The sequence below is a fragment of the Eublepharis macularius genome, chromosome 5 (genome assembly GCF_028583425.1).
Source record: "Eublepharis macularius isolate TG4126 chromosome 5, MPM_Emac_v1.0, whole genome shotgun sequence".
Classification (NCBI taxonomy): domain Eukaryota; kingdom Metazoa; phylum Chordata; class Lepidosauria; order Squamata; family Eublepharidae; genus Eublepharis; species Eublepharis macularius.
Genome location: NC_072794.1, coordinates 95,701,299 through 95,773,387, shown reverse-complemented (window position 1 = coordinate 95,773,387; position 72,089 = coordinate 95,701,299). Strand labels below are relative to the sequence as shown.

At 42.9% G+C, this 72,089-nt stretch overlaps 1 protein-coding gene across 1 annotated transcript; it reads left to right on the top strand.

Moving 5' to 3' along the window:
• Positions 1-14,642: 14,642 nt before the first annotated feature.
• LURAP1 (leucine rich adaptor protein 1) lies at positions 14,643-32,310 on the top strand. The gene is made up of 2 exons (XM_054979385.1): positions 14,643-14,834; positions 31,612-32,310. The coding sequence occupies exons 1-2, from the start codon at positions 14,643-14,645 to the stop codon at positions 32,308-32,310; spliced, it is 891 nt and encodes a 296-aa protein (XP_054835360.1).
• Positions 32,311-72,089: the final 39,779 nt, after the last annotated feature.

The window sequence follows — 72,089 nt, the reverse complement described above, 5'->3', positions numbered from 1 at the left end:
TAGTGCCTCACCCAGAGCAGTGAACAAGTTAGTGTTATTCTTATCCCCACAATGGAGTTGGGGCTGAGAGGAGTGGCTGACCCAAGGCCACCTACTGAGCTCATGTCAGTAGTGGGATTCAAACCAGTAGACTGCTGATTATGGTTTAGAACACATACTTTGTGAAACATATGCATTCTAAATAACGCTGTATGAACATCACTGTAGTTCTTTTTCTAGTATGGTGTATAACTGGTGCTTTATCTTTGACAGCCAATTAAAAATAGTGAACAGTATCAGATACATGTTCTGTAATTGTTAGCAGAGACCAAGGATGATCTGGTCATGTAACTTTTCTTGTCATTTTTACTATCCATATCTCTTATCTTGCAGCTGGGCATAGTGGTACTTTTGGCTAGGTAGAATGTCACATGATTGGAAATAGTAAAAAAGAATTAAATTATGATTGGTTTGATATTTATCTTTGTTATCATATGAAAGGATCTTAGATCTCTGCATAAGATAATATATAAAAATGGTAATCCAAATAGCAGATCAGGGTTTTGGCCAAGAGAAATCTCATGAAGATCTAGGCAGGAAACTTACCCTTGTAATATGTGCTACGGTAAGTTGAATGCATTTCATCGTTAATCTGACTGAGTTAGATTTCATTAAGAAATGTTAGGAAACTTAATTCTTGTTGTGTTCATCTGTTCTATTTTTCTGTTTTATTTAAATAAACATTTATATTTTGATACCTCACGTAATGAAAATGACTAGCATTTGTTAATGAAAGAAGCCATTAAACTCTTAGGAGGAGTCTGTCTCCTGGTTGGGAGAGTGCAACAAAAACATACATCCTGTTTATTTTGTACTGAAAAGCAGTTTCTGTAAACCAGAGAAACGTGTTTTCAGTTCTCACTTAAAGTTTTCAAGCTGCTCAGGATTTAAGATAAAACCTTCAACCCATCTCTACCGAGTATTTAATACTTTTTACTTAATGTTTAAAAGTTATGTCTAATATTTATGACTAATATGATTATAGAAGCAATACTGTTTGAATTATTGATAAACTTATTTGAGTTGGATTGTTAGAAAAATTACAATTTTATGAAATGTTTACCATGTTATAACATTACAACTTTGTACCAAAAACGTTTTGCATGTAGAAGAGGTTGCCAAAAATAAAATCCCCCCACCCCCACCCCCACCCCCACCCCCCCGACGAAGACGAAGACGAAGACGAAGACGAAGACGAGTTGGATTGTTAGAAAAATTACAATTTTATGAAATGTTTACCATGTTATAACATTACAACTTTGTACCAAAAACGTTTTGCATGTAGAAGAGGTTGCCAAAAATAAAATCCCCCCACCCCCACCCCCACCCCCCCGACGAAGACGAAGATGAAGACGAAGACGAAGACGAAGACGAAGACGAAGACGAAGACAGCTGGGCCCCCGGGGGTCGCGGCTGCGCCGCTCCCCCCGACGCCCCCCGCCCCGCCTCCGGCGGGCCGGGGGCCCCCGGGGGTCGCAGCTAGCTTTATGCAAAAACAGCTTGGAACAGATATTTCTTGGTCTACACTGACCAAATTCATAGGAGCCACAGAACTAACAGTGCAACCAGCCACAAAAGTCCCAAAGAATACCTTTTCCACTACCCTTTTCAGGCAATATACTAACTGAAAAGGACTCTTCCCCTTAGTCCACACCTGCCACAAGGACACGTGCCACAGGACTCTTCATATACTCTTAAATTTCATCCACAGCTTCTCTGGATCTTGATGGAAAGGAGAGAAAGTTGAGTGTCATCCACATATTGGTGACCCTCATCCAAAATCCCAAGACGATCTCTTCCAGTGGTTTTGTGTAGATCTTAAAAAGCATTAGAGACAATAGACAAATGTCGAGAGAGACAATGTTAGTCAGGAAGTGTAGTTTAAAAAGAGAGCTCATAGAGATTGCTCTTCAGAGGGTTTGTTAATTTCATCTTGACTCCTGGAAGGACTCCTCTAAGGTTCTGTCAATTTCACCTCTCTGTTTCCGTCTTTTAAAACCATCCTTCCTGGCTAACATTGCATCTCCTAACATGTTTTCTTCATGTGTCAGATGTCTCGTGTAGTGAGACTCTCAGTTAAGAGACAAGGGGATATACTCAATGCAGCACTGTAGCTAGAAAAGCAAGTTAATGCTGCTGCTAAAAAGGCCTTCTTTCAAATCAGGCTCTTCTGGACACAGACTAGCCTACCTTGACACAGCAAATCTGGCCACCTGGATTCATGCCATGGTAACATCAAGACTAAACTACTGTAATGCACTCTATATAGGAGACTGCAGCTGCCGCAGAACACTGCAGCTCATTTACTAGTAGGAGCTAGACAGAGCATGCATATTACTCCCATTCTGCAATCACTCCACTAGCTACCTGTCAGTTACCAGGCTCAGTTCAAGGTTTTGACTATCACATGGCCTTGGCCCCTCATATTGACAGGACCACCTCTTCCCCTTATGTTCCACCATGGCAGCTTTGCTCATCCAAACAGGCCCTTCTTCTGATACCATGGGGAAGGGAGGGTGAAAGCAGTCATGTCTCTATGACTGTAAAGCCTGAATGCCTTTGTCCTTCACATATGTATTATTTTTTTAATTTATTTATTTTATTTTATTTATACCCCACCCTCCCCACAAATGGGCTCAGGGCGGCTAACTACATTCATAAAATACAGTGAATTAACCATAAAACTATAAAATTAATAATAATCTTAAGACAACCAATTAAAATAGTCCAGGCACAGGCTATTTAAAGAAATAGTTGGGAGTCCGTATATGGGCATATATATGGGCATAGCACATGGCCAAGGGCAGTCCCAGAAAAAATGATGGTCTTAGGTGGAAGAAGGGGGACACCTGCTGGCACTCAGCCAAAGGCCCAGCGGAACATCTCCGTTTTACAGGCCCTGCGGAACTGTAACAGGTCTCACAGGGCCCGGATCTCCAGTGGGAGGGTGTTCCACCAGGCTGGTGCCAGGGCAGAAAAAGGCTGAGGCCAGAGATGTCCTTCAGGCTGGGGACCACCAGGAGTTGCTTGTCTGCAGAGCGCAATGCCCTGCAGGGGACGCAATGGAAGAGGCAGTCCCGCAGCTATGGAGGTCCCAGTCCGTGAAGGGCTTTAAACACCAAGGTTAGCACCATGAACCAGATCCAGAACTCCACTGGGAGCCAGTGCAGCTGGCACAACACAGGATGAATGTGCACTCGTTTTGGCATTCCAATAAAGACATGTGCCACTGCCTTCTGGACCAGCTGTAACTTCAGAGTCAGGCCCAAGGGCAGCCCAGCGTAGTCTAGCCTGGTGGTGACCGTTGCATGGATTACTGTAGCCAGGTCCTGGAATGAAAGATAAGGTGCCAGTTGCCTGGCCTATTGAAGATGAAAAAAAGGCAGACCTGGCAAAAGTGTGGCATTCAAGGTCGCACCCAGGCTCCTCACCGTCGACAATGGTTTCAGTTGTACCCCATCGAGGGTTAGGAGCGGGGTCCCCAGCTCGATCACCCCATGACCCAGACGCAGAACCTCCGTCTTCAGGGGATTCAGTTTCAGGTGACTCTGGTGTAACCATGCCATCACATTGTCTATTGATCATCCATTGGCTCACCACTAGGTGGCAGCATAATAGCATGGAGAGATACAGAACCAAAAAGAGTCCAGTAGCACCTTTAAGACTAACCAATTTTATTGTAGCATAAGCTTTCGAGAATCAAGTTCTCTTCTTCAGATGCATGATACAGAGACTGGTCAAATATAGAAGAGGAGGGAGAGAAGGGGAGGAGAGAGAAGAGGCAATTAGGGGGGGAAAGGGGAGGGTGCAACCAAAACATTCCTTTGCTAGTATATGTAAACATCTCCTTTTGGTGTGTGGATCAGTTGGCTTCAAAGGAGTTTGCCCTGTTAGTTTGTAGCAGCCAAACAGCTAGACCATCCAATTCCAATGCAGTATGAGCCTTCGATAACCACAGCTCTCCCTGCCAGATGCATCTGACAAAGAGATCTGTGGTCCCCGAAAGCCCACGCCAGGTGCCACTGAGCTCCCCCAGACCCCGCCTCTGTAAAGGAAATCTGTTACCTGTGATAATGTGATAACCATTCATAGTCATTTTTACATTCATTTCCCTTTAAAACATCACAAAAACTCACAATTTAAACTGTAAAAGGGATATATAAATGGATGGTTATATACCCACCACTACCAGGGGGTGGTGCTGTTGCACATCTGAGTGTGTTTGTTCTATTTTGGTTTCTAGTTGTTCTGTGTTCTGGGATGAGCTGACTGTTGGATGGAAACCAAACAAGTATGTGACAACCCTTGCCAAACAATAGAGGCCATCAGCAATCCGCATGTCCTCCTCACATTCTGAAGCTAGATGAGTGTGCACCCTACAGAAGGCAGCCTTCTAGAAGGCTTGCCAGTGCTTTGGAACTCTCTCCCACAGAGGTTCATCTGCTACCAAGTCTGTGTTTTGTAGGCACAAAGAAAGACATTTTTATTTGTTCTGCATTTCCAGCATGATGCAGAAGCTGTACAGCCCTCTTATCTGAGTAAAAACACCTTCTTGAATGATTCAGTTCTGTGTAGTTTGCAGAAAGCTAGGAGAGGAGGAGCTTTCCTGACATCTCCAGGCGGGACATTTCATAAGGTGGAGACAACCAAAGAGAATCCATGTGTACAGGCTGCTGCTGCTGCTGCTGCTGATTTTGCCTGTGTGCAAGGCAGCACCTGCAGAAGGCCCTGTTCAGATGAGAGAAGTTGCTGTGGTGGAGCATAGGAAGAGAGGCAGTCCTGAAGGTATCAGGGACCAAGGCCATGAAGGGCTTTGTATGTGATAGCCAGTCCCTTGAACTGAGCCTGGTAACTGATGGTTAGCAATTGGAGTGTCCTGGAGAATGGGACTGGTATGCATGCTCCTCTTAGCTCCTGGTAGAATTGACTCTGAGAGGAGACCTATGCAGAGTCTGTTATATACATTATTTATTTATTTAATGGTCTGCTTTTCTCTTTGAGACTCAAGGCAGATAACAGCATAAGTCCATTATAGTAGTTCAGTCTTGCTCTTTTGTGGCATGGATCCAGGTGGCCACATTGGCCACTGAACTGAACAGGAAGCCTGCAGCCCAATAGCTGTCTGGTGACTTTAAATCAGTATGAGAAACTTAGGCCTGATTCACACATGTAGGGGAATGTGGTGGCAACCAGGCGACAAAGTTCTGAGGCAGGAGAATGGACTGCACCACTTCAGACTGCTAACAGGCTAATTTTTAAAAAATACTTCCTTATGCTCAACTCTCCTTGAAAATAGAAAGCCAACTGAGCAAACCAAGAGAGGAGTCAGACCCATTCTCCCTGAAGTGCCATTTTTCTGCATGGGAATGTTTTAAATGAGTGAACATCTGGAAACGGAGTCCAGCACCATTCTGGCCCAGAGCTTTGCCACCTCACTGCTGCCTCATCCTTCAAGCGTCAAGGGTTAGTTGATCTGCACTGACTCTCACATGCCTTAAGGGCCACATTCAAACTGCTTCTTCTCACATTTAAGGCCTTTAATGGCTGAGTCCTTCATTTTTATCGGAGAGCCTTGTCCCATATGGCTCTCCCAAAATAAGATTAACAAATAAAGTTATGCTGCATGTTTCAGCTTTTAGTAAAGTGAGCAAAGCTTTCTTGGTGGTAACACCATCCTTTTGGAACTCTTTTGCTATGAGATACAGTTAACTTCCACCTCGAAAGTACCTTTTGCTGGCAAATGACTTTTTCTTTGTTTTCTGAAGGCTTTACTATCTAGGCTGAGTGATGTTTTGTGAACTAGCTACTGGGTTTTATACTTTTGCAGCTCCTTAGTTTTTAATGTCATTCTATTATTTTAGTATGTTTGTACCTGTAACCATGGATTACATTTTATGTTTTTTGAGCATCTGTTTTTGGGCTGGATAAAAGTAACTCAGAAATGTTGTAAGTAAACAAAAATCAAGGCCTGTGTGAGATTTAATCCCAGCCAAATGGACAATTTCTCTTTCCTCTGGACATTCTGAAAATGAAGTGGATATATTTGTTCTCTGAGCAGTGGCATAACCCCAAGAAAAAATGCAGTCTCTCAGACTGTAAAAGATAGGGTTGCCAACTTTGAGTTGGGAAATTCCTGGAGCTTTAGGGGTAGAGTTTGTGGAGGGTGAACTTTGGGGAGTGGAAGAAACTTTAGTGGGGATGTGATGCTATAGAGTCTACTGGCTTTCCCTCCGGTTGAAATTATCTTTGCAGTCTGTGGATCAATTATAATTTTCGGTGAACTCCAGGCCCCAAGTGAAGGTTGGCAACCCTAATGAAGGGCCCTTTCTGGGTTAGCAGGTAATAAGATGAATGTGCCTGATCAACTTTGGTGTGCCAGAGAATTGCAATATGATGTACATCTTCTAGGCTGCAGGTATTTGTTTGACCATTCCCCCCCTCACCCCCCCTCCTTCTAGTGTTCCCTCAGCAATAATCACTGGGAACAGTAAAATTATCTAAATTGGCTTTTCCCCCAAGAGCAAGGCAAATACCCAAAAGCTTTAGGAAGGGGGATATATATCTGTTGAACAAGAACATGAGAAGAAGGGGGCCCACAGCACTCTGAGGGGCTCCTCTGGAACGATCAGCTTGGAAATGTTCCAACAGAATACAGAACTTCTGTCAAGGGGACATTTGCAACCATATGATAGGACTGCAGTGCCTAATGTGCACCAGCTTGTTGCTCAGAGCATTAGCACACAGTGTGCAACACATGGAAACTGATCCAGTATGGGAAAGCTGACACCTTTATGCATTATATAGTTGTTCTATATCAAGGATGAGAAAGAATGCCTCTTTCCCCTCTCCCTACCTGAGGGGGTCAATTTTATTATTTATCCTGCTAGAGAAGTCTTGTTTGGAGGCATGGCTCCTCAATGTATGTCTCATTCAGAGGTGGTATCATGTGTGCTTAGCTAATGGCTGAATATCCCCCATCCCATGAAGACAAATGCAACACCCCAGTAATTACATATTAAATAGCGACATTTTATTGGCTTTGCTTTCTTTGCCTCTTTCTGTTATTGGTCACCCCCTTTAATTAACATTTTGCTTTGTAAAGCAAGACCACCACCTGATCCAGAAAGGCAACATTGTTGATGTCCCCAAAGGTGACACCAGTGCCAGAGGGTAGCCCGTGCCAGAGGATAGAACAGCCGTGGGCTGAATCAGGACTGGGAGTGGTTAGCTCACTGCAACAAGAAATAATTTCTCCATAGAGGCATGTGTACTCTACTAAGATTCATCATGCTTTGCCAATTCATCAACAGTTGGCAGTGGTCCCTACTCACTATGAATAGATCATTTAATCTTTTGACTGGGTCTTGTTTGCATGTGTGCTGTGCAGTGTAAGGGAATGCACATCTTTGTCCTGGTAACGCTGAGTTTTCTGTTCCCTTACTTCGGCACACAGAGGTGATTCCACATGTCCTCTCATTATTGCTGCAAATGCTTATGATCCACTGTGGTAATATAGTTTGGGTGTGTGTGGGGGGGGGGGAAGGGTTCCCTATGCTTTCCTTCCTCCCCACTGCCTCTCCCTGCCCCCCTCACTTACTGTCTTAAAAAATTGGTAGTTTGTATCTACTGCATGGCTGCTGGAATTTATCCTACAGAATAATTACACAAGAGAAGAGACCCCCCCTCCCCCACAAGAGTATAAGCTAATGTTTAAAGGGGGAAAAAATTCCACCATGTTTCCAGCAAGCAGTCTTCCTCAGCAGAAGAACTATTCATAGCCAATCATATGTAAAGTGCTGCGTGGGGCTGCACTTTAAAGCACAAAAAGAGTGTTTTGGGTCAGGGGTGCTGCTGAGTCCTCCTCCCTATCCCACTTTCCTCTCTGCTGGACTCACTTCCAGTTTTAGGGCCTGGTTAGGGATGGGCATGATTCCTATGTATATGGGAGAGGGAGGCAGGAAACCGTGGCAAGCTTGGCACTCCCTGCCCATGCAAACCTTTTGTCATTTAAATGTGTTTGAGGCATTCCCATGTTCAAAGATACAGGTCTGTTGCCATCTCATGGGCTGCCCAGAGGCTACCCATGGATTTTCACAGATTCAGTGGCAGGAACTTATTAGACTCCACATATACAGAGAAGAAAACTGGTTCTTTGCAGAGTTGTGATGTGCACCTAGACAATCACCAAAGGTGTCAGAGCAGGGGCTTTGACACCTGATGGACAGCTGAATGGCTTTGACGCCTGATGGACAGAGTGGTCACTCTGTGTAGGGTGAGGCCAGCCCTCCTATGGTATCAGATGCTGCCTTCCCTGGGTTGGGTGTGACTCACCTAAGTAGCATGTTGCCTTTTCCAGGCTGTTTGCACATGGCCAGTGCAACACAGGCAGGTAGCATGACACCTTTCCCTGGCTTGGTATGACTCACCCAGGACAGGAGGGACCACAATTCTTATGAGGGGTGAGAGAGAGATATGCAGGGTTTTTTTTCTGGGAAAAGAGGTAGTAGAACTCAGTGGGTTGCCCTCGGCAAAAATGGTCACATGGATGGTGGCCCTGCCCCCTGATCTCCAGACAGAGGGGAGTTTAGATTGCCCCCATGTGACCATTTTCAAGAGGTTCCGGAACTCCGTTCCACCGCGTTCCTGCTGAAAAAAGCCCTGTATATATGTGAATATCTCTGTGAGTCCTCAATATGGGGCATATCTAGGGTTGCCAGCCTCCAGATGGTAGCAAAACAGGCCCGATATCCAGTGTACCTAGTAAATCAACAGTGGAAGAACCACCCGGATATCATATAACAATTAATTACCAATTGTTTCAACGTTTTTGAACATACATGAAAACAAACAAATTTATGAATTTTATAAATCTAATATGCAAACCACAAATTCAATAAATACAATAATCCTTTCGTTCATAGCAAATTCAATAAATACAATAATCATTTCATCCATGATAGTTCCAATGTATAGTACAGGCAAAAGACACTCATATCCCATATACAGTCTACCAGAGAATCCCCTTTGCCAGTTTCTTCTATGGCGAAATAGCAGTCTACCAGAGAATCCCCTTTGCCGGTTTCCTCTATGGCAAATTAGAGTACTGTGGGGTGCCTCGTTATATCCTATGGCCAAAAATAATTATAAAGAACGTTTCTGCTCATTATTCCAAGACACAATGGTTTTCTTTGTCTCCATGGGCATAGGCAACGAACGCCCCCGACAAGGTGTCTTCTACAAAAACTATTTTCCATGCCGCTCCTGGGTTCACCTGAAAGAATCAACCACAGGCGAGCCACCGGTCCCTGAGGAAGTGGTCCTGATGAAAGCTGCTGCTTAGCCAGCTGCAGTTTGGACCATCAGTGGCATGTCTCCTCGGAGGAAGGGTCTCCCTATAGACCACTCAAGGCACCTGTATTAAAAGAAAAGAGATAAAATGAATGTAATGCTAGGTGGTATACCATAACCATCTTCTCAGCCCAGGAAGTACATACCTTGTCTGGAAAATAGTTTTTGTAGAAGACACCTTGTCGTGGGTGTTCGTTTCCTATGCCCATGGAGACAAAGAAAACCATTGTGTCTTGGAATAATGAGCAGAAATGTTCTTTATAATTATTTTCGGCCATAGGATATAACAAGGCACCCCGCAGTACTCTAATTTGCCATAGAGGAAACCGGCAAAGGGGATTCTCTGGTAGACTGCTATTTCGTCATAGAAGAAACTGGCAAAGGGGATTCTCTGGTAGACTGTATATGGGATATGAGTGTCTTTTGCCTGTACTATACATTGGAACTATCATGGATGAAATGATTATTGTATTTATTGAATTTGCTATGAACGAAAGGATTATTGTATTTATTGAATTTGTGGTTTGCATATTAGATTTATAAAATTCATAAATTTGTTTGTTTCCATGTATATTCAAAAACTTTGAAACAATTGGTAATTAATTGTTATATGATATCCAGGTGGTTCTTCCACTGTTGATTTACTAGCCTCCAGATGGTAGCTGGAGATCTCCCAGAATTACAACTGATCTTCAGGCAACAGAGACCAGTTCCCCTGGAGAAAATGGCTGCTCTGAAAGGTGAACTCTATGGCTTCATACCCCACTGAGGCCCCTCCCATCCCCAAACTCCACCCTCTCCAGACTCCGCCCTCCAAATCTCCAGGAATTTCCGAACCTGGACCTGGCAACCCTAGGCATATCCCATCACTCACCTGGTGCAGGATAGACCACCTTTCCACACATATAGATGTGTGTAGCAGAATACAGAGTGAAATCCAGTGAGAAGAAATATAATTTAAGTTTGTTTAGTTAAAGAAGAACTTCATTTAAAAACTATTTACAATAATATAAACAACAAACTGAGAGAAACGTTCATATGTCTTGTACAGGAGAGAGAGAGAGTTCCTGTAACAGGCATTTTATAACTGACGCAGAACGGAATCTTCACTCACAGCAGGGAAAGGCTAGCTCAGGAGCTAAGAGCAGAACCACAAGTGACAAAAGGCACAGATTGGACACTAGTCAGCTTCCCTCAAGTTTTGATGGGAAATGTAGGCATCCTGGTCTCACAGCTTCGCTCTCTGACTGCTGTCCAATGGACTTTTCAACTGTCACTTGTCCAACATTCTGCCAAGCTGCCTACATTTCCCATCAAAACTTGAGGGAAGCAGACAAGTGTCCAATCTGTGCCTTTTGTCACTTGTGGTTCTGCTCTCAGATAAACAAACTATACGAAGTATCAAGCCCTTCACTCTGCCAGCACCCTGTACATTCAAATTAGGCCACAGCGTTTTATTCCTACAATTCGAACTTTCCTGTACATGCCATATGCTCCTCTTTGCTTTTGCTTCCCACATTCAGAGAGGGAAAGAACAGCAGAGAAAGTCAGAAGGAAGGACATTGCCCAAGGAAGGAGGGCATGCCTCTTACTGTTGATCAGAGCACTTTTTTCTGGGAAAAGAGGTGGTGGAACTCAGTGGGTTGCCAGCACAGGGGGCAACTCCTGGTGGGAGGTGGTGCCCCTGGTACCACATGTGCACGTGCAAAGTGCACACATGTTCCCGGGACCACACAATGACATCACTTTGGGTCAGCTGGAACAAGGGGGGAGTTTCTTAAAGTTTAAATCGCCCTCAGTGAAAATGGTCACATGGCTGGTGGCCCTGCCCCCAGATCTCCAGACAGAGGGGAGTTTAGATAACCCTCTGCGCTGTCTGGAGATCTGGGGGCGGGGCCACCAGCCATGTGACCATTTTCAAGAGGTGCCGGAACTCCGTTCCACCAAGTTCCAGCTGAAAAAAATGAAAAGTTTTTCTCCTAGCACCCAAAAGTGATACCAGGTGAACCTCCATGCAGAGGGAGTTATAAAATTGAGGTATCACAGCAGCAAAGCCTGGTGTTGACCCACCTCTCTTCTGCTGGTGAGGACACACAGCTGGGCCTCAACTACCACTGCTAGTTAGGCAAGCTCATCTGAGAGGAAGTAAATCCTTCATGGCAACTAGCAATATTACTACCGTGATTAGTACAAAGTTTCCAAACAGTCTTCAGAGGCAGCTCCACACAGAGTGCATTGCAGTAATCCACCCTGAAGGTGATCAGAGTGTGGATAACTGTAGCCAGATCATGCTTCAGTGAGGGGGAGGCAAAGTCTCGCCAGCCGTCACTACGTTTTTCTCCTTCCACCATCACTAAACTGCGGAGAGAAGAAAAGGTGTCACTGTGCACAGCAGCAGAAACACTGTTGCTCCTATCCCCTGTGTGGTAATGGGGATCAAGGAAAGGATGCAGCGATTGGTGGCTGGATGCTGCCTCTTTCCACCCTCACCCCCCAGCACCAGTTTCCCAGGTTATGGATGCAAGACATCTGTCCCATTTGTCTCTCCTCGACCATGCAGGCAGGCTGGCATGGATGTGGTCCAGGTCAGATCTTGATCCTTTATTTTTGAACGCACATTCCTAGAATGCATGGCTGAATGCCCTTTGCCACATTCCACCAAGTAGAGCAATCGGCCCAAGTGTCCCCTGATGTTATGTTTGGTCACACTCTGCTTATTGGTTCAGTGCCCCTGCATCGTCTGCTGGAATAAACGAACCCGTTGTCAAGGTATGGCTTGACTGGTTCAGGTCTGTACTTTGGCTTTGTACTTTGGTTGCTCTATTATGTTGAAAGTCTATTGGCTGAGATTATTCTAGTATAAATGAGAACAGGGATTTCCCATCCCTCCTAATTGAACAGTTTGGCTTATAAGGAACATACCATCCCTAAAGTATGAGGTCCTAGGAATCACAACTTAACAAGTGAGAAAATACCAGTTTCTCTCGAATTCTTCCAAAAGTTTTATTATTTCAGATATGGCAACTGACCCCCTTCTCTTTTGATCAGTCTTAAGCTCCCCTTCTGCTCAGTTCAGAACCAACTTGGTAGCTGTTTTTTTATGGGTGTTGTTTATAAGGGTTCTGCTGGCTATTTTAATAGCTTGATGTTTTAGACTTTTAGTCTGTTATCCCCCTTGGGTCCCAGCTGCCTAGGGGAAAGGTGGGTTTATAGATGTCTTAGATACATATATACAAGCAAATAATATTTTTGGTGAATATTGGGGGAAGCTCATCTTTTTAAAAGAATCTTCTCGCAGCTCATAATGTTGCTGCATAAAAACTGGTGGCGTGTGTGTTTGTGCATCACTATGAACAATTTAATAAGATTCAGATTACTATTAAATTCTGCTAAAGCAGAAGGAGCAGCCAACAAGTGTAGTACAGTGTTTTTCACATTGCCAAACAGCCCCAAGTACTTTCTGAACTGAACTCTCAGCTGCCTTCCCAAAAGTCTACAAGGTGCAATCCAGTTAAATCTCTCTCAGAAGCAAATTCCATTGCAGCAAATGCTGCTTCTCAGCATCACTAGCCAAGCCTCTCAATGGCACTTAATGGCCCCTTAAATGACTGCAGACCTCTTGGTCACATCCACTTGCCTTAGCAAATGCTGAGGCCAGATGGCAGAGGACAAGCCTTGAATACAGAATGTCCCAGTTTCAACCCCGGCATCTTTGTAGGCCCTGGGAAATATGGTTCACAAATGGACCTGACCCAGTCCCTAGTTTCTGTGCCAAAAGCTTCAAAGTGGGGTGAGCCCAGAAATTTCACGAGTTTACATTGCTTAGAAGTGCAGCGTAAGTAACTGGAGCAGCTACTGCTGCTTCCACTTCTTAGTGATGCCCTTATGGGATTCGCGGAGCACGCTGCTTTAAAACACTTGGTCCCAAAACCAGGCATTAGACTGAGCCCCAATGTATGTTACCTTGTAAGGCAGTCTTCATAGTCTGGTCCCAGGTGCATTTTGAAGGCAACTGTCCCCAGCAGTGTAGTGGCTAGAGTGTCACATTAGGATCTGGGAGACCCACTCGGCCATGGAAACTTGCTGGGTGATCTTGGGCATATGACACACTCTCTAAGCCAACCCTACCTTACAGGGTTGTTGTGAGGATAAAACGGATGAGATGAGAGTGATATAAGCAGGTTTGGGTCATCTTTGGAAAGAAAAGGAGGATATAAATAGTTAATTTTCTAATGTCAGTATTTGTGGTTGGATTGGAGAGTAGGAAACAGAGAATGGAAAACTAAAAACCACAGTCAGGATCTTGAGAAACAAACGTTTTCTGCTGTCTCTAAACTCTGTTGACAAGAGACAGTGAACACACGTGTTTTTTCTTTAAGCAAGCAATGAATAAGTTAGGTTATTCAGCACACCTACAGCTGGACGTGTGATTTGAACCCCACTTTTATGCAGGTTCCCTGGTTTCATTTGTGAAGTGACCGAGGGCGGGCTTCTCTTTACAAACGGTGCCTGCGTTCAGTGTAACGCGTGCCCAAGGCTTAAGACAGAGAATTGTCCAGTGTCATGGAGGAGATCAAGGAGTACCTGCCGCAGGAGAGATTTTTAAAGTGCGGCTGCCGCTGGCGCGCCCCGTTTTGGATCGCTCTCCTCCACTCGAGGCAACGAGGGACCGAGGAGGGCGGGGCTGCAGCGAGGCGCTTTACGGCGGCTGCCCGGCCGCGCTGGGTTTCTGCGCTGAGCAGGTGGGAGAGGCGGAAGCAGGAGCCGCGCCGGCGGACGGATCCGCAGCCCAGAGCCCCTCCGAGGAAGCGCCGCGCAGGGGCCGCCCGGCAGTCTCTCGGCCGCTGCGTTCCAGGAGCGGCAACTTCTGCCGGGCTTGGATGCCGCGCGCCGGCCCGCCTCTGAAAGCGCCTGGAAGGAGAGCCCAAGGACGGCAGCTGCCCTCCGCGCCCTGGGAGCGCAAAGGGGTCTCATCATCGCAGACGGAGCTGGATCGGGGCGAGCGCGGGGCGGCGCGACGGGGCGTGGGCATGGGGGGAGCCGAGACCCCGCGCCTCGGCAGAGGCCCGCCCGGGAGCTCCTGGTAGTTGGGGCTGCCGCCTGCTGAAAGTCTCGGCTCTGTGGCGCGGGGAAGGCGAGCCCTGCTGCTCCAGGCCAAGGCTCCAGACAGCTGCCAGGGCTGTACACGCAAGGAGGCACTGTCGGCTGGCGGAGAAAGCTGCGCCCCACCTCCAGTGCAGCGGAGCCCCGCGGAGATGGAGCTCCCGAGCGGTTGCGCGGAGCTCTCTGACCTGAAGGATCTGGAGAGCAAAGTCGGGCAGAAGCCCCCCGACGGGCTGCTGCGCTGGCTGCGGGAAGACCCCGCGGCTCACCTTCTCAGGAGCAACCCGAGCCGGGGGCTGCGCCATGGGCTGGGCGAGAAGATCAGGGCGCTGAAGCTGGAACTGGTGAGTCTCTGAAGCTTGCCCCGTCCTGTCCTGCCCGGTGGTATAACCCCCCCCCCCCTACAGACACACACAAACTCGCCTTCCTCATATTTGCCCCTGGAGTTGAAGCCGAAGCCAACCCTCCGGCCCGAGATCTCTTGCCTCGACCCATCTGGCGGCTCCCTGGGCGTGTGAAGTTCTTCCTGAGATGAGACATGCGCCTGGCCGGCTCTTTTCCTGTGATGCGTCCCTAGCAAGGGACAGCGCCCCATTCCCTGCCTTGGGATGCTTGATCTCAACATCTGCCTGTTGCTCCTTTGGCCGGCTGAGTCACTTAATCGCCTCCTTCGCACCAGCACTATTGGGGGATTCAGGCTCAACCCCCCTCCCCCTACTCTTCATTGCTTTCCCTGCAGTGTGGAATAGGTAACCCACATTTTTTGGCCCCAGTTCTTCCAAGGGCATGCTCAGTCCTCTTCTGGGAAGAGGGGACTGTGACCACCCACTGCTGGAGGTGCTCCACGGACCTTGAGTTTTTCACATTAATTTAACTTAGTTTACTCTCCCACTCTTTCAATCTACTTCTGATGCCTCTAGTGATTCAGATAATGGCTGTGGTTGCTCAGATCACCGTCAGCCCATTATTTTCCAAGGTGCACAGCACTGGAGTTGGTCTTTTGCCATTACAGACTGACACAGTGATGCCCCTGAAATGTTCTCTTTGTCAGCAGGGGGTTGCCCCCTCCCGTTCTCCCCTTTGTACTCTCCCACCCCCTTCTGTTATGACAGATCAGCTGTAAACTCTGGGACATTTCCCATGCTGGAGGCATGGAAGCATTCTGGCTTCCAGACCCAGTTTCTCACACCCACTTATGGAGGAACCAGGACACTTGGATCCACTCTATCTGTTCAGCTGCAGAGTATGGATTTAAATATGATTTTTGGGGGGGGGGAGATAATTTGAAGTGGTTCCACACAAGTAGACAGTAGAACTAAATTTACCTAAATTCCTCACAGATTCTGGCTGAACTGAGTAAGGCTGAGATCTAATGAATTAGCAAGATTATAGATGTTTTGTGCCTGTGGAATACATTTGAAGGGTGTGGAAAAAGTCAGATCAGCAATGTTTTTATTGAATATGCAAAATAAAAGTAGTTTCCTTGCAGCTTGTATGTTATATTTGATTTGGCCAATTCAAACAACCACATTAGTGGGTTGTGAATGTGGGTCGAGCAGATCCATGTGGTATCCAGCATCCTCTGAAGTTGTCATGGGATTCCTTTCCCATGTAACCAGGCTGCACTCTTAGCTGTTCCGTGGTTCCAGGCAACTCACATTCTCTGCTACAGCAAAATGGAGTGTGCTAGTTGGCCCTGAGGCAAAATCGACACATGGGAATGAGTCGCTCCCTTTCCCCCCATGACACTATGTTTTCTTCTTTTTACTTGGAAATATCAGATATGCTGGGATCTCCTATTGTGAATGTAAGCTAAAGAGCTAAAGCACTTTTGAATGCAGCGTAGAGGATGGTAGTTATTACAAAGGATAACAACTCTTACTTAGATGCATTGCCCTGACTTTATTTCATGGTGTTCTGAGGCAGAATTCTCATGAATTCACTTCATGCTGTCTTAAATTTCATCTCAGCATGAGTAATTTTTTTCTAATATATCTGGTTTATTTTGGTTTTCTACCAAGGATCCAGATATTAACCAGGGCTTTTTTTCCTGGGAAAAGAGGTGGTGGAACTCTCGAGAGGGAAATGAGGGAGAAAAACACAGGCCCTGTTACAAAATGGCCACTTCCTCCAGGAGAACTGATCTCTGTCTGGAGATCAGGGGGGACAAGGCCACCGGACACAAGAGGTGCTGGAACTCCATTCCACTGCATTCTTGCTGGAAAACAAAGCCCTGGTATTAACCATTACACGTTTTCCCCTTCTTTCCCATTTCAGGAAAGAATTTTTCCCAAGGGAAATTAGCTAGTGGTTCTGGAGTGGGGAAACAATTTATTTGTCTGTCTACTCTGGCACTGGTTCTTTGTTTTCTTTGTTTTCACCATTCTTTAGAATGATGCACAGTGATCACTACTTCTCTCTGCCATTGTAGCACACTACACTGTGGATATGGGCTGGGAATGGTTGTTAAAATGGGAGACATTGGATGAGCAAAGTTTGGGACCAGCAAGCTTTCAAGTCACATCTAGCTCTAAGATTCTGTGGGTATATAGACAGAGTCCTTTGCTTGATCAGTCAATATTACAAACAGTAGTTGTCCCTGCAATTGTAGGGGAGAATCATAAACATGGAAAACATGAACACCAGTTGAATCCATCAATATTGCCAATCAAATGGTGCCAATTCTTTAATTATTTTTCATCTGAGACTTGACATTTAAATGGAGATTTCCCAAAAGTCACAACCAAAAAGAAAGCAATGAGAAAACTGGTTTATCTTTAGACTGTTTCTTCAAGCAGAAAACAATGTGCAGCCCCTCTTCTTCCACACATGGGCTGGTTCTTGGTTCAAGGGACACATCTGTTCCTAAGAATGAGAAAGAGGCTCTGAAAGTTTCTGATCCTCTACAGAGGCATGAAGGGTTTGATTATTGTATTCAGACTGATACATCACCTGCTTAGTTTCAAATGTTTTTTTTAATTAGAAGAATACTGAGAAATGTAGAAAGAAGGCAGTTGGGATGCCTGAATAGTCCCAGCAGTGCCACGCAGAGCTAATTTAGGAGACTGGTTTCTACACATTCATATCTTTTTGAGTGTGGTGTAGAGGTTGGAGTAAGATCTGAGAGTTACAGGTTTAAATCCTCACTCTGCCATGGAAGCTTGCTAGGTGACCTTGGGCCAGTCGGAAACTCTGAGCCTAACCTACCTCACAGAGTTTGTTATGAGGAAAAAAATGGAGGAGAATGTTGTAAGCTACTTTGGATCTCCATTAGGGACAAATTGGAGTATAAATAAATAATGGGCGCAAAAAACCAACCCACCATATTGCTAGTCAGAGTCTGTCTGTGCATACATCTGTGTCACAAAGTGGAGTGAGCAGTGGCCTGGCAAGCTACATGCCCAGAAGGAATCATTAGTAACCCCAGGTAAGTTAGTGAATGGCTAACCGCAGAATGGAGGCCTTCACTCATAGGGTGGACCAAATGCTATGTGTAGTTCTGTGAAAGAGATGGGTTTTTGTTCTTATAAAATGCAGCACTTGAAGCTGCACTTTGAAGGAGAGACAGGTCAGGGGAAAGAGGGATATCTGAGTCCTTTCCCTTCAGGCCCTTCTCCGCTGAACTCACCCCCCCCCCGATACTTTTCCTTCTGCTGAGAAAACCTATGCATACACTTTTTAAAAGTCCAACGTTTTGAGTACATCATGGTCAAAAAGAAAGGAATTAAGGAACTCCTCCCTACCACAACATTCTCCCCTTCAGATTTCAGTCTCAGATACTACAATTTGCAAAACCAAAAGATTTTCCTTTATAGAATCATAGGATGACTGTGAAAGATGCAATTCTGCCCTTAGCCACTGTGTTATGTTAGCTGCTACATTTTTGTGAATTGCATTAAATTAATCAAAATCACTTCCATCAGGGTGTTATTTCCTTGGAAGCTAATAGGACCAAAACAACTTTAAGTACTCTGTATCTCTGATTTGACAACTAAGTGATCATCCTATATGACTGAAGAATCTATCCACTCAACTGTAGTCAAGACAAGCCCAAACGCAAGAAGCTTGTATCTCTTGACATCCGGAATGAGACAGTGAAGCACGAGAGGGGAGTTTTATGAGCTCCCTGTCGTGACCTTCCTGGTTCCTTGGGAGCCGATAGATCGGACCCCCCAAGCCCTCCCCCCAGAGAGGGGAGGCAGGCTGGAACAAAGTGGAAGAGCTTAGGGGGACTGGCGAACCTCCAGAAGCTCAGATACCGGTTCTGAAGCGAGGACCAAAGAAGGAGCCAACATGGCTACTAAACTGTGAACCCGGGAGTCCAACAGGCCAAAAAAAACTACAGCAAATCAAGCAGATTCTTAACAAGACAGATAAAAAGAAACAATTCTAACAGAGCTTAACTGATCCCACAGCCTTCCATCAAGTAAGTGGACAGATTTATGGTTTTACAGAGCAATTTAGCCCAACTACACGCGGCTGCTCGAGTGAGCTGGGAGGGTCAGAGACGGGGGGGGGGGGGAGGAATGACTCAGCAACAGCTGGAATACTATAGATCTTTGAATAATCAACCAAAATAAAGCTTTTTACCACTTTCTGAAATGGCTTCTTGGCAAGAAGAGATACTTGCTTGTTTGCAAGAAATGTCTAAAATAATGACGGAGTTACTAATTAAAGCTGATGCGATATTTGGAGTGGAAAAGGATAAAGGGATTACAAGAGATCACAATCCAGAAAAAAATTCTGGAGGGACAGACTTAACTGAAAGGAAAATTGAGCCAATTAAGGGGAAAATCAATCTGCGACACACTTTGGAAAATGGACGATCTTACCAGGATGTCCCCTTCAAGACACAAAACTTTAGTAAAGAAAAGGCAGGGCCACGAATCAGACCTGCATGGAGAGAAACAGACATCCCAACACAGAAAGGGAAGAAAAGAATGCAGCGGTTCTTAAAACAGAAAAACAAGCAGAGAAACTACATCCATACTGATCTCCTTCAGAAATGGCTGGAAGACAAGGGAATCTACCTTCAGTGGCCCAGATCGATTAGGGATTGGATGTACTACGTCTCACGAAGAAAGAAGAAGAAAAAAGCAGATCTGCATGGAAAGAATTAAGCATGCCAATACTGAAAGGGGAAAGAGGGATTAAGGACTGGATGAACCACTTTTCATGAAGAGAGAAGAAAAAACAACGATCAGAATCTTGGGGCATATCAGGACTTATTAACTGCAGACTCAAACTCTTACCTAAATAGCTTTTCCCTTCTTTCCTTATTTTCTCTTTTTTATATAACACCATATAGTTTATGTTAATGGGTCTTTGGAGTTTATTAAATGTACTTAGACTGTACTCCTTCTCAAAATATAAACTGGCTAAGCTAAATGACCACCTGCTCTTCTTAACCTTAACAGTGCAAGCCTATGGAGAGTTACTCCAGTCTAAGCCCATTGAAGTCAATGGCCTTAGACTGGAGTAACTCTCCATAGGATTGCACTGTAAGAGTATGAAAATCCAAGTAAATAAGTCCAGATGGTCAAAATAAAATAGATGAAGGAGTTACTATCTTTAAAAGGTAAAATTGTGTTTTAACTATATAGTTATATGATCACTCTAGTCATATCAATATGAAAACCCAAGCAAATAGTTTTGGCTAGAACAACACACACACACACACACACACACACACAGGGCTTTTTTTCTAGGAAAAGAGGTGGTGGAACTCAGTGGGTTGCCAGCACAGGGGGCAACTCTGTGCGGGAGGTGGTGCCCCTGGCACCACATGCGCATGCCCAGCAGCATGGAGGGCAATCTAAACTCCCCTCTGTGTGGAGATCAGGGGGCAGGGCCACCAGCCATGTGACCATTTTCAAGAGGTTCCGGAACTCCGTTCCACCGTGTTCCAGCTGAAAAAAAGCCCTCTGTGTGTGTGTGTGTGTGTGTGTGTATACACATACTTTTTAAAAATAGAATCTAAAATTGTTTTCAAACTAAATATTGATTTGGCCTCTATACCCTTACTATTATGAAAATACAAGCAGACAAGTTAAGGCATGGCCAGAACAGATATAAGAAAGAGAGGAAATTAATATAAAAATTGTTCTGATCTTTATGTTGATGTATATTACTGTCCTGCTGATATTGTATGTTTTGCTACATCCATCTCCTACTCCTAGAACGATTATGGATCTAAGATCCCTGAGTAAAAGGTAAAAGAGGTGAAATGTGATCTATCTGTAATATGCACAAAAGAAAAAATTACTAGAAATATAAGCTACAGAGTAAGTGGATTAAAAATATAAAAATTAATAACTCTTGAAGGTATATGGGGCACTAATTACATATGTAATGGCTTTTTATACCTAGATGGATGATTATGTGTCTTGTATGTGAATCTCATAAATGCTTATGACCTGTTGTAACCCCTCCCTATATATTATAAAAACCCAATTTTTTTTAAAAAAAGATGCTTGTATCTCTCCTCCACCCACAGGAAAACTGGAATTTGGATTAAATAATAAAATCTGCTGCTTGATTGCCTGTAATCACTAATTAATATTAAACACTCTCTTCAAAGAGCTTCCCATACAAACATTGTTATTCTGCAGTAGTGCTTCAAAGAAACCAAGCAGGGAGAAATAAAATCCCAGTGCCACTTGTTATTCTATCACATTATTAATAGGATTTGTGTTTTAAGTATACTGGATCAAATGCACATTGAATGTAAAGCACAGAACTGCCATGGCTCATTCTGTTAGTTGTAAACATCCCAGCATTCTTCTTGTCAGTGGAGAAGCAGACATATATGGTCACTGTGCAAAAGAGGAGAATGGGTAAGTCCATAAATGCAGCGTTGAGTGGATTTGCATGTGAAACCCAGTAAGTCACTAGATTATCTGTATTCTGTTTGTAGGTGTGAAAGTGACATTGTGGTAGGCACCCTGGGCTGTGGAGAGTTTTCGCTGTGGTAACCGAAAATCGTTATGCTGTAATGAAAAACAATTGGAAGCCCAAGTTGGAGATGTTCAGAGAGCTTAAGAGCATTCCTCTTGAGCTGGGAAAAGATTTGCCAACAATGCTATGATTTATAGATATATTGAACACATTCCTCCAGCAAAAACCACATCAAGCTTGCATGTGAACCAATTTTTGCATGTTGCAGGCCCATCACTGATGAGTGGTGAATGGGAGAGGGCACAGCGACAGAACACACAGAACACGCTAACTGGAGTTACAAGATGCCACAGCTTTATTGGTTTACAGCTTGTGGAGCATTGGTGATACATAGGGGTCAGAGCCAAGCATCAGCTGACCTGCCAGCCGATGATCCACCATGCCCCGTCAGACCACCAGCTGAAGGGGGGACCACAGAATGGCAGCTAATGGTCTACCACACGGGTGTTCACCCCTGTGTGGATCCCCAGCCACCTGGGAATGAGTACCCCCTGACAGCCCCTGAGTTGGGCATGCACCTGCCATGCCTCACTCCCAAGATCCCTTAAGGAGATCTCCTTCCTGGGGAGACTGGGCTCATTGACCCAGTCTCTCCCCAAATGGATCCGAGTGCAAGGGTCAAAACACCAGCCCCAAAGCTGTGACATGGAAAAAAACAATAGCAGACAGTAATCCCCAAGAAACCCAGCATGCAAAAAACCTCCCACCAAAGACAAGGACATGGCAGTGCTCCTACTAAATGAAGGGGGGGCAAGGTGAGTCACCACCAGCCATGAGCAGAGTGATGAGGGGCAGGGGCCAGCCCCTTCTAAGAACTCTGGCAATGGACCTGAGAGGGAACAGCATCTCCCACGTCCATTGCCCAATGCAGCCAGCCAACCCTGATTGGCCAGCCAGGAAATTTGGACCTGGGGCATGGGCCTCCAAGCAGCAGCTGTTGGGAGAGCTCTAAGATAGTGGCCACTGCACCATGAACCCCATTGCCACCCTGTGGGGTACAACCCAGCCACCCAGGTAAACCTGGGAGCCAGTGTTTGGCTTTGGTGAGTTAACATGAATGCTATGCAGACACATGAGTTTTGTTTCCAGATGGCATCAAATAGGTCCACCAAATGAAATGATGTGAAGAAGAATATTTTATATAGTACATTTTGAACATTCAGAGTGGTTTATATTCATTGTCTCAGTAATCCTTAAAACAATGCGGCCAACCGTCTTAGGGTAATATTTATGAAAAAATATTGCTGACATTGTAGGATCAGAGCTTTCTAAAGTAGCCAGGTTGCTGATATTCAGCTGATGTAGAAGTGATTTGTTTGAAATATTTTTTTATTTTCAATTTAAAACAGGGCCGTTTTCATACATCTTTAAATTACTGCAATACTCAGGGAAGGCTGCCAGCTTCCTTGCACAATTTTTGACGCTGTTCATTTACAAATCGAAGCCTGGCGGACATGAAAGCGCCATCATCATGAATAGTGTACATCCTACATCATGTAGGATGTAGAGTATTTTGTTAGCCTGGTGTTTTTCAGGACTGGAAACCATGCTCTATTCATTCTTAAAGTCTCTTCTTTCTTGTTGAAATTGTGCTTATGCTTATGAATTTCAATGGCTTCCCTGTGTAATCTGACGAAGTAGTTGGAAGTGTTGTCAAGTATTTTGGTGTCCTGGAATAGGATACTGTGTCCTGTTTAAGTTAGGCTATGTTCAGCCACTGCTGATTTTTCTGGATGGCCAAGTCTGCAGTGTCTTTCATGTTCTTTTATTCTTGTCTGGATGCTACGCTGTGTGGTCTCGATGTAAACTTGTCCACAGCTGCAGGGTATGCGGTATACTCCTGCAGAGGTGAGGGGGTCTCTACTGTCTTTTGCTGATCGTAGCATCTGTTGTATTTTTCTGGTGGGTTTGAATACTGCTTGTAGGTTGTGCTTTTTCATAAGCTTTCCCATCTGATCTACATCCTACAATAGCCCTGCAGAGAAGATTAGCATATCAAGCACCAATCCATATGCAAAAGAACCTCCTCAGGATACAGTGAAGCTTCTCCCCATTAGCATTCCACACCCTGGGAAACTCTTACAGGATGAATCAGCCCAAACCCACCTTCCTGAGTAGATATAAATTACCTGCCAACATCTTTTCCACACTGTGACACTGAGAGATCTCTGTCTTTTGGTGCTACACCTCTGAAGATGCCAGTCACAGCTGCTGGTGAAACATCAGGAACTACAATGCCAAGACCACGGCTATACAGCCCAGAAAATCCACAACAACCATCGTTCTCCGGCTGTGAAAGCCTTCGACAATATAATGTGATTAATGTAATATCCCTAGAATGACTATATTTAATTAAAAAGCACAGCGATTTTTTGGATGACACCGTATTTTGCTGCTCTGTTCACCTTCTTGAATACTTGGTAAGTTTTGCCAGACTGATCATTCTGTTAGAAAAGGTGCACTAGGATGCTGTCATTTACTGGCTACTAGCATCTTGGCACTTTTTAGAGATCCCAGCTTAATTAAAAAGAGTGGAATGTATTTGGAATAAGTAACCACACAGCTTTTATGGAAGGAGAACTCATGTCAGTGGAAAAAATAGATTTTACATGAAGGCAAGACAAAAATCTTCTTGAAACCATTGCACAGATTGGTCCTGATGTAGTCAAGGCTAAGTTCATGTAGCTGGTTCAAACATTTGGCAATTGTAGCAATCAAGGCAAAAGGACAGGGGGAACGGTCCCAAACTCCAAGGCAAAGGCACACTAAGGACACGCCAAAAGACCGCTGCTGCAATCCAAAGCTATATTCACAAATGTCGAGGGTCAAATCAAGAAGACAGGGGAACGCCCACACTCTCCGGCTGCTCCCGGCGGGAGATTGGCAACGGGTTTGCCTGGCCATAGTAAAAGAAATACGCTTTACACTAAGGTAATGTTTTGTTGCAATCTTTATTGAAATTTTGTTACACTGTTTAAAATAAAATGTACATTGTTTTGTTTCAGTTTGTGATGTAACCAACATATGTATTGTATATTTCATTGTAGAACTTATTTGTGGCTTTTGATGAAGCTGTGAGCCTTGCGAAACGGGACAATTTAGCCAGGCAAACCCGCTGCCAATCTCCCACCGGGAGCAGCCGGAGAGTGTGGGCGTTCCCCTGTCTTCTTGATTTGACCCTCGGCATTTGTGAATAAAGCTTTGGATTGCAGCAGCGGTCTTTTGGCGTGTCCTTAGTGTGCCTTTGCCTTGGAATTGTAGCAATCAGCCATTTGTCAGGGAGTGAGGAGCAGGGATGAGCTAAGTTCAAACTCCGTATCTCTTCCTCAATGACAGATTGCTCTATCAGCTGTTTTCCGACCAGGCTGTGTATGGTACGTGCCTGGCAGCTCACTGAGGGAGCAGCCACATCTGTGACACCCATTTGTGCACTGGGCTTCTTATTCTTCTGGGCATATGCAGGCCAAGACTCTGGATGAGGCAACTGATACTGTCTGTCCTGGCTATGTTGTTAAGATACCAGACATAGGATAGTTTTTTATTTATGGTAGTGTGTTTAAAGACAATTCTTTGTATGGTGATATTGTGTAGAATGTGCAGGTGCATGAGGGCACAGAACTTTTTTTGATTACACCTAATGAATTAAGCCATTACAGGTAGTCACTGTGCACACAATGATGGTTAGAAATGATTTCCCCCCAGGGCTTTATTCCTGTTTTCCAGCCAGTCCATATATACGTGGAAGCAAGTCCCATTAATGCGAATAAGATTACAGAAATACCGGCAGGATAGTGGCCTTTGCTTCCTGAATCTTGTGTCTGCAGTCTCGTCTGTTTTCCTTTGCTTTGTCAAACCTTTTTGTATCATGAACTGTCGTGAGGTAATCCTCAGTCTGGTCTCCCACATCACAGTTTTTAGTTGCTTTTCTTTTCCAGTGGCATCAGTTGTATTCTTAAAAGCCCCATGCTTTCAAACAGAAGAGCAGTGTCTTGTTTGACAGGGTTTCTTAAAGAACTTCTTTTGCAGAATCACTTGAAGCAATACAAGGAATTCAACAGCTGTTCAATGGTCTGTTTTGCAGCACATCCTCTACCTCTCTGTCAGTATGGATACCGAGAGTGTTTACCCAACAGTCCACCCATGGAGGCATTTGCTGTCCTTATTAGTTTATCATTATGAGTTTCCGGTAAATCTAGATTCCAACACGCCCCCCCCATCACTGGTATAGATGATAGAACATGGGCATACATCAACAGCTTTGCAAGGCAGATCTGTGCAGAGGTTTTTATGAGATCCAGATGGGTATCATATAGCTGTGCTGTCCAGATATATTTCCAGGCTTGCCCTCTGATTATCTGTCCTGCAGACTGAGCAATTGAATCCACGCAAGACAAAGGCCCTTTTCACACTGCTTACCTGCTGCCGCAACGTCGCAAAATATCGCTCAAAAAATGCAGAAGATGGCATCTTCTTGCGACAGTTTTGTGCGATGTTGTGCAAAACTCTTGTGAGAAGATGCTATCTTCCGCATTTTTTGCACGATATTTCGTGATGTTGCGGCAGCAGGTAAGCAGTGTGAAAAGGGCCAAAGACATGAGTTCCATCTGCACCATAGTTTCTTTAAACCCATTGCAATTAACTCTGAGGTTTTTTTAAAGACACATGTTTTTAAAAGATGTTCACGAACAATAGAAATGGAACTTCTAAAGGACTGTTCTGAAGCCTATCCCAGCTCCTGCCTGCCACTCTTCATCTGACTGCAAGATGAACACATTCATTCTCCTTGGGAAATGCAAGTACAAAGGAAGAACAGCTCTTTAAAGAACACCTGCTGTATGTTTGGTCGCTTGTTTTGAAAATTCAGAACTAGATTTAGAACCTTGTGCAGTGGAATCTATGTCCTGCAGAGCAACCATTGTTCTGGCATCTTTTCCTGAAGCGTTTTTAATGCTTCCTGCACAAGTGTTTCCTTAGACACAATTCCTCCATTCGTCCATTCAGACTTCCCCTTTCTAAGATCTATCCACACAACAGTGACAGAGACATAAACTAGTCATTGTAACCACCCAGAGCTTGTGAAAGGCCAGTTGTAGAGAATGCTCAAAGGAAAAATGCTCATGGTTAATCTTCTCTGATTCTTGCTAGCACCCATCCAGGCACCATCAACTTCTCCTTCCTGAAGTTATGGAGTTCCTTTTCTTTTTATCAAACTCCTGAACAGGGTCTGACAATGCAAGGGACATGCATAGCAATCACTTGTACGAGGAACCAGTGCCCCAAATTTATTTCCTCTAATCACTTCATAATCAGTCACTCTAATATTAATATTAATCAGTTACATTGATTTTTAATCAACTGTTAGGCATTTTGATTTCATAGAAAAAGGCAGGTGTTAATGTTTAAATATATTTATGGCATTAGGGGGCATATCTAGAAAACCTTCATTTTTGGATCAGAACTACATATTACAATTGGTGTAGAAAACAGAGATCTTATGCTAGCATTCACAAGATAACACACATGTATTTAAGAGCTCTGACTCAATCAGGGTTCCCAGGCATGTGTGCACAGGAGTTTAATAATGTGTGTACATGTGTTTGCTACTCCAATGTTCACTGCAGGAAACAGCAGTTTAATACCAATGTTGCCTCTATGTATACACACATTATTTAATACTTGTGTCTGGGAATCCTGGTTAGGCAGGGTTCCCAAAGGTGCCCCCACAGACATTTAAAATCATATGTACACATGTTCATTGCGTTCTTCCTGTACATCATTGCACGGGAAGCGTTGTTTCCTGCAGCTTTTGTAACATGCAGCTGCCCTTAGTTGATGGATTTTAATGATCCTACCTTCTGTCTTTGTTAGCCTTTGGTGGTCTATGATCTCTAGGCAAAAACATTCCTCCAGTTTGTTTTCACTTTTAGCTATGCCCCGTTGGATCTGTTCCTCTCTGTCCATGGTGCTCACGTCTCATCAACTTGCTCAGTCGCATCCGGTCCAACTGGAATCATTTAGCAGCACCAGAGTGTTTGAATAGAGTCTAATAAATCACACGTTCCCAAAGAAGTCCTCTGCTGGCCTTTCAAGATCCTTGTCTCCTTTCTGTCCTTCATGACTGCATTGTGTTGGCAACATCCAAGAGCAAACATGTCATACAGATGTGAGTACTTTGGCAGGTCTGATTTTCTTCTCCTTTAGTCTGATTCATGTAGACAAGCTGCTGCTTTAAAAGCCATACTGGACAGTGTTCTTTCCTGGGAACTATTTGTCCTCTTACTAAAAACTCTCTGATATTCAGTATGCCAACACAGAGGGAGCTCTAGGAAAGGAAGATCTGTGGTGGCATGATAAAGATGGAATCCTCTACATCTATAGTAGCTATAATTAAATTACGTGCTGGGAGCAGACTTGCATACAGTTTATAGCAATAGAGTTCTGGCTCTTACCTTGTACCTCTCTATAACGACTTAACCAAAATAAAAAAGAGATGTATATTTATAAGTTGGAGAGTATGTACTTTCATTGGATGAATAGGAGATGTATCTCAGATGCTAACCCTATAGGGAGAATCAAGCAGGCAGGTCTTGGGTGCATCCACAGAATAAATTAAGACTAAGTACCAAGGGATGCTTCAAGTGAACCTAATTTCATGTGTTCCCCCTCCAACTTTCCATGCACTCGCTCACACAGTCACACTTCAGTTTGCTCCTCATGAATACATCAACGAGTTCGATATCAGTTCCTTCTCAATTGCTAAAAGTATCCCAGTTTCCCCCACATCCATTCATTGGAATGCAGATCTTGACACTTTCTTACACCTTAAAGAAATGCAAATTTGCAAGTCAAAGGTGCCTACAGTACCTGTTCTTTCAGGGAAAACAGAACTTAATTGGCATTTTGCCCTCCAAAATCACTTGTAGATGTGATCATACAAATAGAATTTCTGTGAAAGCAGCATTCATGTGCGCCGAGCAAGAACAGCCTGCATGTGAAATGAGCAGGGCCAGATCAAGGGGGGGCTGGGGGGGTAGTCTGCCCCTGGCGCCACCAGGGAGGGGGCACCGGGAGCAGCTGCCAGAGGGCGCAGGCAGCAGCACGGGCAGCCTCGCAGCCTCCCACGCTGCTTTCACCTGCCCCACAGGACAGGGGGCGACTGGCTTGCCACACACCCCCTGTCCTGCAGGGCAGGCAAAAGGCAGCACGGGGGGCTGCGCGGCCGCCCACACCATTCGCCTGGCTCGCAGGACAGGGGGTGGCTGGCCACCCCCTGTCCTGCGGGGCAGGCGAATGGCGCAAGTGGCCTCGCTGCCTTTTGCCTGCCCTGCAGGGCAGGGGGTGCGCGGCAAGCCAGCTGCCCCCTGTCCTGCGGGGCAGGCAAAAGCAGCACAGGGGGCTGTGAGGCCACCCATCCCATTCGCCTGTGGGGAGGCGAATGGCGCGGGCGGCTTCCCAGCCCCTCACGCTGCCCCCGCTGTTCTGCCCTGCGTGATGACGTCACCGAAGTGATGTCATCACGCAGCGCGGGGAGCGCACGTGCGCTGCGCATGCACGCGAGGTGATCAGCCTAGGGTTGCCCCGGGTAAGGGCGACCCTAGATCCGGCACTGGAATTGAGGACTACAGTACACATATAATCCTGCATCTGAGCATCTCTAGGTATTTAGTAAGGTGTAATTCCACCCAAAGCTAAATGGGCTTTCAACTATTATTTGGCAGTAAGGACAGTTGATGATTTTCTACCATGATCATTCTTAACAATCCTGTATGCTAAGTTCTTTTATATGATAAATGTATAAATTTAACTGCAAATCTCAAGGGAAAGCTAAGAGCCATCAATGTTTTAATCAATGAGATTTTTGCCCTTAGTAAAACCAAACAAACCTTGTGCCTTTCTACTTCATTCCATTCTATCTTGTTTCCTCTTCTAGTTGTCTGGTAGCTGGAGAAGATTTTATATGTTCATCTCCCCTTTGCTTTTTCAAGAACACCTGTTCAATAACCCCGGGATTTTTGTGCTATGTTAGTGCTCTGGATTAGAGCTGTGACTAAGCCCTTATAGGGGCAGAGTACCATTCCAGTGAGTGCTGTGCATTTGGTCTCTCTTTTAGGAGAGATGGTCTCCTTTTGGGGTGGGCTTTAATCACAGCATGACTCTACTACTCAAATAGAAAATGCCACATAGATTAGAAGCTGAATCATCAAGCTCTAACTGAGCAACCAATACTAAGCTACTACAGAAGAGTATAATTTTTGCTGTTGTGTAGTGCTCTATTAGAGGGAACACAATATCACAAACTGTACATTGTTCACCTTTACCATTAGTAAGGATTAAAGTGCTCCCATTCTCTAAAGTTGTAGCATCTGTTTGGGAATGCAATGAAAGATCACCATCATTCCACTGTTAGCAGAAGAAGAAGGCTGCAGTCCTAAGGACACTTTCCTGGGAAGAACCCCCATTGAATAGCATAGAACTTACTTCTGAGTAAGCCTGTTTAGAATTGCTCAAATGCCCCATTCTCTGGGACTGGAATAACCCAGCTGGTTAAAATGTAGCATTCTCTGAATGTGCTTTACATTAAAATGACTTCAAAACTGTTCCTAGAGTTGCAGACTCTAAGAATGACATTGGCATGACAATCTTTCTATGAACTGCAGGGTAGGGAAGAATTACGTAGAGGGGAATTTCCTGGTCTCTTTTGCTTATATTCATATCACTGGGATAAGGTTTTGTTGTTATATATCATATTCATTTCCATTGACTTCTATGGAAAACATATTTCTGGCTGTATTTTTTCTTTCTATCAATTTGGAACAATTCTCAGGAACTGCAATCCTCTCCCAAGAGATCCTCCCAACCAAATTTCAGACAGCTAGGAGAAAGTGTCCCCATTTCATCTGGAATATTCTCAGTTGTAGAATGAACACTGACAGATGTTTCACAACTCAAGAAAACAGGTGGCGTGAATAATGTAGAATCACAGGAAGGAACCTAATGTATGACTCCCCCTATTCATATCTAAAGAGAGTGGTGGGGCCTGTTTTAAAAGACAAATGGAACATGTAGGGAAGGGGAATCCTGGCCTCTGCTATGCCTTACTTTGCAGTGCTCTGATGCTTGCAGCATTTTTTCTCAGCATGGCTTTGATACCTGAATAGAACCTGGAGAAAAATGCAAACATAAACAAAGCTCAGAGAAGTTAGGCACATGAGTGGGCAGGATTTAACTCTCCTCACGTGTATACTCTATTTTGGCCTTCCCAACTTGTACTTCCTTTACAAGTGAATGGGAGGTTCTTTCTTTTTCATGATCAGGACTATTAACAACTGTAGGGGCAGGGGATATGTTTTGGAGAAAGGGTGCAGGGAAAAGGGGTTAATTTCCCCACTAAAAGTCCTTCCTGTGTCCTGCTTGTAAGGAAATTAAAGATATGTAAGAAGGGAAGAAATTATGGGGTATAAAATAAACTAACCACATGAGACTAAGGTTCTTGTGCTCGGAACTTAAGAAGGTGGGAATGGATTGCTCTCCAGCTGTGTTCCCAGCTGGTGAAGATATAATTAGTTCTGAGTCTTCAAGAAAGCAGGAGAGGGCCAAATTCTGGGCCAGTACTTCTACATTCATTTTCTCAGAGAAAGGGGAAAAGAAGTGACCTTTGATTCAATTCAGGATGGCAATCAAGACATTTCATGGTGCCTTGACCATTGAGTGTTTTATGCACAGGATAGCCATCTTTTCCTTTCTTTCATTTCTAAACTCTGACTCCCCCCACATTTCTCTTCTTACAGTATCGCACTTAAAAGTATGTAACTTCTCTCATTGTCAATATGCCAGTTACTGAACCATGCCCTGCCAGGAAATGCTCCTTGTGAATTGTAGAAGAGGTAACAAGGAATCCTACCCTATCATACATGTTCAAGAAGGTATGGAGCGCACACCTGCTGCTGGAAGAGGCCCTGGATTCCATCCAAGTGGCCCAGTTCCAAGAACTGTCCCTGTCAGTTGGCATTTTTACTAGAGTGCTTTGATGATTCTCCATGGAAACCCTGTGACATTGTGTTTGAGTGCACTAAATTCAGTTCAGCTCTGAGGAGATCCTGATTCAATATCCCTGATAGCTAATGGTCTTGATATGTACAATAATTTTTCTCTTTTCTTCTGTAGGCCTACTTGAGAACGATAGATATCAAGATACTTCAGCAACTAGTGGCTGTGAATGAAGGCATCGAGGCAGTCAAGTGGCTACTAGAAGAGAAAGGAATGCTGACCAGCCATTGCAGCAGCCTCACCAGCAGCCAGTACAGCCTGGTAGAGAGTCAAGAAACATCCCGGCGGGGAAGCTGGAACAGCCTTCAGGACCCCAGTGAGAAGCTGGACAGTATTTCCATTGGCAGCTATTTGGACACACTGGCTGATGATATAGATGAGTATGGACAAGGCTCTACCATAGAGCCCTTAATGTCATCCACACTAGGCAGACCAATGGCCAGAGTTGAAAAGGTTGACCCAGACCAGACCCTTCCTATTAAGACTTTAATCAAAGAGCATGACAGAAGCAAAGAGGATCAGGAGAAGGTTCATAGTTTGGTTAAAAACCAGGGATCCAGTGAGCAAAACAGAGCTACCAGGCAGCCTCCAACAGTAACCAATGGAGTTTGGGGCAGACAAGTTCCAGAGCTGGAGCAGGACACTGAGGCTAAAGTCACCTTAGCAGTTACACCAACCCAAAGTAGTCCAGCAGCAAGGGCCTTCAGAAACAAAAGAGCTGACTTGGAGAATTGCAAGTTGAACAGCAAGTTGCACCTGGAGTATGATGCCCATTGGCAATGGGTTCATTCTCAAGATGATGTGACGTTCTTGTAGTCTCCCAGGTCTTCTGTCTAGATCATCAACTATAGATTCAGGGTGTTTTGCAAAAAGTCTTTTGCACTTTTAACTTGAAGCACTACTTTACTTGTCAGAATGCCAGTTTTTGCTTTTGGGTGGAACACACTGGGTGGCATTGATCTTCTTTGATATTAGCACCAAGAAATGCCAAACAAAGCCACTTATCTAAGGGAGAAGCCCTGAGGTCGGCTGTCTTTACATCCCTTAGCCTTGTACAATAATGGAAGGCTTGCCACTTTCTTTGGGAGCTGTGTGGTGGTCATAAATTGCACATAGCTGCTTGTGGCATGTGTTAAACCTCAAGCATTAGAGGAGCATATTTACCTTTGAGGACATTTGTTCTTGAAATAACATGCTTTCTTTGGGAGAAGTCTTGCTCTTTTTTCTGTTCATGGTAGCTGAGAATTACTCAACACTTTGTTGACAGGCTTTTCATTTTTACCCTTTCCATTATAATTAGTGTTGAAGTGGGATTATATCCATTTGCATTTGGTTTAAGAAAGAATGGAGGAGACCCAGGCTGCACAATTTTGTTCACTTTAGTCAGTGGTGAGTGAGCATCCCTCCCCTCGTTCGTCTGGGAAACTTGTTACGCCCCAGCCCTTCTCCCAAGCTTGGAACTCCAGGATCATCTTTGACCTTTTGCTGCATTTCTTATACACTCTGAGTGCCTCCAGCTCTCAAAATGATATTAGGCAAAGCTATGTTATAGACCTCACACTGTCCTCCCCACCCAGCAGCAGACTCCTGGAGCAGTGCAGACAATTGTGGAGAAACAGAAGTGCACTCAAAAGTTTTGAGAGCCAGAATAAATTGGGTGTGTCAGCCCTGAACAGAGCTGGAAAAAAACCTAAATATATCACATATTGGCTCCAACATCAGTTATCTAGGAATGTAGGAAACTAAGAACCTAGGATTTTTACATCCCCCATGGATCCAAAAAAATTGCTCAGATTTTCTGCCCGTCCAGTTACCATTATAGTAAAAGTACCTGGTACTTTGAATGGGAGTTGCATGGCCAGTTTTGAATCCTGCTTACCTCTTACATTGGAGTAGATTGAAGAAATTCTGGTTCTGATGAAATTAATGATACATTTTGGAGTGTTTATACAGCTTTGAATAAGAAAAAAACAGGTCTAGTTTAGGGCTTTGATTCAAATCCTCTAACTTGTTTGTGGTAAAAAGTGACAATTCAGATTGTATTCATCCTTACCTATAACACCACTGCTACTATTACTTAAGTGTAAACTCTGGAGACTTGCTGTCCATTAAGAACATAAGAAGAGCCCTGTCAGATCAGTCCTGTAATCCATCTAGTCCAGCATCCTGTCTCACACAGTGCCAACAAGTTGCTATGGATGGCCAACAACAGGTTGTAGAGGCTGAGGCCTTCCCCTGAAGTTGCCTCCTGGCACTGGGATTCAGAGGTTCACTGCATCTGAATGAGCAGGTTCCCTTTAGTCACCATGGCTAATTAGCCACCATTAGCCACTATCCTCCATGACTCTGGCTAATCCTTTTTAAAGCTGTCTGTGACTGGCTTTCACTTCATGCTTTGGCAGTGAATTCTACATCTTAATCATTCATAAAAAAGTACTTTCTTTTGTCTGCCCTCAGTCTACTGCACATCAACTTCACTGGATGCCCTCAAGTTCTAGTATTATGGGAGAGGGACTAAAAGTTCTTTCAGTCTGCCCTCTGTACCCCCTGTGTAAATTTATAAACCTCTATAATGTCTCCCATTAGTCAACTATTTTCTAAACTGAAAAGTTCTGGGTTCTTTAGCCTTTCCTCATACAAAAGGTATCTCAACCCCCCCCCCCCAATCATCCTGATTGTCCTCATCAGTATTTTTTCCAGCTCTGCAATGTCATTTTGGACATACAGTGACCAGAACAGTACATACTATTCCAAATGAGATTGCACCAAAAACCTACACAGGGCATTATAATACTGGCCATTTTATTTTCAATCCCTTTCCTAATAATCCCCAGTGCACCAGTGCAGAGTTTGCCTTTTTCACTCCTGCAGCACACTGAATTGACACTTTCATTGAGCTATCCATTATAACCCCAAGGTCTCTTTGCCTTTCAGTCTCAGCAAGTTCAGTCTCCATTAGCAGATACTTGAAGTTTGAATGGTTTGTTCTAGTGTCCATCACCTTTCATTTGCCTACATTGAACTTCATTTACCATATTGTTGCCCACTCACCCAATTTGTGGAGATCCTCCCCAGAGCTCTTCATAGTTGGCTTTGGTTTTCAGCATCCTCAATAGATTCATGCCATCTGCACAGCCACTGGACTATTCACTCCAGTTCCATATAATTTCCAAACAAATTAAATAGCATTCATGCTCAGTACATTAAAATTACAGTACATTAAAATTGCTATGGTCCGACAACAAACATGGTAGTAAAGAATGCCACCATGTTTGTTTTCTTAATAGTTGCAATTTTAATGAATGTTGCCACTGAACTTAATAAATAGCATTTAGGGTGAATATAGAGGTGCTAGTAACTTCTAATATTTCAGCCTTCCTTAACTTTGTAGTGCTTCCACTGAATTAATTGCACACATTCTTCCTGGAAAATTCAAAACAATTTTTAAAGGTGTGAAAGTGCACATTCTGTATTCTCATGATTTTCATTTCAATTCTTTTAATAAAAACCATCCCATTCTGCATTTAGGCAACATATTCTTGCTATATTGTCTTTTAACACCCCCCCTTTTTTTCCAAGTAATTTTATCTATTTCCATGTATTTTGGGGGGTGAAGATCCATTCAGATGTTGCATGTTTGTTGTTTTCCTATCATTCTTCAAGGCTACAGATTCTATGCTGCAAAACAATGTATATCCAATTTGAATGTGCTTGTTCAGTAACTTCTGGGGCTTCCATAATGTAACTTCTGGAAAATATTGTCATGGAATTGAATCTTAATAGAAATCTGGTTCTAAGAAAATAATTGATTAGAAGGGGGTAGCCATTTCAGTCTATTGCAGCAAAATAAAACATAAGCCCAATGGCTCCTTAAAGAGCCAGTGTGGTGAGTGGTTAAGTGTCAGATCTGGGATCTGTCAGATCCGTTAGGATCTGGGAAACCCAGGTTTGAATTCATGGAAACTTGCTGGGTGGCCTTGGGACAGTCACTCTCAGCCTAACACACCTCACACAGTTGTGTGAGGATAAAATGGAGGAGAGGAAAATGATGTAAGCCATTTTGGGTCCCCATTGGGAAGGAAATGAAGGATATAAATAAATACTAACAGCATTTATTTCTACATGAGCTTTCATGAGTCGGAGATCATTTCTTCAAATATATATCTGAATACATACATGAATACTTATCAGCAATACTTTTTGTTTTAAAAAAGGTGCCAATACTCATATGTAGGGTTGCATTGATATCCACCAATTTCCTCCCCTTAGTCCCAGAAGAGCACCCCCCCCCCCAAGATGCTAGTACTCAGTACCAATGAGTACCACTACCACCACCACAAAAAAGCCCTGCAGGTCTAAAGAAGTGAGCTGTGACTCACAAAAGCTCATATAGAAATGAATGTTGTTAGTATTCTAAGGACTCTGAGGAAATAGAATTGAGATTAGAACTATGTCCTTTCGTTTCATTGTAATCCACATCACTTGGGTTTGTCACCAAGAACAGAGAAATAATCAGATTTTTGAGGTTAAATTATACTGTAATTAATTATAGTAGTTTACCTCAGTTCATAAAAAAGCAAGAGTGGAAAAAATATCACAGAACAAAATTAGAGTTGCAACTCAGGAAAGTTAAAGACTTTTTCATGGCCACTAAGGAGATACTTTGATTTCACACACTATTCCAAGAAACTCTAGATTATCATTTCTGAATCCCTCCCCCACCCCCAGCGGTTGTGATTTAGAAACGACACTGTTCACAATCTGTTCTGAAAAGGAGAACAGCTTTGGGGGCTGCCCTCTGGAAAGAGGCCTATATGTTGGTGTTATGCTCTCTATTAAAGCTTTTCCATGAATGTCAAAATATTGGCACCTAGGCTTGAGGGGATGAGCAACCAGCTTCTAGCAAATGTAGACTAGTGCATCACATGATTATGTATAGACTTTCATAAGCAGTGTTGCTTAATGCTTCAGCTTCATTTGCACCTCTCAAATGTCATCTGGTCTAGAGGCTTTCTGAAGGCCTGCAATCTACCTACCTGTACAAATGGCTCAATATACCAAAACAAGACCACCAAAGGCTACAGCAGATAGGTGATGCACAGCAGAAAATACCTATAAGCAAATAGTTGCAGATAGTCAAGCACCCATATATTGCAGCAGAAGGCAAATAAACCCAAACAATTCAAGTTCTCTGGCCAAGAGAAAAAAACTCCAAGCATGACATGACCAAGTTGTCAGGAATCAGGATATAGAATATCATCATTTTGGGACAAATTACAATTGCAGCACAATTCTAAACAGAATTACACCTTTCAAAGCTCATTGATTTGAATAGTCTTAGAAAAGTCAAAAAGAGTCCAGTAGAACCTTTAAGACTAACCAATTTTATTGTAGCATAAGCTTTCGAGAATCAAGTTCTCTTCGTCAGATGCATGATACAAAGACTCTGTATCATGCATCTGACGAAGAGAACTTGATTCTCAAAAGCTTATGCTACAATAAAATTGGTTAGTCTTAAAAGTGCTACTGGACTCTTTTTGATTTTGCTACCACAGACTAACATGGCTAACTCCTCTGCATCTTAGAAAAGTGTAACTCCTCTTCTGATTTGCACTATGAATCACACTTGGCTGTTCGTCTGGCCACAGAACACATCTTTTTGAACATAAAGAGGTTGATCATGTTATGGTCACTCTAATTCTCATGGCAAAATTGAAAGCAGGACTTTCCAGCATTCAAGCCTAAGAGGATTCCTATACTGCTTCTACTTAGCAGAGAGGAAATACATTTTTAATTAATGAAGATCTCTTTTGCTGAGCTTGTAAGGGCAAGTCTGCCCCTTTGACTGTTATTACAGAATTGGCTTCCTGAGGTGGATTCCTTTAAAACCACAAGTACAATTGTTCATAAAAATACAAGAAGTTCCAAAGATAATGCAAATCATATTATCAAATGAAATGTTCCAGTCTGACATCTCTTTGCTTTCATATGTACACGATCGTTTCCATATGGAGTCTAAAATATTAATGCCAGAGAAGTTTCTTTGGGCAGCCACTCCATAAGAAGTGGTACTGAATTGCATGAGATTCAGTTCTTTGAGCAAAAATTGCATTTTGGAGAATGCAAAAACGATGAAGAAAAACCTTTTGCACTGTCATGCATAGCTTCCTGCCTATTTGTCCCCTAATTTGCTGTTGCTTCAGGGCATGAAGATGGAGCACAGCCTGCTGCTCAAACAACTAGGATAACACTCCCTGCTATGCCATGTTTTCCTGATTCTCTCACTGTCTGCTAATGATACTCAGAAAGTATTTAGCCCTAATCTGCTGTAGACTGGAATAGTTATGCATGGCCAGTTGGGGTAGAAGGTGGATGAACACCTGCATATGCATACCATGTAAAGTAATACAGTATGCATGCAATGACTACAACAACGCACCTAGATGTACATACTGTATTTCCACAATATTGTCAATGGGATGTATATACAACAATGTACTCCTAAGCAGAATTCTATCCATTAAGTCATTGAAATCAATAGGGAAGGGGCATAGTTCAGTGGCAGAACATTTGCTTTTCATGCAGGATGTTCAATGTTCAATCCTTGGCATCTCCAGTTAAAGCATCAGATATAGATGATACTTGCATCTAGATTAGGTTACTGCAATGTACTGTATGTGGAGCTGCCCCTGAAAAGTATTCAGAAATTTCAATTTGATGCAGAATGCTGCAGCCAGGATATTGACTGGAGTGAGTTGTAGGGACCATATCACTGTAGTCTTGGACCATACAGACTCCCAGTCTGTTTCCAGTCACAATTCAAGGTGCTAATGTTCACCTTTAAAGCCCTATATAGTTTGAGACCAACATACTTGAAGAACCACATACTCCCTAATGAACCTACCTGATCACTGTGGTCATCTTCTGAGGCCTGCTTCAGTTGTTCCTGCTTTCTGACATTAGGCAGGTAGCAACCAGGGAGGGGGCCTTCTTAGTAGTGGCTCCAAAACTGTGGCATTCTCACCCCAGAGAGACTTGTCTGTTTCTTTCTGTTATCTTCTTTTGCCAGCAGGTCAGGACTTCTTTTTCTGTTTGATGTTTACTCAGTGATCCCTCCTTCTAGCCCAATGTTTTAGTTGTTGTTTTTGTATGAATATTTTAGCTCTGGTTTTAATTGCTTTAATTATATATTTCTGGGCTTTAATGTTTCTTAAGATTTGATTTTATTAAGTATATTTTGATTTGTAAGCTGTCTTGATGGCTCTTATGAGGGCAGAAAGGTGCAAATATAAATTCTGTAAATAAATAAATAGATACGAAATGCTTGGAAGAGTCACTGCAAGTCAGAGTAGTTAATAGTGACATAAATCAACCAATGTTCTGATTCAGTAGAAGGCAACTTCATGTGTTCTTGTATACATCCCATCCATATTCTGCCCAAACCTGTCAACCAAGTGTAATTGATTGGAACTTGCATTGGTGATGAGGAGGTTTTCTCTCCTCTCAACACCAGTCCCTCTTGTGAACAGTTTTGCACCATTTTGCCAAGGGGTATGAAAAAAACTCTTGACTATCGACCCAACTTGCTCTAATTTTTTGTTTATTTGCATGGCCAGAAAATATGACCCAGGATTCTTCAAAATATTGATATAGGAGTGACTGCATCTGGAAGAGTAGAATAAGATTTGGAGTCTAGCACCTTTCTCCTACCTCTTAATTTCTCTGTAACAGCAACAGTAAGGTTTGATAAAACATGACAATGGGGGCAACAAGAATTTACGTGTATGAACTTGCTTATGCCCAGAGTCTAATTTAAAGTGGCTCAAGTTGCTGTGTGTGCAGTGCTGCTATGCCACATTAACACACCCCAAAGAACAATACCGCATAAGGAATGGATTTCTGGCATTCTAAAGCAGTGGAGAGCCTAGTTTAAATGAGATAGTGGTGCATGAAAGATTTCTTCTTACACACCAGTGTCATGTTCAAATAGTCCTTTAGAGATTGTATAAAGACAATATTTACATAAAGACAGGTCCCTCCCAAAGGTGGGGGAAGATGGGGAAGGCTCTTTTCCCTTTCCGGGAAGCAGATGAATTATTACTGGCGTGGGTCTTGTACTTTCATAGGATCCATGCTTTATTACTCTTTGGATCTACAGCAGCTGTCCATTGCATAAAGATTATTACTATGGTTTCTTCATCACTTAGTAGTTAAAACATCACATGATGGACATGCCATTATAGATCAAATGCCAAGATTTTTTTTAAAAAAACCCTTTTCATATTGCCACAGGCATGACTGTTTTCATTGGAAGCTGGTTATACTCAGCTGCTTCTCAAGTGAAGTTTTCCTCTACAGGCATGCTTACAAAAAAGTGCAGGTCTGCCACCAACCTGGGATTGCATGGTTGTACACATGAAATTGCTGTGAATGTGCTGGAACTGGTGCAATTGTGGCAACTTGAGACAGAACCACCACAACTGCACAGATCACAGCAGCTATGCATCCATTCCCCATTTGGAGGCACCTCCACATGATGCCAGCTGAGTTGCCAGCCAGTGGTGGCTCAAGTACATGGAGAGATGGCCATTTGTAGCCTCCAGCCATACAGTGAACAGAACATTGCCCCATGGTTTCAGTCACCTGAAAATCTAGGCTTACTTGTGGTCTTGCAATACTTGGTTCACTCCATGAAGAGGGACTATAACTGGCTCTTTTTCTGTGGCTAATACCATCATAAAAGGATTCATATTAATCAAAGACACACTTTGGAAGTGGTTTTTGTGAATCATATTCTTCAAAAGCAACAGGCATCATCGGGGACAAGTCCAAGCAGCCAGTTCCTTTGATTTTGCCTTGCTTCAATATCCTGAGTTAAAAATAATTCCACCCACACATCCTTAGGGAACGAATGTTCCTTCACAGTTGCACAAACACTGAGGCATCCTATGAGTTTTTTTTATACAGTACATGGACAGGATATTCCTCCCAGTTCCTAAACAGCTGGGGCTTAGATATAGAGGAAAGCATTCTCACAGCTTAGCAGGGTGGAAGAGGCAATGTTTCTTTTGGTCATATAACTTGTCACTTGGATCACAAAAGGAAAAATATGGGCCTCCTTGGCTCTTAGCTCAGAACTTGTGAAATTTTCACTGCAGTGGAGAATGGGAAGATGGAGATAGGGTTAACAACAGACTTTACACTATGACTTGCTGGTGAAAGAACCTAGAAAGAAAAGTAACTTTCTTGTAGTTATAAACTGGACCTTAAGCCCTTTGCAGATGTTACATCAGTGCAAGGGATGAAGGGAGAGTGGGCTCACAAGTGTGACTCGTGTAGATTTGAAAGTCAGGATATGGTCTATGTCCAGTTGTGAACCCTGAAAAATGAGGGTTCCTAATAGGGTGTAGAACCCTAGTTGAACATGCATAGCTTCTATTCAAACCCTCAAAGCAATGCTTGGAGGTTGGGATCTTGACCAGTGTGCACAATCCCCCTCCCTCCCCCATGCATTAAAATAGCATGTGAAGAAGAACCCATCTGTGTGTCAGCATTCTGTCTGCAGTTGCAGCCACCTTGGCATCAAAACAATTAGAAGGAGTTTGTTTCTCCATTAAGGAAAAACGGAAGATACAATTACTAGCTGGGCCAGGTCATCTCCCACCAAGCCTCACAATTCCCCACCCCCCTGCCCCAAGACATGGTCTCATTTGCATGAATGGGCCTAACCCATTGCCAGGGAGTGTAAAAGGGTGTGTGTAAATAGCACAGTTGTCTAGATTATTAATGGAAGTGGCACATTTCAAGTATCTCCTTAACATGCGGACAGTGGGGGCATTAGAATAGCTGCTGTACAGAAGCCCCTTGTCTCTGGTTAATTGGATGAAAAGGAACTGAAAGAACTCCTTTCAGCAAAAGAAAAGCAGAGGCTGGCATACTAAACAATCCACACTGTCCTTCTAACCCCCTTCCACAATATTCTATCCACCTCCCTTCTTCCCCCACTCAAATAATCCAGATCTTTCTTTCTTTCTTTCTTTCTTTCTTTCTTTCTTTCTTTCTTTCTTTCTTTCTTTCTTTCTTTCTTTCTTTCTTTCTTTCTTTCTTTCTTTCTTTCTTTCTTTCCTTCCTTCCTTCCTTCCTTCCTTCCTTCCTTCCTTCCTTCCTTCCTTCCTTCCTTCCTTCCCATTATAGGAAGGATAAAAGCAGAGCTGAGCCACTGTGTATTTTACATACCCACCTACATACCCTCAAATCTACCATTTCTGAGCCTCACCACCTGTCTCATGATTTTAACAGCAGTAGAAGAAAAAGGTACAATTCTGTCTCACTAGAATACATTCCTTCCCCTCTTGGTTAAGCTTCCTTGGACTTTAGTTAGTGGGACAAGCGTGCACATAAGCAGTGTCCTAATAGGCAGGTCAGATAGCAAATGAGGAAAGAGAGTGGCTGGTACACACGCATAAGGTTTTCCTAGAATCAGGTATGAAAGGCACCTTCAGTGGCTGACCCAAAACTGTGGAGCTCTTTTTTGCACAGAGACTCAACAGAGCTTGAGCCATAGCATTTCTCAGTGGTATGAACATTAATATTTGGAATGACTTTTAGGAGTCAGGGACAGGGTTAAGCCAGTATGTAAGTGGACCGATAATTTCAGATATGATCTTAATAAATGAATTTGGGCTAAAATTGTGAGTAAATATGTAAACAGACATATGCTACCAGGGCAAAGTACAGGATTTTGTGTCTTGGCATAAACCACTTCTTGGAATGAGTTTTCTTCCTCCATGTTTGCAAATCAAATGACTAATACTTGAATCTTAATTCATGTCATTTAAATTCATATGAATGTGGAGCTTGGATCAAATATCCATTTCCATTTTGCATATATGTTTGTTGGAGTGAGGGTTCCTACGCATATTTCTTGCTGTGTACTGCTATGTGTTTGCGCCCTTGCACGTGTCAGTTTTTCAACCAATGGCAACCAAATGCAAACCAAACAAAGCACAAACCTGTTCATTGCAGTTGCCAAGGTGCATCATCTTTGCACCAGTTCAGCTTTCTGCTTTAAAAGATTAATCACGATCCTCAATAGATTCAGGAACAAAAGCCAGTCTATACCCTTATATTACCATGGGACATGAGGTATTTCATATACGAAAATCTGCTCTGGATGGAGCTAGAAGGGATCCAAAGGCTTCATGGCCTTATGAGCAACGTGGCCTGATGAACAAAGCTGTTAATCCATGCACTCCTAACGGGGAGTGAGCTGTATGGCAGCTGGTGTGACTTTGGGGCAAAGATAACATCCACATCCATTTAAATAAATTTTAATATACTTGAATCCAGTATTACTTGAATGCAGAAATTCTAGTGTAACTGTGAAAGCAACTCATTATTAACTTGATTTTAGTCCCTGTATTAAACATGACTTTGTTACTATATACACTAAGATTTAATCTAAATGGGAGAAATGAATGCCATAACTATTTTTCTCCAGTGACTAGACCTGTGGGTTCTGTTCTGTCTTGTTGAAATCCTCTAGGCTATCTGGGAGGCCGAAGAATTGCCATATGACTGATGGCTCCTACATCTATTAAAATTACAAACCTTGTACTTCCTAACCAGTAAATGTAATTTATTTCAGAGGAACTTACTTCTGAGTAAATATGCACAGGATCACATAGCAAGAAATGATTATATCTTGTGAGGTGATGCCAATATATTTTTAAAAATGATATACCATGATTGTGTAAATGGTTTGGTCCTTAAGTAGTGCTAATGAATCAACAATACATATTTTATTTTTACATATTTAAAACATTTGTATGCTGCCTTTCTACCCAAATATGGGTTCATATGGAGAAGGCAGTCCCTTAAAGTATGCCAGCCCCAAGTTGTGCAGAGCTTTAAAGGTCAATACCAGCACTTTGAATTGAGCCCAGAAGCCAATTGGGAGCCAGTATAGATGGAACAAGACTGGACTGATACAGTCCCTATCACCCACTGCGGTCAGCATTCTGGACACAGCATTCTGTACCAACTGTAGTTTCGTCTTTAAAGGTAGCCCCACATAAAGTGCATTGCTGTAATCCAATCCAAATGTTACCAGGGCATGTACTACGGTGGCAGGACATTTTTCTTCAGGCCGGTTGGCTACCTTACTTATAGGCCTTAAGGGGCGGATAGCTCAGAGGACTTCAAAGATAGGGCTGTGTCCATTTTATAGAATATATCAAATGTACAGACAGTAACAAATATACTATCACAACAATCCTTATAAAAATCCTTTAACATTGAACAGAATATGATCCCCATATCAGATATAGTGACTTGCTTCAAGGAAATCTCATCTTATCCATGTGCTCACTAGGTTGTTATAAATATGCTAAGTATTGTTATTATCAGAGTGACAGTTCACAGATTTATTTTAAACTGGCAAACCATCTGGATCAGCTCTTTAAAGGTTCATCTACCATTCCAGCACTCACATTCACTCTCACTCTGTGTGTGTGTGTGTGTGTGTGAGAGAGAGAGAGAGAGAGAGAGAGAGAGAGAGAGAGAGAGGAGAGAGAGAATCTCTGCAGGAAGAGAAAAGGAGATATTTATAAAAATTCGACTTGAATTCCCTTTCAGTGAGCTCACAATGGCCTGTAACATTTAATCTCTGACCCACATACACTCTGTCCATCTATCCTAACCAGGATGGATTTGCATGAAGTCTTAGAGCGGGACCACAAGTGACGCCTGACACAGGTTGGACACTTGCCAGCTTCCCTCAAGTTTTGATGGGAAATGTAGGCAGCTTGGCGGAATGTTGGACAAGTGACAGTTGAAAAGTCCATTGGACAGCAGTCGGAGAGTCAAGCTGCAAGACCAGGATGCCTACATTTCCCATCAAAACTTGAGGGAAGCTGACTAGTGTCCAACCTGTGTCAGGCGTCACTTGTGGTCCTGCTCTTAGGTAATAGTAAGAAAGCAGTGACTCTCAAAACAAATAAATCTACCTCCCGATCCTTATGGGCAACAGCATATAATGACTTCATCAGACTATATGGAGAGAAAGGAACTAGCCATTCAGGCCAAATTGGTTTTTTGGGGTGGGGGTGGGGAATGAAAGCTGCCACACAGAGAGTTAACTTATTTTTGAGCTTGGGGCAGTTCTCATGACCATTAAGAATCACCACTTGCCCAGACTCTCTGCCTTAGGTTCTCCTTTATACCCACATTTCATTTGTTTAAATAGAGGATCCATGAACTTGCACTGAAGGTGAGTTTTTCTTTACAGGATACCCCAACCACAAGCAATTTCAATTTCAAGCGTATCCTACCCCTGTAGAATTAGCTTATCCTTGCATCTGTAAGAGGTGGAAACTTTGAAAACTGAGGGCCAAGCTACAAGTGATGAATGACACTTGAACGGCAAGGGTATTTTCCCCTGTTCACTTGCCCTCCACTTGATCCACTTGCCGTTCAAGTGTCATTTGTCACTTGTAGCTTGGCCCTGGGACTTTCAGTGTCCAACAAGTTCTGCCATTGCACAGATTGTGAAATACATGGAGACCTATGTATATTTTTTGCCTTCTGTCTTATCTGCATTGTGATTCTTTAGTTGGTATGGAATACACAGAGCTCAGGGCTGAAGTTGCTCCCTTTTCCCTTCTTGCCTGATGCTTGCTTGACCACCTGCCAGTTCTGCTCAGCTTCCATCATGCTTGCTGGTTGCAAACAGGGAGCTGATTTTTTGATGGACTGTTCATCATTTCTGGCAGTTTTGTAGGTTGCTTTACCATGTTGCTTCCAAATAGTACAGCATAATCAGCTTTTGTCACGTGCACATTCTCATACAGTCCAGTTGAGTTCTATGACCCTTTCCTCTTGCTCCTCTCAGCAGGAAATTGTTTAAATAAACAGATGAATCATTCACAACATATATAAACCAGTCATAAATAAACACCATGTTTTTAAAAATTCCTGCTATTCAGTGTTCATCTAAATAGCCTTAGCAACATTAATCGGTTTGTACTGGCAACATTTTTGTGGATGAGCAAGGTTTGGGGGGGAAGGGCGAGGCACTGATGCAAACCTGTTCAGCGTGTATTTGAGTCATTTGGTGTGAGCAGAAGAGACCAGGTGATTGCTTCAAGCCTGATGGTCACAGCTGAACACATTCACAGTAAAATTTGCAGCATCCCCACTGGAAGCAAGATGAAGCAGACATTTCAAACAGCAAGTTCTAAAGAAGGCATCTTTTCTCCACTTGCAGCCTTAACTACACTCTGTGCATCATATTCTATTTTATTTTTATTTATTAATATATTTCTATCCCACTTTCCTCATGGCACAAGGCAGCTTTCGAATCACAATTAATTACACTGAATAGGAATGACAACAATAACATTCAGTTTATATACCGCCCTTCAGGACAACTTAATGCCTACTCAGAGCGGTTTACAAAGTATGTTATTTTTATCCTCGTGACAATCACCCTGTGAGGCAGGTGGGGCTGAGAGAGCTCTGAGAAGCTGTGCCTGACCCCAGGTCACCCAGCTGGCTTCAAGCGGAGGAGTGGGGAATCAAACACAGTTCTCCAATCAATGTCAATGTCCCACCACTCTTAGCCATTACATGAAACTGGTTCTCGTTACACCAAACCCGCTATGGAAGTGGCATACTTTCAAATATTCATTTCAGATATGAAAATATCTTAGAACAGCATTAGCGATATCCATGCTAAGGAACAAAATGATCTTCGCTGACAAATGGAAGCAATACACTTTGTAAGGGAGTCAAATGTTTGCTTTTGACTTATGTCAGAGAGTTCATTTACAGCCTCACCTTCTAATCCATATTAAGAACTTTAAAGCACAGTTCACATTCTGAAGCAGCCACACAGCTGTGCACATCTGGTGCATAAACAGTTTGAGCATGACTTGATGGTTGTTTATATTAATAGATCCAATGTCTGGAAGCCCAATATCAATTATAGTAACCTTCCTCCTCCTTTAATGTAATTTACCTTATGAGTGTGTTTTCTTTTCTATTTATATTTTAGGGTCAGTTCAAAAGTTAGTGCCCTTGCCCATACAATCAATGTCAAAAAGTGTGTTCCCATACAGAAGCAAACAGAAACAACAATACCAGTTGCTTGGCTTTCCTCAAATGTCTGCAAAATTCCATACTAGCACCATACTTCTATGGAGGCCTTTGACACATGTATTTAGATATTGCATACATTTGTGGGGGAAGAATGCAGTAAGAAACTTTTAGACATTCCCATCAAGAGTGTCAGTGGGAAAGAAATGTTGGTTGGGTTCACATAATGACAGTAGTGCTGCCAGGTAGAGATGGGCACGAACCTAAATACGAACCAAAAACACACACAAACCAGTCCGGTTCGGGGTTCGTAAACCAGGTTTCGTGGAAGCTCGTTTCCATGAACTTCCACGAACTGTACTACTGGTTTGTTTGGTTCGTATTAAAGGGCCAGTTTAAATGGCAATTTCCCTGGGGAAAATGGCCATTTAAACTTTTCCTGCCACTTGCAAGTGGCAGGGCCCTTTAAACTATCAGCTGGCAGGTGGTGGGAGGGATCCCCCCTCACCAACTGCCAGCTGATAGTTTAAAGGGACTTGCCGCTTTCAAGTGGCAGGGCCCTTTAAACGGCCCAACTCCCAGCCCCTACCCCCAAGTCCTCACCCCCCGCCCTCAGCCCCAGCCCCTCACCCCCTCCCAAGCCCCAGCCCCCACTTACCTTCCCTCTGATGCTGGGGTGGTGGAGGCCTCCTCCTCTGCCCTGCAGGCCCACGCAGCAGTGGAGGAGGCCTCCTCAAATGGCAGCCACAGCAGAGGAGAAGGCCGTTTTTGGCCTTCTCCTCTGCTGCGTGGGTCTGCAGGGCAGCGAAGGAGGCCTCCACCACCCTAGCATCAGAGGGAAAATAAGTGGTCGGGCTGGAGCTTGGGGACAGGTGATGGGCTGGGGCTGGAGCTGGGGGCTGGGGGTTGGGGCTGGGGCTGGGGGCTCAGGTTTGGGCTGTTTAAAGGGCCCTGCCTTGCAAGTGGCAGGTTCCTTTAAACTATCAGCTGGCAGGCGGCATGGGGGATCCCCCACCTGCCAGCTGATAGTTTAAAGGGTCCTGCCCCTTGCAAGTGGCAGGAAAGGACCCTTTAAACAATTAAATGCCCCTTTCCCTGCTGGAAAGGGGCATTTAAACCCCACGAGCCACAAACTGGTTAGTAACTGTGCCAGTTTGTGGTTTGTGGTTTGTGGAAACCCCACGAACCACAAACCCCATGGTTCAGTTTTTTTCTGGTTTGTGCCCATGTCTACTGCCAGATCCTCTGGTGGGGGTGGGGGATCCCCCGACACACACCTGGCTAGCAGGAGGGGGGAGACCCTGGGGAATGGGCCCTGGGAGGCAAGAAACCTCCTGGGCCAGTGCGCAGCAGGCTCGCTCCCTGCAGGCACAATAGCATTACTTTCAGAAATGTGCGTGTGCAAAGCACACTCGAGTGAGGATTGTCAAGGAAAGTCCAGGTCTCCCACTTCCCACTAGGAGTTTAAAGAAATCCAGCAACCCTAAATTGCAGTAACTTTTTAAGCATCCCTCAGGTATCATAGGAAGTTGTAGTGCTGGTTTCACTAGCAAAATGCAGCTAAAAGCAGGTGCTGCAACTGAAATTACCAAATGTTGCCCCATCATGATGTTGCCTAGTGCAAGTGTGTGTGTGTGTGAGGGGTGTGTGTGTTGGAGGTGTAATATATCTTTGGGGTTGGTCATTACTGTCCCTGGCCCAGTAACACCAGTGTTACTATACGTAAAGGTTCTACTATTAACTAGTGCATGATTTTAGAAAATAAAGGATGAATCTTTTCTCCTTGCTGCATTCCCTTGTCTATCTGTCAATTTCTCTCTGTCACACAACTATTAATAGCCTCTGTCCACACAAAAAGTGGCAGCAGCATTCCCTCCCCGTCCATCTAGAGGAGGAAAACCCTGGAAAAGGTCAGGAAGGTACCTTTCATTCTGCTGAAGCCTATGTTTTTTCAGTTTTTTCTAGTGGAAAAACTGGACATTCAGGGAGCAGTGAAAAAAGTCCTATAAAATAGGACACGTGAGATTAATGAACTGTTTTTAAAGACAGGGACTTTGGATTCTGCCTAGAGTATTATGTGCACAAGGAGGAGAGTGATTTCTGCCAACCCTCCCCTCACCAGGAGACCTCTGGCTGATCTTCCGAAAACTATTTCTGAATGTTCCTTATTCTCCACAAGCAGGATTTCAGGGGTATTTTGGGCTTCTGCAAGATGGAAGAATGTGTGGAAATTGCTCCCCCCCCCATGCACATGGAAGTTTAGGCAGGATCCAATCAGTGTTTAACTCACTCAAAATGTATAGCATGAAGATTTTTACATAAAAGAATAACAACTGGTGTTCCCAACCTTGCTGAGTCTGGCACTTCTGGAATTCTGAGAAAGGGTAGTGGGTACCACCACAAAAAGGCTGCTATTGGAGCAATTCTAAAATGTTATGAATTTCCAAGCCAACCACCCTGCTATGTTGGAAGCATCCGTTTTCAAATGGGTACTTCCTATGAACAAAAAGTGATGCCCCTTGGGATCATCAGAAGTACCTCCTGCTCCAATGCAGTGGAGGAAGGACTGACTTTTCCCTTGGTGGAAGAAGCAAGTGGGAACCAGGAAACATATCAGTGAGCATCATGGCATGGGCATCATGTTAAAGATCACTGATTTATAGCTTTAGATAGCAGTAATTCCTACATATACTGTATATAATGCATTTTCAAGCATATATCTATTGTTTAAATGTGATTAATTCTGTCCACGATTAATATGCTACAATATGTACAATGATAATACACTACTGAAGGGGTATCAATGTTATGAAGTTTAACTTCAATCAATTCTTAATTTATGGTCATTTGACCAATCATATAACACATTTACAGTGAAAAGATAAAGTTTAACTTGCTATCGAAATATGGTGTGAGTCCTATTGTATGACCATACAAGACTGTTTCAGTCCAAATCATACACTTTCTTTTGTTTACTACAACATTTGTGTTTTCCATTTTTTTCTTACCTTCCAGGTCTCAAAAACTAAGATATATGTAATCGATAAGGCAGCATAGGCTGCATCAGTTTACAGTTCTCACATTCGCTAGTATTGGATAGAGATGTGCACTGAGAAATTTTTTGTTTTGGTTTCAAATCTGGGGTTTTTGAATGAACTGCTTGTCATTATTGATGTTTTCTAGGTGGGATGTTGCTGATTTCTGCTCAGATCTATTTGTTTTTTCAATTATCATGAGTTTCAGCACCATTCTTTGTAATGAGACCTTTGAGGCTTTGGAGGGCAGCTCTTTTTGCAGTTAATGGCACCAATTGCACAGAACACAGTTCTCCCTCTAAATCATCAACCCACTTAGGTTGTGCACACACAACAATGAGGTTCAGTGTTTATGGATTCCAAAAAACATTTGGGGAAAGCATCAAAGTGAGGTGAGTGTTGGCTATGTGCATACACGCTATTCTTTACAAAGTGCATGTGGGGAAGCGAGGCCAGGGCCAGATCGAGGGGGGCAGGGGGTAGTTTGCCCCTGGTGCCACCAGGGAGGGGGCACCAGAAGCAGCTGCCAGCTGCCAGAGGGTGCAGGCAGCAGCGCGGGCAGCCTCACAGCTCCCCGCGCTGCCTTTCGCCTGCCCCGCAGGACAGGGGGTGGCCGACTTGCCAGGAACCCCCTGTCCTGCACGGCAGGCAAAAGGCAGTGTGGGGGGCTGCGAGGCCACCCGCGCCATTCGCCTGCCCCGCAGGACAGGGGGCAGCCGGCCTCCCCCTGTCCTGCAGGGCAGGCGAATGGCGCGGGTGGCTGCGCTGCCTTTTGCCTGCCCTGAAGGACAGGGGGTGCATGGCAAGCCGGCCGCCCCCTGTCCCATGGGGCAGGCAAAAGGCAGCATGGGGTGCTGTGAGGCCGCCCGCGCCATGTGCCTGCCCCGCAGGACAGGGGGTGGCGGGCTGCCCCCTCTCCTGCGGGGCAGGTGAATGACATGGGCGGCCACACTGCCCTTTGCCTGCCCTGCAGGGCAGGGTGTGCATGGCAAGATGGCCGCCCCCTGTCCTGCAGGGCAGGCGAAAGCAGCGCAGGGGGCTGCAAGGCCACCCGCACCATTCGCCTGCAGGGAGGCGAATGGTGTGGGCGGCTTCCCAGCTCTGCACGCTGCCTCCGCCGTTCCACCCTGCGTGATGACGTCACTTCAGTGACGTCATCACGCAGCGTGGGGAGTGCACGCATGCTGCGCACACCCGCGAGGAAGTCAGCCTAGGGTTGCCCTGGGCGCGGGCAACCCTAGATCCGGCACTGAGCGAGGCTCTAGGGCAGCTGTTTGTGTGCTTAACCAAAAACTGCATCAACCATTAGCTGGCCCCCAACCATCGATCCACCAAATTTTTCCTCATGTACATTTTACACACTCACAACAACAGACCCTGAAGAAGATGGCTGTCAGTGGGCACATACACAATGGCAGGAAACTGGCAAAGTTGTAGCAGGTTGGTGGCAGCAGGCCGGGAGTAGAGGGTGGGAGCCTAAGCAGGAGAGTGCTCTGCAATAATTTTTTCTCATTTCTAAGTGATGGTTAGTGCTAATAAAATATTGTCTCTGCATCCTGGTGTTGCCTGTTGCTGCCGTGTTTCCTTGTGCTTTGCACAAAGAATAAGCTCTCCCCAGTGCAAAGAAAAACTTTTGCTGTCTATGAGCCTGTTCCTCTTTGGGTGTGTGTGTGGGAGGACTGCATCTGGGCACTGAGAGGACTTCAATAACAGTCCTGCAGGAGCTGGGGATGAGAGAAAGGCTGTTCCTTTTTCATGTTGGAACATAGTACATTAGGTGGAAATGATCAGTCATTCCATTTCCCCCTTTTTTCTATCATTGCACTGATAGGAGGGAGAAGGTGCTGCTGTGTACATTCTTCTTTGGAGCGATGAAGTTAACCAAGTATTAAACTGGAGATGCACCAGATCTGTTTTCCTGAGATGGAGCTCTTTGAAGAGACCTGGGCTATGAATAATATACCTGCCATTCCAAACCACTGGTCCACCTAAAAAAACGGCAGAATCAAATCAGTCCTTTACTGCTTATACACAAGTTCTACCCAGAACTGGCCAGCCTGTCTGCCATAACAGCATACAGTGGCCAATCTCAGAACATAGTAGAAAGAAGCTGTCGACACAGAATGGAAAATAGCCCCCTACAAAGTTGAGTACCTCTCCCATCAATGTCCATCAATGTTGTTGTATATGGGGGAAATTAAAAAAAAACCTCGAGTGAGTTGTTGGCAATCTTTCACTGTTGGCAATATTGAGGCAGAAGAGCAACTAACAGACATGCAGGATATGGCAACTGCATGCACCCCATCAAGTCAGGCTTGGGCCAGTTTGCTAGGGAAGGGAAAACATGGCCGACTGGAGAGAGGGGTGAGTAGAAGCAGCAGAGTCTGAGGCTGGAGAAGAAGAAGCAGGGGCTGACCAAGGGTCTAAGGCTGGAGCTGCTGTGAGACCCTTCCTCCTGGAGGAGCTTGTGAGGACTTGACTGGCAGGGAGACAATGCTGGTTCCCAGGTAATACCACAAAAAAAGCATGCACTCATGTGCATTGTATACATTCCCTTTCCTGCCAACAGAGTTAAACAAATGTTTCCAAAGCCGATGGGGCGGGGGGCAGGGGTTGGTGCTCCTTCCTTTGTGAAGATCCAATTGGCAGGAAGACAATGCCATTGCCTGGGTAGCACCCCCCCTCAGTACACTCATGCACATTGCACATATCCTCCTCTCCCATCAACGGGGTTAATTAGGTGGTATAACGTAATGTAAGGGCTCTCTCCCATTGGAATCCGATTGGTAGACAATGCTGATAAGGAAAACAAGATGCTGCCACCAGCCCAGTTCCATTGCTGCTGCTGCACAGTAAGAACTGAAACACACAAATGGAGGGTGCCATTATAATTTAGTTTCCTGGATTTGGCTCACTATTATGGAAGCCATTTTAATCAAATGAAGCATGAATTATTGGGTGTATTTCCAACTTGGTTTTTTTTACACCCCTAGTATTGCATATATTTGGAATTTTGTTTACATAAAACTTAAGCATTTACTCTTTAAATTTTATAAATATGCCAAGGAGTGCAATTTTATATAAAATAACCACATTATAAAGGATAGATTTTATGTTGTTAAAGCAGTACATTTAAGTTTAGGTTAGATAAGAAAATAAGTGTGTTTTAGTTGTCTGTAACATTTCTAGTTATTTTTCGGGAAAAAATGGTTTCCCCCCCCATGGGCCTTCAAAATTTCTAGAAATTTTACATCTCTATCCTAACATTCTGGCCCCAAAAGTGAAATAGAATCATAGAGTTGGAAGGGACCTCCTAGGTCATCTGGTAACTTGTAACGTTATCCTTTGTTCTTTCAACCCGCTCCTTTCAAAGAAATCAACATAACTTACTTGCTCCTAGCCCTGTCAAGGGAGAGCAGGGATGTGTTTACACAGAAGGTGTGTTGCATTTCTTCATCAATAAGGCCTGGACTTCAGCTACAACAAGCTCACTAGGTAAAAACAACCAAATGAGCCTGAACTGGTAATAGGGGAAACAGATATGGATACTGCTGGAATCCCTGGCCTCATCTGCTCTTTCCATATTTTGGGCTGCACTGTTGGCAAAGCAGCTGCGTGCCCAACTTGGCACAGTCACCCCAAGTCTTTGGCAAAGGGGAGGACAGCTGGGGAATGAGGCAGCAGAGACAGCTCAAAATCAACTAATTAGCCCAAAAGTCTGGCTTTGTTTACAACAGCCCCAGCTCTTTTCAATGCTTTGCTGCGCCTTCTGCCAAAATTTCTCAGCCTGGCCTGGGAGAATTTCTCGCCTGGGCAAGGAAAGGCTCTGGAAGAGGAAGTCTGCAAATAAAGAAGAGAAAGAAGCATACATTGCTCATGTAATATGATGTCAATACAATGTTAATTGCCTCAAGAGGCTATGTGTTCCCTGAAAGTATCTTTCTTCTGGGACTCTGAGAGATTTTGTGCCTTTCTTTGTAAACTTCATCTTCCCTCATTGCTTTGTGTATTCAGAGCCCAATCCTTTGGTGGGCATCTGGGTAGTAGGAGGGTAGGAAGAAGAGGAGATCTAATTGGGCAGGGATTTATTCATTCATGCTAAGAAAAAAATGAAGCTCCAAATTAATATACTACTGACCTGTGTACAATGCCTTGCAATTGATTCTGAGACAGGCTTCCTGATCAACACAGGGGTGCCCAAGAGATCAAGGAGTTGATGGGTCTTAATCTGAGGCAGAGCTCATGTGGACTTAAATGCAAAATACACTAGATCTCTAGAGAAATAGTACATGAAAAATCCAGCCCTCCTGGCCAGGCAGCCACCAGCTGCTAAAGCTGGGGGTCACCTTTGCCACTCTGGAAGTATGAAGTGACAGCAGGGCCCTTCTCAGGCATATGGGCCTTTGCTTGGGGGTGCAGCTTGTTGCCTTATAAGGTGGCCCCACCCCTCAGGTGGGCAGTTGCAGCCTTGTGCTTGGCCAGGGAAGACCATGTCAGTCGCTCTCCCTATGCTTGCCTAGCACCAAGGCAAAGAGGGGGGCATCAGGCCCATGGCAAGCGGCAGCGCCAGCCATGGAGAACAGGAAGCCAATTTCAGTCAGCTCAAAGTCCACATGAAGTACGGTATTTGCTCAGGGCTGGTCAGCCATCAGTCTTTTCAGGCATCACAGGGCTTTGGCTCCTCACCTTGGCCCCATCTCATCCCTGTGGCAGTGGCCATGGGGATCAGCAGGCCTGTTTTGGCTGGCTTGGAGGCCAATGAGGCACAGTGTATGCCCGGGGCCAGTGGGCCTTTGGACTTTATGGGCGGAGTGGGACTCCCCACTTCAGCTCCATTTTGCTGGCTGATCAGCACTTCCCTTCGGCCCAGTTGGGCCTTAGTAATAGGGACCCAGGGTGGCTGGGAGGGGATGTTGTGGGTGATTGGCAGAGCCAAGCAGGTTGGCATCAATCTACCTGTGGCAGCTTCATTGCCCCTTGGGAGTTTGAAAGGCCAGTTCAGCAGGAAGCAGGGTCTAGTTGTCTTTCTGGGGCTAGGATTTACATCCCCTCACCCCCCCCCCCCCGTGGGTGATCCTTGAGGCCTATTATGACTAGGGCCAAGTAGAGCTCCAATTTGGGTGGCAGCCAATTTTTGCCTCTATCTGGTGGCTGTTTTAGGTTGGGACGCTGGAGTTAGGTATGCCTTCTAAAAAAGGCAGCGGGCCCCCTAAGGGGAAACAGCCTTCTAGGAAGCCTTCTCCCAAGAAGGCTCATCCTGCTCTTTCTTCTGATAAAGATGAGGCTGCCCTAACCCTAACAAATGTAGAATCATTTGAGAAACTCAAACCTATCCAGAGCCTACCTAACAAGATTGTGGTTAAGGCACGTTTCCAAGTATAAATGCAATCAGTGCGCTTGCAGTGCACTCCTATGCAGTTATATATATGTATGTGCTTTTTAAAAAATTAATAGAAATAAAGGCCCATATAAAGGGCATAAAACTAAGAATAAGAAAAAAGTAGACAGTTACAGAATCTGGAACTTAGAAAGAAAAAAGAACAATAATTAGAGGGGGCATGGAATGAAAAAAACCGAACTGCTCGGTTCGTGGTTCATTAATTTCCACAGAACATGGAACATGAACTTAACGAACTCACCCAATTTCCGAACTGGTTCGAGGTTTGGGTTTCAGGGGGGGGGAGGCTAGGATGGGGAGGGGGAGAAAGGAAAAAAGCACCCTTTTCCCAAACACCTCCCCAGTCCCCAGTCAGTAAGAAAAACAAGAAAGCAAGAGAAAAGAGGCTTTTCAGCCCCTTTTCCAGCAGCCAGAAGTGCAGGCCAAAGATCCAAGTTCCAATCCCAATCCCAACACCACATCCAGCCACCAAGCTCTCCTCCCTCTCCCACTCTAGAGAAACTGAAACCAGGAATCACACGGTTTCCCCTATTTATGGAAAAAGCCAAGAGATTGAACAACACAGGAGCACTCTGGTTGGCAGAAAAAATTGCCTAACATGGTTTTGGAAGGAAGAGATTGGTGTTACCATGGCTGCTGAAGGCCCATCTCCTCAGTTGCCTTGGAGATTCTAACCCTCCCCCCTTTTTCCTGGCTGGATAGGCCAGAGTGGGAGCTCTCTAGTTGGCAGGGACAGCTGCCAATCAAGCCTGGAGGCCTCTGATTGGGGGCAAGCTAATGACTGCCACCGTTGCCTGGGCGAGGGACAGAACACGTGGTTCTTTGACTATGAACCAGCTGTTCCATATGGAATTTTGTTCCGTAGTTCGTTTTGTTCCCATCTCTAACAATAATACATTCCATTCTTTTCTACAATACTTATATTATATATATATATATATATATATATATATATATATATTAGCAAAATTACAGTCTCTCTAAAGATTTTCTTTTCCGCTACTGCCTCCCTTCTACTTGTTTTATATTCCCCCATTATCTTCTTAATGATCAAAACCACAAATCATCAAGTCACTATTCCTCATTTTGTGCAGAAAGTCAATAAAGGGTTTCCAGTTAGCCAAAAAGATAGACAAAGTTTTGTCTCTGTTCAAAGCTGTAGGTTTCGCCATCTCCACTAACTCTGTCATTTTCATAGTCCAGTCCTCTATTGAAGGTAGTTCCATGTTTTTCCATTTCTGAGCATACAGCAAGTCCACCAGAGATGATAAAAGGTTCCTTCTTGTTTCTCACATTTCCAACACTTATTTGACATACCGTTACTCATTTTGGCTAATCTATCAAGCGACGTATACCACCGATACATCATTTTATAAAAATTTTCTTTAAGTCTAACGCTCAACGTAAATTTAAGCCCCTTTACCCACATTTTTCCCATTGGTCCATCGTTATATTACGCCCACATTTTTTTGCCCATTTTACCATACAGTCTTTCACTGATTCTTCTTCCATTTCAAATTTTAGTAAAAATGTATACATTTTGGAAATAACTTGTTCATCATTTGAAGAAAGCTTTTTTTCAAACTCTGTCTTTTCCTGTCCAAAGCCCCATAGTTTTTAAACCTAATTTAAATCTTTCTAAAAGCTGAGCATATGAAAACCATTGACATTTATAACCCTTAGCTACTAACACCTCCCTTGCCTTCAGTTTGCAATTTTCTTGTGAAGATTCTATTAAATCTCCATAAGTCAACCATCCCTGTTTGAAAGTCATCTCCCTTCTGTAGAATGTTTCCTGTGTTGAAATCCAAAGTGTTGTCTTCTGTGTTAGTCTCAATTTATATTTATTCCAAATTCTCAAAATAGCTCTCCTAATATAATGATTTTTGAAATCTGCATTGACTTTTACTTTATCATACCACAAATAGGCATGCCATCCAAATCTCAAGTCATATCCTTCCAACGTCAAGAGTCTGTTGTTTCTCAAAAGCTTCCATTCCTTCATCCACGTTAGAGATGCAGAGGCATAATACACTTTCAAGTCCGGTAAACCAAGTCTGCCTCTCTCCTTTGCATCCTGTAGAATTTTATATTTGACCCTTGGTTTTTCCCCTTGCCATATGAATGTTGAAATAGCCTTTTGCCACTTTTTAAATGGTACATCTGAAATTAACACAGGTAATGTCTGGAAGAGGAATAACATTCTAGGTAAAACATTCATCTTGATAACTGATATTCTTCTCAACAAAGATAACTGCACTTCACCTCATCTTAATGTATCTTTTTAATTTCTTTCCATGTCTTAACATAATTGTTTTGGAATAGCATACAGTTCATACCCGTTAGCGTAATACCTAAATATTTTACCTTTTTTTCAACCTTAAAACCTGTTATTTTCATCCATTCTTCCTGATATTTAATATCCATATTTTTGTCAACATTTTTGTTTTCTGATCATTTATTTTAAAACCTGCCAGAGCACCAAACTTTCCGTTTCTCCATCAGTATTTCAATTCCATCTAACGTGTCCTCCAGAAACAAAACTAAGTCATCTGCAAAAACTCTTAATTTATATGACTCTTTTTAAATTTTAACACCCTTTATCTTTTCATCCTGTCTAATATCTCTATTCAAAACCACCAACACCAAAATAAAAAGGAGTGGTGACTAGAGATGGGCACGAACCACATTACGAATTTCAAAAACCCATAAAAATGGCAATCACGCGATCACGATCCGGTGGTTCGTGACTGTCCGCAGCCAAAGAACCAGTGTTCGGGAGAGGCCTGGTTCGGTGAGTTCGGCCGTGGTTTGGGAAGGCAGACAGTCAGGCACCAGCAATCAATTCCCCTGGCAACAGAGCCAGGGGAATGCCTGAACTCTGTCTGCGCTTCTTCTGTCGCCCTGGAAACCCAAATGGAAGCCCAGCTTACCTTGATCGGCAGGACTTCCTTCCAACCACAGAGCTGCAAAGCGGTTACAAGTTGGGAGAAAACACCCAGGGGAGGGAGGGGGAATGTGGTGTTCTGTAGCCATGGGCACTCCAAACTCATCCCTGCAAACCCTGATAGGCAGCTCTGACGGCCAAACACAGACCTTCTGCGATGCTCAGTGGGACCTGTGCTTATAAATAGCTGTGGGCTCCCAGGCTGGGTTTCACTTTCAGTGAGCAGTGGAATGGGACAGAGCTCTTGCTTGCCACTTGCTAGCCTTTGGGGAGAGAGACTGAGAGTATAATTGAGCTTGGATTTTTGTGGGAGTTTCCTGGGGGCCTTGGATTGGAGAGGGTATAACTCCAAGATCCCTTTTGCAATCTTGTCCAAACTTGGGTGATGGCTGTAGGAGAGCTTGCAAAACACTCCCAGGGAATATGGGCTCTCTAAGTGCCACAGGGGCCATTCTGCGCACCGTGAACCGGTTCGGTAACGGAAAATGTTCATTGCGGTTCGCGACCTTGGGATCGTTGTCAGCACCAAACCACGAACCGCTGGTTTGTTAAATTTTTTTGGTTCATGCCCATATCTAGTGGTGACAATGGACAACCTTTACATCTGCCTTCTCGCATGGTTTAGTTAATTCTCCATTTATGATCATTTTGGCGTTCTGTGAAGTATAAATCGATTTCATCCATTTTATAAAGTTCTCCCCAAAATTCATCTTTTCTAAGACTTCAGACAGGAAAACCTAGTTCAAATTGTCAAAGGCCTTTTCAGAATCCAAAAAAATAAGAGCCGCTTGTTTTTCATTATGTTTATCCAGATACTCCACTATATCCAACACAGTTCTGACATTGTCTTTCAACTGTCTTTTGGGTAGAAAGCCACTTTGATCCTTGTGAATAAAGTCTTTAAGTACATACTTAAGTCTTTATGCTAAGATCGAGGTAAATAATTTATAATCATTATTCAGCAGTGATATAGGTCTATAGTTTTTTGCTAATGTCAAATCTTGTCCTTCTTTTGGGATCAACATAATATTTGCATCTTTCTAGGTCTCTGGCATCTTGCCTCCCAATAAAATTGAATTCATTGTATTTAGCAAGGGTATCAAAATCTCAATTTCAAAGCATTTATAATACCGACACGGCAGTCCATCTGTGCCTGGTGTCTTCCCTATTTTCATCTTCTTAATTGCTTCCACCACCTCTTGAATTGTTATTGAACAATTCATCACTTGATTTTGTTCCTCCATGATTTTAGGTAAATTCTGTTTTATTAAATATTCATTTTCTTTGAGGAAACCGCCTGTCTTCTATACAAATTGGAATAGTATTTAAAAAGATTTGGTCCTGTAATTAACAGCAAGGATGGGATTGACAGGACCCTGCGAGCGGTGAGACCCACCATGTGCCTCCTGGACCCATGTCCGTCGTGGCTGGTAAAAGCCAATGCTGATGGAGTACAGAGTAACTTGGAGGCCATTGGCAACTTATCCCTGAGCTCCGGAGTTTTCCCTGGGGTGCTAAAGGAAGCCGTGGTGAGGCCTCTCTTAAAGAAGCCATCTTTGGACCCCACCAACCTGGCCAGTTACCACCCAGTTTCGAATCCCCCGTTCCAGGGTAAGGTGATTGAGCAGGTGGTGGCGGAACAGCTGCAGGGGTTCCTGAATGAAATCTCAGCCCTAGATCCCTTCCAGTCTGGTTTTTGCCTAGGGCATGGGACGGAGACATTGCTGGTTGCCCTCACGGATGATCTCCACAGACACCTGGATCGAGGTAGATCGGCACTACTGATTTTATTCGATTTGTCCTAACCATAACAGAGCTCCACCGGAAAAGATAATTCGCACCAATAGAACCACAAAGGTCTCTGGGGATGGTTATATAACTAATATGATGAATTTAATCCTTTTCAAAGTGCTAAGTGCTAAATATATGCAGTATTAATCAAATAAGCAAACCTTTACATAATCAATTTACACAAATATCACAGTAAGCCACTGAATAGTCATGTGACAGAAATACAGTTAGTCCATATGAAATTTCATAGTAAACAATTCATTCGCAGAAACTCCCAATCCTCTGGTGAGAAGTACTCAGTTTTGTTTGTTCCTTCTTCTATACAGGTATGTGCAAATGTTCATTCATCAAAGTAAATCAATATAAACAAGGTGACCTTTCACACTTCACTTGTAGTGCGAACAAGCACAAAGGCTGAAGAGCACAAATGCTGATAGTTACCTCCAGTATATAGCCAGACGGGTATATTGCCAGCATTATTCCCAATTCCTGTTTCGTGTTGCCACTTGTTCACCGGCCATATTCTTTAAATAAAGGCCATAATAAAACATACTGAATTGTGTGCTCCATCCTCTGATGTTAACCATTTACATATATACCAATAAGAATACTTACAGATCACATGAACTATTGGCCACACACGGTGTAGTTGCTCAAAACCAGATCTGCTTAGACAGAACAATGCCGTGAGTGTCTCTGCATACGTTACTATTTAAACCATTTAATTGCTTAAAGGTGCCACATTCCCAATTAATGATGACATACAATTGCATAATAAATTACAGAAAAATTAATTACAGAAAGCAAAATTATTTATAGAAAACAAGAATCATCCAATTCATTATTCAACCCATTCGGGAACAAGCTGTTGAGTCTAAAGATCCATTGGGACTCCAGTTGTAGAAGTCTCTGTGCAACGTCTGCTTGCGTGTTACTTTCTTTTTTATTTTTAAAATTTTTTATTGGTGAGTACATCATTAATACATACATTCCCCCTCTTACTAAATTTATTTCAACCCCCACCCTTTCCCTCTCCCCTCCTTATAGACTTCCAACAGCTTTCCAACCCTTTACCTATCTTATTGCTTAAACTATTTTCTACTATATTCTTCTAAAACATACATATATTGTATCTCTTAATCTAAGCCTGTTCAAATTCTTTTATATATACTATATTGTCTCCAGTAATGTATCCATTGTCTACATCATTAACTGAACTAAGTATTTTTAAGTCAAACTAATAATATTACTAGCTTAGATTGATTAATAGCCAAGTTTTCCCATTAATGGTAAAGTTACTTCTCTCTTCTATTTCTCAAATCACAATTTAATAGTTCTCAAACTGCCACAGTCCTCCCTTCACATCCCATTTTTTTCCTAAATATTGTTTCAATTTCCCCCAATCTGCAATATATTCTCCTGGATCAAGATCTTTCAGTTTTCTTGTCATTTTGTCCATTTCTGCCATGTACAGCAATTTGTAAATCCAATCTTCTGTAGTTGGTATTTCTTGCACTTTCCATTTCTGCGCATATAAGAGTCTTGCTGCTGTAATCATATAAAATAACAATGTTCTGTACTGCATTGGAACATCTTCCATTCCCAAGTTCAGTAGCAACAATTCTGGGTTCTTATTTATTTGGGTTTGCAAAACCTCATTAATTACTTCAATTATATCTCCCCAGTATTGCTTAGCTACCTCACAAGTCCACCATATGTGATATAATGATCCTTCATGCTTTTTACATTTCCAGCATCTGTCTGACATATTAGCATTTCCTAGCGCAATTTTCTTTGGTGTTAAATACCACCTATACATCATTTTATATACATTCTCTTTAATATTATTAATATTGAAATCTTCAGTGTATTTTTCCACAAATGCTCCCAGGATTCCATTGTTATTTCTTTGTGAAAGTTTATTGCCCATTTCACCATCTGGACTTTAACTGTTTCATCTTCCGTGTGCCATTTTAGAAGTATTTTATAAATTTTCGAGATTTCTTTTTTACCTTCTTGTAAAATCACTTCTTCTAGTTCCGAATTTTTCAACCTTATTCCTCCTTTTAAACAGTCCGAGTTGTAAAGATCTCTGATTTGCCTATATTGAAACCATCCATAATCGGGAGATAACTCTTCTTCCGTTTTTATTTTTAACATTTTATGTTCCATTAATATTATCTCTTTGTAAGTTAAACATTGTTGGTTGTTGTGGGTTTTCCGGGCTGTATTGCCGTGGTCTTGGCATTGTAGTTCCTGACGTTTCGCCAGCAGCTGTGGCTGGCATCTTCAGAGGTGTAGCACCAAAAGACAGGGATCTCTCAGTGTCACAGTGTGGAAAAGATGTTGGCAGGTCATTTATATCTACTCAGGAGGGGTGGGATTGAGCTGAGTCATCCTGTAAGAGTTCCCCCGGGGTGTGGAATGCTAATGGCGGGAGGCTTCACTGTATCCTGAGGAGGTTCTTTTGCATATGGATTGGTGCTTGATGTGCTAATCTTCTCTGCAGGGCTATTGTTGGATGTAGAGTGTTTTGTTAGCCTGGTGTTATTCAGAACTGGAAACCATGCTCTGTTCATTCTTATACATTACATTAAACATTATTGTTCATTATAGACAGCTCTCGGATCTAGTACTTCATATGGTACCACCCATGAGGGGATACCATCTTCCATATAGTCCTTATATTTCTTCCAGATTGTGAAAAGGCTTCTTCTAATGTAGTGATACAAAAACATAGAGCCCGCTTTAACTTTATTGTACCACAAATAGGCATGCCATCCAAACAGTATTTTATATCCTTCAAAAGCCAGCAATTTACGGTCTTTTAACGTTATCCAATCTTTTAACCAAACCAAACAGATTGCTTGGTAATATAATCTTAAATTTGGCAGTTGCAGGCTGCCTCTTTCTTTCGAATCTTGTAACACCTTCATTTTCACACGAGGTTTCTTGCCTGCCCACACAAAGTCTGAAATTTTTCTTTGCCATTTATCAAATTGTTTGTAGTCCTGAATGATTGGAATTGTTTGCAAACATCACACGTGGTAGCACGTTCATCCTCACTGCTGCTATTCTTTCCAACCATTCCATTTTATCAGATCTCTTTCTATTTGTATCCACAATTTCTCATAATTATTTTTAAATAAATCTATATTTTTCGCAGTCAGCTCAATTCCTAAATACTTCACTTTGTTAGCTACTTCATAGTCTGTAATCTCCATCAATTCTTGCTGGTTTTGCTTTGTCATATTCTTACACAATATCTTTGACTTCTTTTTATTCACATAAAATCCAGTCAAATCTCCAAATTCCTTTATTTTGTCCAGTATTTTTGGCATATTGTATATTGTATCCTCCACTATTAACATTACATCATCCGCAAATGCTCTGACTTTGTAGGAAAATTCCTTTATTTTTATGCCTCGAATTGTTTCATCCTCTCGTATTTGAATCAACAACATTTCCAAAATCAGAATAAACAACAATGGAGACAATGGGCAACCCTGTCTCGTACCTTTAGTTATTTTCAGTTTTTTAGTCAAATCGTCATTGACTACAATCGCTGCACACTGGTCTTTATAGATTCCTTTAACTGCTTGTATGAACTTATCTCCCATTTGCGACTTTTCCATAGTGGCAAACATAAAATCCCAGTTCAGATTGTCAAGTGCTTTTTCAGCATCCACGAAAAAGAAACCAACTTCCTTGTCACAATGCTTGTCGTAATATTCAATAGCATTTATCAATAGCATTTATCACTGTCCTTAAATTATCCTTAAAGTACAATAAAGTCCAACAGCCATCCCTTTAGCCTCTCTGCCAAAATTTTCGCAAATATCTTGTAGTCACTGTTCAATAACGAAATTGGGCGGTAATTTTTAACATTGGTCAAATCTTGTCCATCTTTCGGGATCAGCAATATATTGGCTTCATTCCATGAATCAGGGATCTTTTGGCCCTGCAAAATCCCATTCATTACCTCTCTCAGGAAAGGTACCAATTCCTTAACCATCGTTTTGTAGAACGTAGCCATTATTCCATCCGGACCTGGTGCTTTCCCTAATTTAGTTGATTGTATGGCTTCTTTTATTTCCTCTTCTGTCACTTCCCTGTTTAGCTTTTCCTTCCATTCCTCTGAAATTATTGGAAGCTTTATTTTCTTCAGGTATTCCACTATTGATCTCTCTTCACCTCTTTTCTTTGGTACAATTTTGCATAAAATTTAAAAAAGGCTTTACTAATAGCTGATTGGTCCACCCATGTTTTATCATCTTCTCGAATCATAGTTATAGATCTCTTCTCCTTTCTCTTCTTTAATTGCCACGCTAAATATTTCCCAGGTTTATTTGCACCTTCAAACGACTTCTGATTCATTTTTTTCAAATTCCACTCCAATTCTTTATTATTCATTGCCATCAACTGTTCCTGCAGAATTTTTATGTCCTGATAGATTTGCTTCTTCCCTGGTCTTCTCTTAAGTTGTATCTCTTTGGCTTTAATTTTCTCCATAATTTCATGTCTCTTTTCTTCCTTTCTCCTTCTATCCCTTGCATTCAAGTCCATTAATATTCCTCTTACCACAGCTTTATAGGTGTCCCATACCTTGTAGGTTGGTACATCCTTATTCATATTATATTGTATAAAAAATTTGGTCTCTCTCTGTAGCAATGCAATATTTTCTTCTGTCTGCAGCAAATCCTCATTTATCCTCCATCCTCTTCTTTTGTTATTTTCCCCAAATCTCCACATAATCGGGTTATGATCTGAGCCTACCCTAGGTATTATCTCCACATCTTTAGTCCATACCGCCAATTCTTTGGAGGCCCAGATCATGTCAATTCTTGATAATGTAAAATGTCTTGCTGAATAAAATGTATATTGTCTATTTTTAGGGTTTTGTCTCCTCCATACATCTTCCAGACTTTCTTGTTCCTTAATTGCAAAAAAAGATTTTGGCAAAAGTCCTCTTTTTTTATGTGCACTTTTAGATTTCTTGTCTTCTTCCAAGTTTGTAACTCCATTGGAGTCGCCTGCCAGAATTATTTGATCATAGGTCAGTTCATCTAACTGTTTCTGTAAATCCTTGAAAAAATTTTCTTTCGCACCATTAGGCGCATAAATTTCAATCACCAAAGTCTTCTTTGAGTTCCAAATTATTTCCACTGCTATATATCTGGCTTCTGTATCACAAAACACTAATTTGGGCTGCAGCTCTTCCTTTATATACAATACAACTCCTCTCTTCTTTTTGGAAGCCGCTGCAAATTCATTTCCAAGTTTTGCAAGTTTTAAATATTTTACATCCTGCTTTTTGATATGTGTCTCTTGCAAACACACTATATTACATTTTTGTTTTAAAAGCCAGTGGAACATGATCTTACGTTTAGAAGGTGAATTTAGTCCGTTTACATTCCAAGATATAATTTTACACTCCATGATCAAATTTTAGCTCTCTTTGGTAAGTCTTTTGTCTTTAATAAACGTTTCCATCTCCTGACCAGATCTGATATTCCTCCTAACTCCACCAAATTCGAAAGCCAGCCCTTAAGGTATTTCCCATCTGTATCTAATTTTCAAATCTTTTAACATCTAGACCAGCTCCCTATACTTTTTCCTCTCCAACAACACCGATCTGGGCAGCTCTTTCATGATTCTCACCGCTTTCCCGTCAACTTCTAATGGATCCTGGAATTGTTTACTCACAATTGACTCTGCTACTTCTAGTTGTAAATTGCACGATCATATCTCTTGGTAACTTCTTTTGAGCTGCAAATTTTGAATTAATCCTGTATGCCACATCCAGACGAGCTGCTATTTCCACTTCCTCTTTGCCCAGGTAACCTGCCAGAATTTCTGTAATATGCTCTTGGGTTGATTTTTCCAAAACTTCCGGGATCCCACGAAATCTAAGTTGTTTTTCCATTTGTTTACATTCAGCTACGGCCATTCTTCCCCTCTCATCTCCATTCTGTGCACATCCACCAAGGTGTCAGCCGCGTTTTCTACTGTGTTAACTCTCTGCTGTGTGACTTGTAAGTCTTTTTGGAATGATCCATATTCTTAGATAGTTCTGCCATCTCTGATTTAAATGCCTCTTTAAAGTCCTTCAATTTTTTCTCCATCTCTTGCATCATATCTTTAAGCTCTTTATTTCCTTCCATAACTTTTTTCTCCATCTCTTTATTTCCCTCTGTAACTTTTTAATCTAAATTTTCCAGCGCCGTCTGCCAGTTCTTTTTCAACATCATGGGGCTAGCTTTACTTCGCTCTCACAAGTCCGCTCTTTTCCTTAACTCCGTGGCGCAAATTTATTCTTTTATTTTATTTTTAAAAGTCCGAATTTAAATTGTTTTTCCAAAAGTTAGTGTTTACAAAATCCAAAATGCCAGGCGTCTTTTCTCTATGATCTTATTTGAGGCAACCGCCCTTACCCTTGTCCAAGATGTCCTACTTCCGTTTTCCTTCAAGTCAAAACTCTGCCCTTCTTCAAAATGGCGATATTCCACTTCCATTGGTTACAAGCCGCTTCTCGCCCATCTCTTTATGGTTGTGATGCACTTCCTGTTCCTCTCCATTGCACAGCAGCTCTCGCGATACTGAAACTTTCTCACAGTCCACTATCTCCTCCAAGCCGCAGGTATGTAAACAATATTCATTTTTCCGCTCTAACTTCTCTTTTAAAAGTCACTTCTTAGAAATTTGTATGCCGGAACTTTCTCAGTTATATATTAAGTCTATCGCAGTTGCCTAATTCTCTTTATCACTTTGTTTCTTATTGTAATCTGTCCCGTACTGAGAGATAGCAATCTTTACCTTCTTAAGCGTTTCTCTTGGGTTGTAATCACTGCTTCAATTATCCAATTGATTCAAAGTGCTTCTTTGTGTTGCTGAAGCTTGGGCATGAGGGTCTTATGTCAGAAATTGACTCCAGAGCCACTGCAGAGATCTTGGCTGCCTGTCTACGAGTGGGACCTCAAGGGTGGATGGGGGATCGTTGCATAGACCCCCCCTCACACCCGAGATCAACGCACTCTCGAAGTCTTGAGCATACTTGCTTGTTCTCCGCCTGAGAACAGGGGGCTATGGGCAATTTGCACCCCTCCAGCCCCTACAAACAGCGGCACAGACAGCTCAGCTCCCTGAACTGCATTAGACCTTCATGGATCCCAAACCAGAAGTCACGCTTGCGTGTTATTTTCTATTACCCCCAACACTGAAACCTTAAATTCTCTGTTGGAATGCTGTCTCTCTACACAATGTTCCACCAAAGGGGCTTCCATTGTCTTATTTTTAATCCGAGAAATGTGTTCCTGTACCCTTATTTTTAAAGGATGTGCAGTGTTGCCAATATAAATTAATGGGCAGCTGCACTGAATGATGGCAACACAAAACGGGAATTGGGAATAACGTTAGCAATATACTGATCCGGCTATATACTGGAAGTAACTATCAGCATTTGTGCTCTTTAGCCTTTGTGCTTATTCGCACTACAAGCGAAGTGTTGAAGGTCACCTTGTTTATATTGATTTACTTTGATGAATGAACATTTGCACATACCTGTGTAGAAGAAGGAACAAACAAAACTAAGTACTTCTCACCAGAAGATTGAATTGTTTACTATGAAATTTCATATGGACTAACTGTATTTCTGTTACATGACTATTCAGTGGCTTACTGTGATATTTGAGTAAATTGATTATGTAAAGGTTTGCTTATTTGATTAATACTGCATATATTTAGCAGTTAGCACTTTGAAAAGGATTAAATTCATCATATTAGTTATACAACCATCCCCAGAGACCCTTGTGGTTCTATTGGTGCGAGTTTACTGGATTTGTTGGCAGCGTTTAATACAGTCGATCATGAACTTCTGACCCACCGCCTCGCCTAAGTGGGGATACACAAGGTTGCCTTGCAGTGGCTGGTCACCTTTTTCCACGGTCGGGGACAATGGGTGGCACTTGGAAAGAGACTGTCATCCTGCCAACCTATGGCGTGCGGTGTCCCACAGGGGGCAATACTCTCCCCATTGCTGTTTAACATCTATATGCGCCCCCTAGCTCAGTTGGTGTTGTGCTTTGGACTTGGGTGTCATCAATATGCAGATGACACTCAATTATACCTGATGATGGATGGCCAGCCTGGTTCAGCCCCGGATGTCCTGGAGCATGCCTTTGATGCTGTGACTGGTTGGTTGAAACAGGGTCAACTGAAATTAAATCCTACAAAGACGGAGGTCCTGTATTTGAGTTGTGGGGGATTAGGTGCCTGACTCTGACTCCTGACCCTTGATGGGGCGCCACTTATGCCAGTGTTGTCAGTTAGGAGTTTGGGGGTGGAGGCTCAGGTCACAGTGATTGCCAGGTCCTCTTTTTTCTACCTGCGACAGACCAGGCAGCTTGTCCCGTACCTCTCAGTCAGCAACTTAAGTACAGTGATCCAGGCAACAGTCATCTCTAGGCTGGACTACTGTAACTCACTCTACATGGGGCTTCCCTTGAGCCTGACCCAGAAACTGCAGCTGGTTCAAAATGCAGCAGCATGTGTTATTGTAGGAGTGCCAACTGGAGCGCATATAACACCTATATTGCACCAGCTACATTGGCTGCTAATGGAGTACTGGATCAGGTCCAAGGTTTTGGTACTACTAACCTATAAAGCTCTATGCGGACTGGGACCAGTATATCTACGAGATCGCCTCTCCCCATATGTGCCCCAGAGGATGCTCCAATCGGGAGTTAAACATCTATTGGTGGCCCTTGGCCCCAAGGAGACCCACCTGACCTCAAGCAGAGCCAGGGCATTCTTGGTCCTGGCCGAACCCTGGTGGAACTCTCTGTCTACTGAGACCAAGGCCCAGCAGGATGTGTTATCTTTTCACTGGGCCTGTAAGACAGAGATGTTCCGCCAGGCATATGGTTGAGGTCAGGCTTGGCCTCCACCGGCTGAAAAATGGAGAAAAATGGAGAAGAATAAAATCTGAACCCCTCCCTACTAAGGTTGTCCACCACCTTATCGTGTTGAGTTGTGTCTGCTGCTATTGATTGCTGCCATCTGAATATATTATATTATATTATATTATATTATATTATATTATATTATATTATATTATATTATATTATATTATATTATATTATATTATATTATATTATATTATATTATATTATATTATATTATATTATATTATATTATATTATATTATATTATATTATATTATTATGGTTTTAACTGTATAAATTAACTGTAATGTGTTTTAATAGGCTGTAATCCACCCTAAGCCCTTCGTGGGGTGGGTGGAATAGAAATCTAAATAAATAAACTCTTACAGGATTATGGTCTGAGAAAGACTTCAGTAATATCTCTACTTTGGTTATTTTGGTCTCCAAATTTTTTGACACCTAGACCATATCTATATGTGATAAAAATTTGTATCTCTCTGAGTAGAATGTATATTCTCTTGAGTCACCATTTTTTTGTTTCCAAACATCTACCAGACCCATATTATCAGACATGTCAAAACAAACCTTTGGTAATTTACCTTGAGTATCTTTTATATTTTTTATCAGAACATCTATCTATTTGTGGAGAAACAACACCATTCCAATCACCCATAAACCAACAACTTTCATAAGTCAGATCAGCCAATTTTTCCCAAAGGTATTTGTAAAACCTCCCTGTCTCCTCATTTGGTTCATAGATTCCCATCATCAAGATTTTACTCCCATTCAGTGTAACCTCAACCCCCACAGATCTACCCTGGGTATCAGAAATAACAAGTTCTGGTTTCAATACAGGCTTTAAATACAATACTACCCCATTTTTCTTTTTGTTACCTGCAGAGACAAATTTCCCCCCCAAAATTTGTAATACTAATATTTAATGTCTTTTTTCCTGATATGAGTTTCTTGTGAGTTTCTTGTAAGCAAATGATATCCACTCTCAACTTTTTCAGATAATGAAATATTTTCCATCTTTTTTGAGGAGCATTTGCTCCATTTATATTCCACATTATACATTTGTAATCAATGCTTGAAATCTTAGTTATTGTCCAAGTCCATATCATCTTGTTGTTTTGAATCTTCCAGAGATTCTTCTAGGTCTTTCTTGTATCTTTCCATAAATTCTCTTGCCTTTGAGATCGAATTCAGCCTCAATATCTGTTGTTTAAAGGTAAAATTCACTCCTTCCTGCTTGTTCCATCTAAATTGGATTTTCTTCCGTTTCAGCTTTTCAGTTAAAAAGACATAGTCCTTGCATTTCCTCAGAATTCTGAGTAGTATATCCTTTAACACAATGACGGGAGCTTCCTGTCTGTTCAATTTCTTCCTGTAGTGTTGTAAAATTTGAACTTTTATCGACTTTCTGACAAAATGCACCATGATATCCTTTGGGAGTTTATTCTGTGTTGCATATCTGGTGGGAATTCTATACACTTTATCTAGTTCCATCTCTACTTTTGGGATGTCCCATTGCATAAATTCTGCCAAGGCTTCTACCACTCTGTATTGGACATCTTCATCTCATGTCTCCTCCACACCTCTCAAGCGGAGCACATATTCTTTCTCCCTTAATTCCAGTAAAACTGTTGTCTTTGTGCTTCTCTAACTCTTTATCCCACACTGCTGTTTTACAGTTCAAAGTCTGCACCTGATTATTCAGCTCTTTTACCTCCTCAGAGGTTTTCTTAACAACACCTTCTATATTTTTAATTTGCTCAGTTAAGTCTGTTTTGAATTTTGTGAAATCATCTTCCATTTTCTTCTCAAAAGAATCTAGTTTATCACTTAATTGATCAAGAAATTTTTGCATTAAATCTGTGGATGATGATGAAATTTCAATTGAACATTTTCTCATGCCTTGTGACATTGCCCCACTAGATGGCTCTATAAGACCTTTAGTTAAACTGTTATGTCAAGGCTTAAACTGTCATGCAGGCAGCAAGTTCTTTCTTTTTCAGATGGCATTTGTTTTCCTTTTGTTTTCATTTGTTTACATTCCAAGAAGTTTTCAAGGTCATAAATTCAGCCTTAGTTTCTAGTACAGAAATTTTAATCAGTCTAGCAAATATGGCAAATATACTTTCTTCAAATTTCAGTTCACATATTACTGAGACAAACAAAGCTTTTGGATCCCCTTAAATCCATTAAAAACTTTCCTTCTCATATACACTTCAAAGGCTTCCTGCTGGCACTATACTTCCACCACTCAATTCCAAAGAAAGAAAGAAAGAAAGAAAGAAAGAAAGAAAGAAAGAAAGAAAGAAAGAAAGAAAGAAAGAAAGAAAGAAAGAAAGAAAGATAGATAGATAGATAGATAGATAGATAGATAGATAGATAGATAGATAGATAGATAGATCCAGGAAAGCAGTTTATCCTCTCAACACTCAGTGAGTAATTGCATCGTAGAGCTAATTAGTTCTTTTAAAGTAAACAGAAGATTAAGATTTGAGAGTTGCTTGCCAATCGGGGCTGATCGGCACTGCTGATTTTTTGGATCTGTCAGCAGCATTCGATATGATCTTTTGACCCACCGCCTCACCGATGTGGGGATACAAGAGACAGCGTTGCAGTGGCTAGTCTCCTTTCTCCATGATCGGGGACAGAAGGTGGCGCTAGGGGAGAGGTTATCATCCCATAGGCCACTAGTATGTGGTGTGCCGTTGTCAGAATATAAACTCACTTGCACATGTGTAGAGGCTGTTGTGCCCTTTAACATAGGGTGAGTCAGCAGTTTTTCTGACAGGTTCACACCTGGTCAATTAAGCTGGTGTTGCAGCAAGATTGCATCAGCCTTGTGCTGATTGGCTGACTCCAGTTCACCCTATAGGCTAGTGGACAATTAAAGGTCCAGCCAAAGGTCTGTACTTTGCTGATCTGCTCAGCTTGGTGCCTGGTGCAAACCTTTGTCACTCTATACGAACTTGGATACCTCTGGATATTGACCTAAGGACTGGACTCTGGTTTTTGCTCTCTCATTCTGTTTATATGTATGCTGAGCACTTTTTGCACCTGTAATATATGGACTTGTAAATACACCATCTGCACTTTATCACAACGTCTTGGCTCCAGTGTTTTTGTTGTTGGGCAAAGCGGGTCGCTTGGAAGCACTAATTACAGACGGCTATTCCGTCAGCTGCAGGGAGCGATACTCTACCAATTATTATTTAATATCTACATGTGCCCCCCGCCCAGTTGGTGCAGTGTTTCAGGCTTGGGTGTCACTAATATGTGGATGACATCCAGCTTTATCTGTTGTTGGACAGCTGGCCTGGATCAGCCCTGGGTGTCCTGGAGAGTGCTTTTGAAGTTGTGGCTGGATGGTTGAG

Coding starts and splice junctions, on each gene's coding strand:
- LURAP1 (XM_054979385.1), top strand. CDS start 14,643: ATGGAGCTCCCGAGCGGTTGCGCGGAGCTCTCTGACCTGAAGGATCTG. Junction 14,835..31,611: donor GGGCGCTGAAGCTGGAACTG/GTGAGTCTCTGA, acceptor TTTCTTCTGTAG/GCCTACTTGAGAACGATAGA.